We start from the raw sequence: 72,089 nt of genomic DNA on the forward strand, positions 1-72,089 counted from the left end.
CATGCAACATGTCTAAGACTTTTGCACAGCAGTGTGTGTGTATGTGTGTATATATACAGTATATAATGAATGCATTGTATTGCTTTATTATTTCTACAAGTCTGGTGTGAAAGATTAAGTCATTTTAGAAGCACAATCCTATATTTGTATGTGAAAACATGAGAATAGAATTATTGAAGCAATTGTGAAGCCTTTGAGCCATTGAATATTACTTTCTATGTAATTTGCATATACACTGGTCTCGGTCTTGGTCTCAACATGTCCAATCTCGAGCTGATTCAATGAACTCAACCAAAATTACACATTTCTCAAATTATAAATTTATTTCCAAAAAAAATGAAGTGTCACAATTATTGGCACCCCTGTTTTCAGTACTTTGTGCACCCTCTCCTTGCAAGGATAACGGCACCGAGTCTTTTTCTATAATGGTGTGCGTGGCCAAAGAGCTCTATTTTCGTCTCATCTGACCATAGCACCTGGTTCCAATCGAAGTGCCAATGCCGTTTAGCAAACTCCAGGCGCTTACGTTTGTTGGTTGCTCTCAATAAAGGCTTTTTTTCTGGCAACCCTTCCAAATAGCCGATTGGCATGGAGGTGGTGTCTAATTGTAGATTTGGAGACTTGGTGACCCCAAGATGCAATCAAGTTCTGTAATTCTCCAGCTGTGGCCCTTGGATTTCCCTTTGCCTCCTGAACCATCTGCCTCACTGTGCATGGGGTCAAGATACACTTGCGTCCTCTACCACGCAAGTTTACCACTGTTCCAGTGGTTTTGAACTTCTTAATTATTGTCCTAATAGTGGTAAGTGGTATATTTAGTTTTTTAGCTATTGTTTTGTACCCATTGCCTGATTTATGAAGGTCAACAACCATTTGTCTCTTTTCATTTGTGAGTTCTTTGCCTTTCCCCATGGTGATGGATGACAAATGGATTTCATATGCGTGTTACCTCATTTTTATACCCCAGTGAAACAGGAAGCCATGGAAGGCCACAATACAGTTCCTTAAGACTGAGATGAACTTAAAGAAGTAGAATGTTAATGCAGATTTAATTTTGTTTGATTTTATTTATAAGAATCTTTAGGGGTGCCAATAATTCTGACACCCATCTTTTTGTGAAAATTTTTTATTACTTTTAAACTTTTTTCTCTGAGCAATTGTATTAGAATAAAAGAATATGGTTTTCCCATATATTTGAGCATAAAATATAGCTCATTACCTGTGTTGTTTATTTTATACAGCTTTTTTTGCTCATCTTTATAAAGGGTGCCAATAATTTTGGAGGTGACTGTGTATATATAGAGAGAGAGAGAGGTTTTTTTTTTTTTTAAAACCTTCATATTTCTGTGCAAGCGTTTTGACTTTCTCAATGTCTTTATTTCTAGTTAAAACTTGTATTAGTTTTACGACACATTATAAATTTGTGGTCCCGGTCAAGTAGGTTCAAGGAGTACAGGTAGGAGCACAGGTAACATCACAGTCCTGGACTGGAAAAACATGCTATTACCTCATTTTAAACCGCCCACAGTAAGTACGCAGCATTTCCTGTAATTCTGGTTGGTCCCAAACCTTCGCTAGTGCTTGGCCCCCTTTAGCAAGAGCATACACTTTAAAACCAGCATGCAATCCTGTGTCAGGGAAACCTGCATCTCTAACACACAGTGCTTTTGTAAAACATTCTCGCTTATGAGAATTTTCCTCACCCAATGTAAAACAAAACAATTGGCTGCTTTTGTATCTGTGCACCCTGCTTACCGTCTGCTCTACGTCTATTGAGAGAAGAGGAGGGAGAAAAAAATATATAATCCTTGCTAGATTTTGGCAAAGTCTCAAACTAAGCAACACAGTTTGCAAAGACAACCATGTAGTAGAAAAAACAAACACAGCGCCAAAAACTGAACAACAAACAAAGACATCAGCAGGAGTTCTAGCTGTTACCCAGTCATGACAGCCTAACCTTTCACCTTCTCGCGCATTTTAGGAGCACGATCCAGTTAAGGGCACCTGGTTTGGGGCAATTTAAAAATAGTCAAGACTACACAGCAGACATTGAATGACTTTTTTTTTTTTAAACACTTGAATGGATTCCAAATCCCTGTAGGGCATCTATCATGGGACATGTTTTTTCAAAGGGACCTTTATTGTTTGTTCATTTATGAAGCTTGTTTTAGTTCTCTTTTTGGAGTTTTACCCTTTAAGGCAAAATCCAAGCCCTGAGTTTCGCAGATTTGTTTTCTTCTTCCCACTTTCCATGGATTGTCCAGTGCCAACGAAAATGCCAGAGTCCTGCCTTTGCAATGCTCAAAATCACAACATGGGGGATATGGCAGGACTCAATGCAAGGGCTCTTGAGTTTGCATGTTGCCACCTTGTATCACAATACAAACAATACATACGGCAATGTGACATATCATTTAAAGAATGCACAGGGTATACATGATGAATTGTTACACGCCTAGTTGAAATATTCTGTCCAGGATATAATAGTTCCACAGCAAAATGATTGTTGTATCAACACTTCTTTTGTATTTTAATGCTTACATTTACCAGATTAGTGGCTAAAGTTAACTCTGTTTTGTCACCACTTTTTGCAGTCCCTGCCTAACGTCTATGTGCACAATACACAAATAAGTAAACTGGGTTTTATTTTCTATTGTAAAAATGAACAGATAAAAACACAGGTTGAAAAGGAAATGCATTATTCAGACTTGCTCAAGAAGCCCAACAACAATTAACCTGAACTACTCCAATTCTCATCAGAAGTGGAGTATGTAATGAATCTAGTCTTTCTTTTTTTATTTTAAGTAATTTAAAAGAGGGAAACATGCTGTTTGTGCTGAATAAACTGTCTTTATAGAAGCATGCTGAGCTCCAAGCCAGACCCCTCACCTTGAGGTAAAGAACTATATGTTGTTCTTTTCATAGAGACAGGGATATATACAGCATACAGTACGTGGATACCAAGATACTGTACTTATTTTTCTTCTTCATTTTAACAAGCGGTAAATACATCTGATAAGAACATCAATATAGATGGATTGGGTCCTTTCTAGTATAATAAAAATACAGTGTTTAATTTGGCCCTGTACAGTTTCATTCAGCTTAACTTGGTACAAAGTAAAAACAATAAGAAATTAAGTCAAGTAGACACTGAAGAAGGTACTAGGTGAAACACTCGACTCCTTGTGACTTACTTTATTATAGTTTTTCCATTCTGATTGAGTGTTTTGAAGTTAAGGATCTTTAAACTTAATACAAAACTATTCTTGTACCAACTGGGAATCTCCTTTGTATTATTTATTGTAATTTAAATCTAGGCAAGCATATACAAATTATCTAAACACCATATTTTCATCATTTTCAAGATTGTCCAGGTGTTCATGTTTTAGCAAGTTTAAAACGTAATTATAAATTGAGAGGAATGGTAGTTATCAGCGAAGCACAAGACCTGCCAGACTCCCTATACAGCAGGATAGTTTACGTGCTTTTTTAGAGAATTGGCACAGCAAAATTAAATCAGCCAAAAGCACCATTTCACTTTTAATTTGTAGTTCCCAACACTCTTAGATGAAATGTAAAAACTGCCGCTAAGCCGGTCAGAACGGGCCTCTGTACTACGCTCAGTTATCCTATACACTGGGGTGGCCAGAGTTCCCCGTACAGCTAAACACGTCCCCTCGGGTATGTAATTATTTCTTCTATTTTTCTTTCAATTATTTTAAGGCAGGCTGTCTCACCCAGCCGGGCTTGCCTATGTCCTTGTTTTACACTGACATCTTCTGTCAGCGTCACTGTATATTCCTCAAACATGGCCACCCGAATGCACAACCAAGCGCAGTTCTTAAAAAAAAAAAAAAAAAAAACTTTTTTGAAAACCCCAGGGAGTTTTATCCATGCATATGTATATTACAGGACATCCGAATTTTAATGACAATTAACTTGTTTTGTCAACATGGAAAAATACTAGGGAACGCACTTATTGTGATGTTTATACCATTTATATGAGATGATTTATTTCTGTTTTAAAATTGGAACATTTGCCTGCAAAAAATATCTTATATAAATATAAAAAAAGGTCTGGCATGCGTGGGATTTTAAACTATAACCTTCAGTTTGCAAGCGTGTTGTGTTACTGTCAGTGTAACTCTCGTTGTGGTCCCTATAGGCGGAAGAAAGTACAGTTCCTATCGATACTGGTTGATGACAGTAACGCTATTTGTGGTCCCCACTGGACAAAAAGAAACGTATATTTTTCTGAGAATTAGCTATGGTGAAGGATAGCCTATATATTTGGTAAAAGTAAAACATTAATAAATATTGAAATAAATAAATACATAAATCAATACATAGACATTTATTTATTTCTTTTTCACTATCATATAAACACTGACATTTAATACTGTATGAAACGAAAATAAATATTCAACAGTTCTTGTTCAATTGTATATTAGTGAAGATTTTTGTACACAAGGGTCATCATGCTTTCATATATTTTTACTTTCAAATTAAAAAATATATTGTAACGACCCGGACAATTGTTTGTATCGTCTGTCTTTTATATGTTACATGTATTGTAAGGGGAACGGGTCACACCATTACTTAGCATGGGAAGGGGGAGTGAGTGAATGAGTGGGGAGAATGTGTGTTGTTGTTTTCGGGGGTTGCAGAGCATGGATGTGACTGGTTGATGAGCCAGACAGCGGCGGAAAATGACAGGAGGTAATTTGTGTATTTCTACTTTATTATTTAATGATGTATTTATTTATTATGTATTTTTCTGCAACAGTATGTTTTCATCCTTAAATATTATATTTTTAGACAATACAGCAATGGCACACACTTTCCAGCCCCTTGCATTTAGTATAATCTTGGATATCTTCCTATTCCAAAATCAAGAAAAAACACAAAAAAAAAAAAAAACATGCATCCCAGATATGCAAAATAAAAAAAATACAAATGGTTTAATTCAAATTCAATATGTTTTTTCTAGTTTTGAGAAAGTTAAAACCTTGCATATTAGTATGTCAGGACCCACATGTATGTTAGGACGTATTGCAAGGATTGCTACAAACATGTATAACCCGTACCACGTCCTACAGCTATAAACCAAGTTCAGTTGTTGAGTAGTGATAGTTTATAATCTTACTCATTTTGCACTTCCATTAGCTACATAGATCTGATATGTGCAGTTTTTAAAGAAACATGTATTTTCATTTAAATAACAGACAAACTGCTGACACTGCTTTTGCAAACAGATTTTTTGACATAGTGTTGTACCAGATATCATGTTTTGAAATGAAAATACATTGTGTTTCTTTCAAAACTGCACATGTAATGAAAGGGCATGGCAGAGGAAATTCATAGGCCTACTGTATTTTGTTTGCTACAATTACTTTACATGAGAATTCATACAATTATTTTACATGAGGCATAGCCGGTGCATTGCAGGTCAGAGGGCAGCAAAGGTTTGGTTTGGTGCCAGGTCCCTGTGCTTCTCCGGAACTCCCGCACATAATGACAGCTGGTACCTTCAAGCATCAATAAAGACAAACAGTTTACAGAATGTAAAGGTGAGCTGAGTTTCAGGCATTCTAAATACACCTGCAAATACTCAATTAAAAGGAAAATCTTTCACCAAAACACAAGCTGATATTGGACTAAGAATGTAACTCCCAAATGTTTGTCAACCTTCAGTGTCAGTTAGCAATAGTAATCAAGTCAGTTCAATTTAAACCTACTTTTCTTTACAGTCATTCCTGTGCTTTAAGTTTATATATTTATATATTTTTTTTTTTTTTTTTTTTTTTTTACATTTAATCTTTTTACCTCTGTGGTCACTTGCCAACATTTTGATACACCCCTTGTATTTTTTAAATAGCCTTTTACAGCAGTAGGGGATTGTGGCGGAGTGTCCCGCCCCTATATGTATTTGTATTATTATTTTTTATATTTTAAAAACCTTGTGAGGATGTGTGGCTGATCAGCTACTGATTATTTAACTAGCTGACAGTCACGCATCCTTACTAAACTCGTGCAGACTGTGGCCGAGGGGTAATAAGATAATTAACAGCTAGTTAACCCCTCGGCCAGAGTATAAGAACCTGCAGCTGTCCATGCTCGGAGGAGAGTGTCAGAGGCGAGACAGGTTTTGAGCGAGCAAACAGCAAACAGCAAACAACACTGCTAAGTATCGTGCTGTGGTAAAACCAGCACGCTTATTTGTTTATTTATATTGGTTTGGTCAACGTGCCTGTGATGGGGTGCAGCCTATTTTGTGGTGGTTCTGTGTTTTTTGTATTGTTTAGAGTGGATGTGAGTGAGTTTGGGGTGTGGTTCAGTGAATTTATGTGTGAGGAATGTGTGGAATGTGCCTGGGCTAATGAGGTGCGAATTGCCCAATTACCCCAGGCACCTGTATAAAAGGGAGAGTGTTTGTTAGGAGGAGAGTGTTTGTTAGGAGGTGAGTGTTTGGAACAGTGAAAAGACGTGTGTGAGAGAGTGAGTGATTCTTTCTGTATAGTTTATGTTTAAAGCCTGTTTTTGTGTTCGTCTTTTTGGTTGGCCACCGTGCCTTTTTATTTGTGTTTTGTTAATTAAAATATTTTGGTTTCACTGCACTTTCTGTCTCTGAGTCTTCCCTCTGCTGCTATCCTGCCACAGTGCCCTTTTGTTTTGTTGTGTGTTTAAATCTTTTGTTTTTGTTTTATTATTTAATAGAAGCAGTGAACGCCGTAGCATTTCAGCTCTCACCTGTACTTCCATTGTTTCTGGTACTTCCTGGTCCATGACGTCACCACAGACGCCACTCAACAACAGCACTCAGTCACAGGGATCAAGCCAGATGCTGGTACTGTAAAATGTTATAAAAACATCCAGCTGTGACATCCAGCATTCTGGCTGGGCAAGGCAGACCAAATCTACCCCTAGGACACTGTTAGGCCCAGTGTGGGTATGCATGCTTTCCCAGTCAATCCTGTCCTATGCATTAATCAAGTAGGGGCTGGTTCTGTGATGTGGGTTTGTTGACCACTTTACTTCCAAACTCACTATACTTAAGTCAGATCTCTAGAGCTGATAGTCAACAGCTAGAATGTTATAATTTATTTTTTTGCTATTGAGTTCCCATATTCTTAACAGTGTCTAGATCACCCACTACATAGATACTGGCCCTGATTGGTACAGCTCCATATACGAAAGGGGAGCTGGTAGGAATGCAAAGGCTCTGGTCATCCATCTGGAAAAGTCACATTCATGTTATTGTAGGTTTGCACCACACTGAAGTGAATATATAGCAATACTATGTTGAAATGTACTTCCTGAAAAAAAAAGGAATTGTTCACGCATTCACAACATCAAAATATCTTATTCATGCAGTGGAATTTTAAGCAATGTATGTAAATAATAATAATAATAATAATAATAATAATAATAATAGCTGCAAGCAGCAATGACCGGGGGCCAAGAGCCAGACCATGTGACCTATGACCGTATTTCCCCTGTGGCACAGCACCCCATTGGCCTCTACTAGTCTCTGAACTTTGAAGACTGTACTATATTCTACCATAGATTAATAACACAATATATGCTGAAATTTGATTTGTTCGTGGCCTCCATGTTTTCTGACGCAGCAACTTTACTTTTAACAAACTTTATAGGTCAAAGGTCAAAGTTACAGCAATTTTTGGATAGAGCCCATATGGTTTCCTATATGTGTTTCATAGTCACCATGGCCCTATCTGTACTTTCTAAGCAGTTATAAGCCAGTTTTGCATTTGAATTTAAAGAGGAGCCCAAAGTCACGGTCAAGGACCTTTTTGGATAAATGTATGGGTTACTATCTGTGTTCCATTGTAAACATGGCTGCCGAACCATGTGACCAATCGACTTCTCATGAACAAAATCTCAATCTAGGGAATAAGGGTAGTCTGTGCCGTATAGCGGTTTCAGAGAAGATGTTTGTAAATTATCCAAAATCTGTCGTAAAATCCAATATGGCTGTGTCACAAAGACGGCCGGAGTGGGTGGTGTCAGACCAGAGCCAGGAAGTAACACACAGAGACTTGTAGTTTTGGTTAAGCTGAGCGCGTGATCGCACTCAGCATTTAATAAATAAACAGACAGAACAGAAAATAAAAGGTTTGAACACAAAAACACGGGACACGGCACTATACGCCAAAATAAAGAGACAAACAAAACAGACTAAACAGTGAACAGACAAACGGCAGCAGTGTGGAGTAGTGGTTAGGGCTCTGGACTCTTGACCGGAGGGTTGTGGGTTCAATCCCCAGTGGGGGAAACTGCTGTTGTACCCTTGAGCAAAGTACTTTACCTAGATTGCTCCAGTAAAAACCCAACTGTGTAAATTGGTAATTGTATGTAAAATAATGTGATATCTGTATAATGTGAAATAATGTATAATGTGATATCTTGTAACAATTGTAAGTCGCCCTGGATAAGGGTGTCTGCTAAGAAATAAATAATAATAATAATAATAACAAACGGACAAACACTGTGAGTGAAAACACTAATTACTTTACTTTACTTTGCTTTCTTTTCTCCTCTCTCTCCCGTTCTCCACTCACCGAACACCAACCCCCAGTGAGTGAAAACATGCAGCTTTTATGCAGTTGTACCAAGACTCGATTGCTAGTCAATCATTCAATTTGAATCTCGGTACAACTGCACGTGAATTAATTAAAGTGCAATTCTCCGTACTCACATATTATTACTTTTTACTTGCACGTGATGTGATGTGCCATCCCCGTGCCTAAATACAAATACACAATTCACACACACGTGAAACACAGACCCGCTTATATCCCGCGTATCAATGCTTATACACCAACATTTACACACAACACGTAACATATAACATACACAGGGGGGCACTTTGCCACAGGCTGCCAAAACTATGTGACCATGTTCATTCAGCTGTGGATATTAGTTCCCATTGGTGTCTACAACTGAAATTTCAGGAGTTTTTGTGCAATGGTTTTCATTTTACGCAACTTTTAAGGTTTTGTTGGCAGAAAGAAAAATAATAATAATAACAACAATAATAATAATAATAATAATAATAATAATAATCTTAACAACAACAAACAACAATAGTGTTCCCAGTCATGTTGGAAGCCTAACTAGAAGTTACAAGCAACTTTACGGCTTTCAAGTAATTATTGTGAAATTTAAGGATTTTGATTGGTTACCATTCAGTCCGTTGTAGATATCACTTTTCATAGGCTTTGACATTAATAGTAACCCCATATTTAAGAAGAACATAAGCACATAAGAAAGTTTACAAACGAGAGGAGGCCATTCAGCCCATCTTGCTCGTTTGGTTGTTAGTAGCTTATTGATCCCAGAATCTCATCAAGCAGCTTCTTGAAGGATCCCAGGGTGTCAGCTTCAACAACATTACTGGGGAGTTGGTTCCAGACCCTCACAATTCTCTGTGTAAAAAAGTGCCTCCTATTTTCTGTTCTGAATGCCCCTTTATCTAATCTCCATTTATGACCCCTGGTCCTTTTTTCTTTTTTCAAGTCAAAGAAGTCCCCCGGGTTGACATTGTCTATACCTTTTAGGATTTTGAATGTTTGAATCAGATCGCCGCGTAGTCTTCTTTGTTCAAGACTGAATAGATTCAATTCTTTTAGCCTGTCTGCATACGACATGCCTTTTAAACCCGGGATAATTCTGGTTGCTCTTCTTTGCACTCTTTCTAGAGCAGCAATATCCTTTTTGTAACAAGGTTTTGACCTTAAGGAGAGATCAAAGATCACGAGCAAGGTCATTTTTGAATAGCGCCCATACGGGTTCCTATCTGTGTTCCATACTAACCATAACCATATCTACATTCTGTAATGAGTTATAAGCTAGTTTTACATTTGACCTTAAGGAGAGGTAAAAGGTCAAGGTAAATATCAAGGTATTTTTTAATAGAGCATACATCAATTACAATAGGCCTCCACTACTCTGTGAAGTTTCAAGAGTTTTTGTTCAACGGTGTTCATTTTATGCACAACATATGCAACTAGAGCACTGCTGAAATTTGATTATCCCACAGAAGCCATTTTTTTTACTGCAGCAACTTCATTAGGGCAAACTTTAAAGAAAACCATACTTGGATCATGTGTGCCAAGTTTTGCTTCGATCAGATTAGCAGTTTTGGAGGTGAAGACATTTGTGTGTTAATTAGGTTATCCAACATGGCCGCCATACCACTGAACCAATCGGCTTCATTTCGAGCACCGTGCATCTTGGACAATCCCTAAGCATGTATAACAAGTTTCAGGACCCTGCGATAAGTGGTTTCCGACAAGAAGATGTTTGTAAAATGTTCCAAAATTTGACGTAAAATCCAATATGGCTGCCAAACCATGTGACTAGATGTGACTGGGTGCCCACCCCTTGTGCATATTTTATTTATGTACGATTATTATTATTATTATTATTATTATTATTATTATTATTATTATTATTATTATTACATTTGTGTATGGGCGGATGATTATTATTATGTGGCTGGCGAAAAGCTGGCATTATTGTTAATTGGAAAGGATGGGGTTACTTGTGGCTGGCGCCTTAATAAGGTAAATGTTTGATCAATGGGTTGTTAAGGCTCCAGTCACAGGATATAAAAGAGACCCATTCCGGGCTCATTTGGAGAGTGAAGTAGAGAATGAGCCCGGAGTGGATAAAAGTGGATAAATGTAATCCAGCGTGACATTTTCTTAAAAAACAGATGAAAATGATCCAGATAAAAGTAATCTCAATCACAAAATATAGGATTACAAAATCTGGATCGCTTTGATCCAGTTTTGAAAAACCAGCCCCTGGTGTTGCATCGGCTTTACATTATTATTATTATTTTTTTTTTTACAAATGTGTTCCCATAAATGCAACAAAGTACAAAGATTAGCAGGAAATGGTGCTGGAAGGTCATACCAATGTCTGCAAAAGTGGTGACCAGAATGTTCAATTGACGTCACTAAAGGAAATAAGAATTCAAACCAACAAAAAAAAAGGTGGGGAGAACAGAACTCCTTCCCATTTCTTACTTTTGCAACAGTGTTCAGTTGCATGTTTCTATTCTTTCACCCGTTGTATTATTTTTAAAATCTTACCCTGGGGATGAGATCCATTCCAGGGGAGAAATAAAAATATTATTAAAACCCAAACCTTCCCACTGTGAGGGAAGAGCAAGCAGAGATTCAACAGCCCTTTAAACAGCATTCACTTCTGAATTGGAGCACAGTCATGCTGATCATAAGGTTTGCATTAGTACAATTGAAAGCAGATGCAGGGATCATATTACACTTCTGTATGCCCAGTGGTTTTATAACCATGCCAATGCAATCATAAAAAAAGTATAATGGGAATATTTTAAAATAGCAGACCTGTAATTAATAGGGAAGCAGTTCCAAAAACATTTTGGGGTAGATGTATTAAGATGGGCCAGTCGCAGCGCAAACATACCATAATTTGCATTTTCGTTGCGACAATTCGCAAAGTATACTTTTTTTTTTTTTTAATTTAGTAGTGTCCAATTAGTTTTGTTTAGCTGAGCTCACCGCTACCACCCCGCGGTGACTCGGGAGTGGCGAAGACGAGCACACGCTGTCCTCTGAAGTGTGTGCAGTCAGCCGTCTGCTTTTTTTCACACTGCGGACTCACCATGCAGCCACCCAGAGCTACAGCGTCGGAGGACAACGCAGCTCTGGGCAGCCTACAGGTGCCCAGCCAGACTACAGGGGTCGCTGGTGTGCACTGCGCCAAGAACACCCTGGCTGACATAACCATCAAAGTATACATTTTGTCATATGTACTAAGAGAACATATGTTAATGAAAAGAGCCGCAATATACTTATTTAAATATTTGTTGCGTCTTCTTAGCGAGATCTCTAGCATACATTGCGAGAGTTGTGCGACATAAACAGTGGGAGCTGAGTTGTGGTTTGCTGCAGCAGAAGGTGCCCGAAGGATAACATCTATACATGCAAGGGTGCAAGAATCAAAATAACATTGTTTTTGTTAAATGTAAATGTCATCTGTACAATGCATTCTGTTACGTCTTCATTTTACCTATTTTAATACTGTTATATATATGAAAAATGAAAGGCAGCTTAATCCCATCAGATTCTAGAGTGGGGCCCCAACCTTCATCCCCAAAAACCTTTTCAAAAATCAAACAGTAGCCCATCGATAAACTGGACATGCTTGTTTGATCCGACATAAGGAGGTGTCAGGTTTAGAAGCAATACAATAAAATCGCACACACATACATTTACAGTTTAAATCATTGCAGTGAAATAATACAAATGTGTTTTGTGTAGGCTAAACATTACATTATGTAAAAATATAAATCTGCACAGTAGGCCTATACAGTAATCAATCAAATTAATACCTAGCACACTTTTTTTTTTCTCTTCAGCCTACTGGTAACACAACTAAATCATGCTGTTGCATTGTACACATTGGTGTACAATGCGAATAAAAGATTATTTTAAATTGAAACTAAATTAATTAAGGGTTCGTTTTATTTTAATTATTATTATGTTTAACTTGGCCTACTTAGTAGCCTAGACAATTAACACACAATAGATCATGGTCCTATACAGATGCTCACAATGAGCTGGAGGGGTTAGTGGCACATGTGTGCAGTTTATTGCTCCCAACACGCTGGGAAAACCAGAAATGTCATAGAAATTTATTTTCAAGTCTTCTAAGTACACCCTGACTAGTGAAAATTAGGTACTTAGGTGTTCGCCTCAAAAATGCATTGAGCACAACTGGCAACGGACGAGAAAAAATGGACTGGGAAATGCCAACAACAATTGCGACTGTTTAATGTTCTTAAAAAATTGATGCAATTGTAAGTGTCGCAATTGTCAGCAGCTTTTGTACATCTCACTATAATATTTGTGAACCCTCATTTGCACTATCTCTGACCCCTTTTTGCGAATTTATGCAGGAACCCCACAATTACAGTCATCTAAGATTGAACCACAAAGAAAAACTTCTGCCGCAAATACACACACACAGAAACACAGTCACACTGACACACAGTTAAAAATGAGAAAAACCACAAAGAGTGATTTCTATCATTTCTAATTGTTCTATTGAAAGATATAAATTAAAGATTCAGAATTATTTATTTATAATAAAACAACAAATGACTACATAACATGCATAAAATGAAAACTAATATGCAAAAAATAATTTCATACTTTGACAAAAGTATTTGGGCACCCTTACATTAGTATTTTGTGTGCCCACCCTTTCCTTCCTTTACAGCTTGCAGTCTTTCATTGTATTTTGAAACCAGTTCTTGGTATCTTTCCCGAGATATTTTTGTCCATTCTTCAACACATACAGCTTTGTGTTCGGCACTGACTTTTTTCCTTTCTGCAACAGCAGCCTTTAAGTCAATATCACAATACCGATGGGATTCGTCTGGGGCCTGAGATGGTCAATCCATAACTGCAATCTTCCTTTTTTTCAGAAATTACTTTGTAGACTTTGCAGAATGCTTAGGGTCATTATCCTGCTGGAATACTTCGGTCCAATAAGCCTTTATGAACAGGATGCCTTCAGTGATGACGTCAGACCAGAAACACAGATTCAGGAAGTACGGGTGAGAGATGAAACGCTACGGCGTTCAGCTTCTTTTATTAAATAATAAATCAAAAACAAAAGATTTAAACAGACACCAAAACTGTACAAAACAAAAAGGCGCGTTGGCCAAACAAATAAGCAAATAAACAAATAAGGTTTAGCAGTTGTTTGGTTTTGTTTTCTCTCTCCTCGCTATCTCCGCTCTCACTCCTAATACACTCTCCATTGAGGGTAGAGAGCTGCAGGTTTATATACAGTGACCATCTCCCGATTAGCAACAATTAATCAATGAATTAACTCGGGAGATGGTCACCGTCTGCACGAGTTTAATAAGGATGCGTGACTGTCAGCTAGCTAAATAAACCACTAGCTGATCAGTCATGCATCCTCACGGGGTTTTTAAAAATACAAAAACAATAACAAATATGCAGGGCTTTTATCCGCGCCACAAACAATAATACAAAAAACAGTGCACCAATATACACATGCCCCTCCTTGTGTGCAGCACACATGGCCTTTTTGGCCACCTCCCCCCTTAGTCCCCAAAGTCCCGTTTCAGTCCCAGCCCAGGAACAGGGGCAGCAACGGTGGCGGCCACAGCGGGATGTCCTCCTCCCACCCAAACAGCTGTAGCATCCCGGTGGACCGCGCACAGGCCGGTTCCTCTGGCCAAGGAAATTTTGGGGGTGGTCTCCAGACCTCCTCCCCCTTCTTCATGGCTGGCAGCTCCCCTCCGTGGGGCTACAGCCACCCGTTCTCCTGCAGCGAAACTGCTGCGGGGGGAGCTGGTCTCCAGACCCCCCCCCCCCCCCCCCCCCTTCTTCATGGCTGACAGCTCCCCTCCTTGGGGCTCCGACCACAATTTCTCCTGCCGCGAAAGTGTGGCTGGGGAGCTGGTCTCCTGACCTCCCCCATCCTTGTTCGTGGCCGGCAGCTCCCCTTCATGGGGCACCAGCCACAGTATTTCCTGCCGCATGGCAGGACTGGTAGCGACCTCAGGCAAAGCAGGACCCTTGGGAGGCGACGGCAGCAGCAGCTGACCCTCGGGAGGCGACGGCAGCAGCAGCGGACACTCGGGAGGCGACGGCAGCGGACCCTCGGGAGGCGACGGCAGCAGCAGCGGACCCTCGGGAGGTGACGGCAGCAGCAGCGGACCCTCGGGAGGCGACGGCAGCAGCAGCAGCGGACCCTCGGGAGGCGACGGCAGCAGCAGCAGCGGACCCTCGGAAAGCGACGGCAGCAGCAGCAGCAGCAGCGGACCCTCGGGAGGCGACGGCAGCAGCAGCAGCGGACCCTCGGAAAGCGACGGCAGCAGCAGCGGACCCTCGGGAGGCGACGGCAGCAGCAGCGGACCCTCAGGAGGCAACGGCAGCAGCAGCGGACCCTCCGGAGGCGAACTCGGGAGGGGAGCTCCTGGCCATGGAGGCGGCAGCGGGAGCTCCACTTCTCCCTCGTACCCTGTAACTGGTGGCTCCACAGGCGATGTGGAGCAACAGGCAGCCCCCTGGTGATGCGGAGCAACAGGCAGCCCCAGGCGATGCGGAGCAACAGACAGCCCCAGGCGATGCATGGCAGGCACCCTTGGGCGGTGCGAGGCAGTCACCCTTGGACGGTGCGAGGCAGTCACCCTTGGGCGGTGCGAGGCAGGCATCCTTGGGCGGTGCGAGGCAGGCATCCTTGGGCGGTGCGAGGCAGGCATCTTTTCTCAATTCTTGAGTCAAATCTTTTGCAGTAATCCGAGGATTTTGCTGGGCTGCTCGAACGATTCTTCCAGATTTTGCAGAAATCTTGGTCTTCACACCTGGAGCTAGTTGCAGTAGTTTCTGTTCTCCTGTGTTTGTCAGTAACAGTCCACACAGTGCTTTTCGGTAAACCGAGTCTTTCTGCTATTTTTCTGGTAGTTTCTCCTTTTTCAGTTAGGTGTATCACTGCCATTTTGAGATTGTTGCTGTACTCTTTAATTAACCATTTTTGTTGCTTTTTTTAAATAACAAATTTCTAATTTATTTTTCAGCACTTTATTATTATTATTATTATTATTATTATTATTATTATTATTATTATTATTTATTTCTTAGCAGACGCCCTTATCCAGGGCGACTTACAGTCGTAAACAAAAATACATCAAGATTATGTATTTATTTATTCTATAAAATTACACTATGTAACACAATTTTTGTTCCTGGGTAGTAAGTGTTATTTCCTAATTGCTTATGCCTCAAAAGTATAGAAAATGGCTATTATTCCCCACAAACTTTGCTTTTGTGACCAGGACAGTGATATTTTGAAATTTACCTATTTCCAATGAGAAAATGGGCGAATTTGTGTCTTTTCGTTCACATAAAGTCAGAAAAAAACAACATATGAATCCAAATGAACATGTATTTATACTAAAGTAATACAAAAATGACTATAAAAGATTTAGAAGTGAGTAGTTTTTCGAGATTTACGATTATACTGTAAATCACTTTCACGAATCAGCCCCCAAATGTAGTCTCCCATCATGTTCTCGTTATACTGTCCTTGGTAGCGGCGTTCAAAGTCCAGTATATCCTGGTGGAAGCGCTCGCCTTGCTCCTCTGAGTACGCTCCCATGTTCTCCTTGAATTTATCAAGATAAGCATCAAGGATATGGACTTTGAGGGACATCCTACAGCATTGGCGACTCATGGCTTGAAAAACTGGTGGGGCACAGCCCCCCCCCCCCCCCAAAAAAAAAAAAAAAAAACGTGCTCAAACCCGATGCCCGATTTTAACCATTTTTATGTAAACATTAAGCTAGCTTTCTAACATTACCAGATATTTCATCACAAACAGTTCTACGCCAGATTGTCACAATCAAGAGAGCTGCAAACAACACTACAGGCAAGAGTCTCTTATCGACAGACAGCTACACCTGCACTAACCTGAGCGTTTGAAATGGAAGTATCGTCACACTCTTGTGCTGTTCATAACATTCTGAACTACAGAAGAGTCAGGTTCGGTTTCTGTTGATGTCTCTGGCGTTGGAGGTTTAGCTTTTTTGTTGTAGAAAAACTCCAAACGTAGCTGTCTTTTTGCCATTTTAACAGGGCTCAAATTCACTCCGTTTAGCACATATTTTCGCTGACTGAAAAAGTGAAAGTCTCACACGAGAACAAATATAACGGTGAAGGGTTTTAGACACTCTTTGTTATGTTATTATGTTTTGAAAGTTTGAAATAAACTGCGCATTTTTAAATAATAAACCCTGGCAACAGTGGCGTAGCCAGGATTTTTTTTCGGGAGAGGGTGGCAATGGTAACTTTTTTAAGGTGAATAGTCACAGTGGTGAAATTGGCAACCTGATTTCTTATTAGTGCATTGACGTTTTATTTTCGAAAAATAAAGAACTTTTTTTTTTTAACAGAAGATCCAATAACCAAATACACTGTTGTGCAAAATAGTTAAAAAGAGAGATTCAGTTCAGAAAACAAAAAAGGAAATACGAAGCAAAGGACTTGAACTTTTAACATGCGCATCAGATTTCAATTTCACATTATGATAATAAATAACTATATATAATTTCATTCGTACTTATGGTTGTTCATTTCACATTTGGTGTTCAAAGCAAAGCAAACCATTTTATTTAATTTCACAAATCCTGACTAATGTAATTACTCTTTGACTGACGCAGGACTGCCGATGGTACCTAATCTTCTGGAGGTTCGGGGGAGGAGGGACTTGTGCACACAGTTGCATTAACTACATTGTATAACTACAGCGCCTTTAAAAACAAAAAAAATGTACAAACAGCTGATCCAACAAAAAACTTGGGTTGATTGACAGCAAATCCAACCACTCATTTTTTTTGGTATCACACTGCACTGACATTCGCTAGTTGAGCTGACGGACACGCTGTAGCCTAAACAAATAATCAGAATGAAAACAAGTAGGCAACCGAACTCAGGAATTGAAACAGTTTTGCCGGTTTTCTCTCAGCAGCGTCTAGAACTGTTTTCATTCTGATTTATTTATTTAGTTATTCAATTAATAACAGGTTGTACATTTACCACTCCATCTCCAAGACCTGGATGGACTTGGTTACCGTCCCTTGATGAAGCTGGCTGCACAATCCGTGAAAAATGATAATCTTATTAGTAGGCTGGCTGCTGGAGAGGTCAGCTGGCAATAAGATATGTCATGAGGCGAGTGCATTCTATGTAAATACATAGGCTACTCATTACATAGTAGATGTCCTCTACCACATCTATGTGTGTAGTAGCTAGGCTATATAGCATATACAGTAATCATAGCCTATATGTTTCATGCATCTGTGTTTGGGGTTGAGCAAGTACAGCTTGCTTATGTATTCTCATTGGTTGATAGCAACGCGGTAAATAAAAAGTTCTTTCCGTGAGCGAAAAGAAAAATCAGCGCCGCCCATGCCACGTCCGCCCCGCTATAATGGTAAGCGAAAAATATAACAATATTGCAATTTCTTACACATGTTTCAGTGTGAACGATCCTAACACAGTGGCTAAGCCACTGCCTGGCAGAAATCTGGGGGGGCACGTGACCAGGCGTGCCCCCCCTATGCGTCGCCACTGTCCTACAGCCCATTGTGCCGTAGTTCTTCACCAGAGTCTCAACCAGCTCCACATAGTTTTCTGCCTTGTGATTGCCCAGGAAGCCCCGAACCACTGCGACAAAGCTGTTCCAAGCCGCTTTCTCCTTACTAGTGAGCTTCTTGGGGAATTCATTGCACCCCAGGATCTTCTTTATCTGTGGTCCGACAAAGACACCGGCTTTGACCTTTGCCTCAGACAGCTTAGGGAAGAAGTCTTGAAGGTACTTACTTGAAGGCTGCTGACTCCTTATCTAGAGCTCTGACAAATTGTTTCATAAGGCCCAATTTGATGTGCAGTGGTGGCATCAGCACCTTCCGGGGGTCCACCAGTGGCTCCCACTTGACGTTGTTCCTCCCCACAGAGAACTCGGTCCGCTGTGGCCAGTCCCGCCTGTGGTAGTGCGCCTTGGTGTCCCTGCTGTCCCAAAGGCAAAGATAGCAGGGAAACTTGGTAAAACCGCCTTGGGGACCCATCAGGAATGCCACCATTTTGAAGTCTCCTATGACCTTGATGCCATCTCAGAAAAATGCAGATATGTATCCACTTAGGCAGCTGGAACTAAACTGAACTGGTGGGCTTAAGGCCCCTGTATTTATACTACTATTTATATTACTGGAAAGTTCTAGAAAGTTCTAGAAGTTACTCCAAGTTTACTCAGCACTGAATCTATCTGGAATGTTCTGGAAAATCGGTAAATTTCAAAATATCACTGTCTTGGTCACAAAAGCAAAGTATGTGGGGAATAATAGCCATTTTCTATACTTTTGAGGCATAAGCAATTAGGAAATAACACTTACTACCCAGGAACAAAAAAAAAAAAAAATTGTTACACGGTGTTATCAGGTGTTGGTTTTCAATCATGATAATTCGTTTTTGCATATTATTTTTAATTTTATGTATGTTTAATTGTATGTTATGTAATAATTTGTTGTTTTATTAGAAAGCTGAATCTCTGCTTTAAGTTATATCTTTCAATCAAACAATTGGAAAGAATAGAAATCACTTACGTTGTGGATTTAATTATTATTATTTATTTATTTTTTTAATTACCCAAATACTTTTGGTCGGCGACTGTATATACAAAGAAGAATGACTTATACAGGTATAAATAGTGGATCGTTTTCTGCAACCACTAGGTTAAATTAGGACAGTGGTCCTCAATCCTGGTCCTCAGGGACCACTGTGTCTACTGGTTTTCATTCCAAACTAGCAAGTAGGAATGAAAACCAGAAGACACTAACAAGTAGCTTAATTAGGCCTTTTTAATTGTTCTCAGCGTCAAAAAATTTGCAGATTTCAAGTTACTTATAACATTTTACAGTTAAGCTGAAATATGTTTAAGAGCAAAAAAACAATTTAAAAAAGGCCCATGTAAGCTAATTATTAGTTCAATTAAGGGGTTAGTTAAGTAATTGAGAGCTCAGTTAGTTTTCTTTTTTTCTCACACTCGTAATAAACTCGGTTTATATAATGATACACTTTTTATCACGAATTATGCCTGCATGGCAATCATGATATAAAGCGGGTTCATCTGTATAAAGACTGATGGAGTAAAAACAAACAAACAAAAAAAACAAACAAACAAAAAAAACAATCAACAGGAGAATGTGTAGCAGTGGAACGTTCTGTTGCTGGAAAGGGTACGTCTAAATCCACTGTTTGGAAAAATTACAACATTGTTGTATTCAGCAATAATAAAAGTCCATGTGGCTTTGTACATGCAAAATATTACTGAAATATGACAGCCAAAAGACAGGAAATTCATCTCTGCAGCGGCACACTGAAAGGGGATGTATTCGTCCTGTAGCTGTTTTAAAAGCCATAGCTGTGGTGTAATATTTGTTGTTGAATGTTAATTTAGCGGTTTAATATGATATAGGTTTGTCCAAAATGAGTATGTGAATTTGTAAGAGTATCTTCTGTGTGGCTATTTATGGTAACAAAGTTTTGAAGAAGCCTGTTGTTGTCTTCTTTCAAATCATGCAGTGTTGGATTATTAGGAAAGTAAATGAGAAATGATTAATTGAGAGTGATTTTTTCTTTATTTATTTATGTTTTAACTGGCAACCAGGAATACGCTACACTGAAGGTACTTGGTTGCAATAGCGTATGTTAGGGATATATTTGTGCAGATGGTCGGGTCGGGTCTGGTATGCGAATATTCAAAGGTCTCGGGCTCGGGTCGGGCTCGGATCAGGTTTTAAATTTAGGTCCAAGCAGACCTCTGTACCACAGTATTTTTGCATGCTAATTTTGCAGTTTTCCTGTGATTATGCTATGCATTTACCATAGTTTACCCTGGTTTGCCATGTTTTGAATATGTTTTACCATACTTGTCCATGCTTTACAATGCTTTCACTGTGATTTATTACACCTTGCTATGCTTTTATAAGGGTACTTTTATAAGGGTACTATAAAAGTCCAGAGGATTTGGATCGTTTAATTATTTAGCTTGTTAACCATGTTTCTTCATATTTGATTTATTTTAGTGTTTGCAGGCAAACTTATGATTTACTGTTTAATTTATAACAAGTTTAGTTTTATTTTATTTTTCATCAGATGAATTACATCAAGTTTTACCCATGCTTTTAGACATTTTTTTTTTAACAATTGGTAATTTACTGCAAGTTAGTATTATTAGAGAGGTCATTCAACAAATACACTTGCACATAGTGGTCTTAATAGTGACTAGCAGCCAGGGATGGAAATAAGACCCTGTGACAGGGTGGCTGTGCAGTGACGTCAGGCCAGAGTCAGGAAGCAAAAACACAAAGGCAGTACTGCAGTGAAAAAGACAGGCTGCGCGCCGTTTATTCAAATACAAAAATAAATAAAAGGTTTTTAAAAAAAGACTTGCTCACAGAGCGAAAATAAAAGTTTAAACAAAAACACAAAAATATCACAAACACAAAAATAAATGATCCAGGTCAGGCTGGGCAGTAGCCTTCACTGATCCTGTATTTACTTTTCAGTTTCGTTTCTCTCTCACTCTCTCCGCTCTCGCTCCTAACACCCACACCGAGGGTAGAGAGCTGCAGGTTTATATACAGGTGACCATCTCCCGATTATCAACAAATTAATCACTTAATTAATTTGGGAGATAGCCACCTTCTGCACAAGGTTTTTAAATTGCTGTGGATGGGGCTACCCATCCAAGCTACTATACAATAACAAAAATCTGTGGCGTTTCGCCGTCATATATACATACATTTTTAAATAAATACAAATAAACAAAAACACGGCTTTCATCGTCATATAAATACAATAATAAATCATAACAATAATCATAATAATAATAATAAACCATAAATACAAAATGATAAACTGCACAAGGGCGGAGGGGGAGACCCCGTTCTAAAATTAAATAAACAATAACTGTACAGGGCTCCTCGCCCTGTTACAGACCCCTATTACATAACCCATTCCAGGTTTTAATACATGTTTGATTAGCCACAGTGTGCAAGTAACAAGTTCAGCAGACACTTATTAAACTCATATGTAAAACCAGAAATGGTTCAAAGTGCTATAAAATGTGAGCCTTATTTCCATCCCTGTTGGCATATAGTGGCCTTAAAGTGTACATCAGCACTACATGAAAAATAAAACATAAACTATCCCACCTTGCTGTTCCAAATGTATGTGGTCACTGCATAATAATCTGTATGCGCCCAAACATCTGCATAATGTCACACAGCTAATGTCCAAAATCTCTGTTCTCGAGTATCTCTTCAGAGCCAAAAAACATTGTACCCTCACATGTACTCTGAAAAGTACCGACGCATGCCCAATGAAGCATTGTATAAGCTATATTACCTCCATGTGGAAACACACTAGTCTATGTGACAAACATGGTCTGTCTAATTTTCCATAAGGAAGGAACTTGTACCTGCTTTCGTTTTGTGTAGTTGACATCTTTCACACTGTACATGTTTCCTTTGCATGTTGTATTTTGATGTATTATTATGATTAATGTTGCATTCAATAAAAAAAAAAAAAAACCTGTCTATACTGTAAGCGTTTAATCACGGAGAAGGACACCAGTTGCAACACAGTAAGTTAACTTCTTTTTATTTAACTCCCCCACATAGCCTTAAGCCCACCTCTAATAACTCCTGCCCCGGACACCTCCTCTTTTTAGTAAGGAAACCCAGAACATTAACTTCTTAGAATATTTGCTGTTTTCTGCATAGCGTCCACTTATTTTAAGAACTGAAATAAACTTCCCTAAACCTTACCACCCTCCCTGATCACTATTTGACCGAACAGCCCATTATAGGTCTAATTTCTCTGGGGGTTTAGAGCCCCTACCAGACCTGGTAAAGCAGACTCTGCCTTGGTCCTCATGGGAGGGATTCTCCTGTTGCACTGGAGATGCAGTATCACTGACCGGTTGATCTGTTGGACGAAGATGTATTCTGTTTCATCTGAACAGTCCCTTTTCAGACTCAACCAGATAGGATATGGGAGTTCCAGCATGATCAACTACTGATCCAGAAACTTGCTCCGTGGTTATCCAGACCTTCTGTCCTGGTGTCAGTGGAGGTAACGGGTGCACATCCATTCTTCTGAACTTTTTTAGGTTAAGCCACCGAGGATTCAGTGATGTGGATGTCTGTGGGACTGTAGTGTGGAATTGCCTTCCCATCAACAGTTGTGCAGGGGAGAACCCATGCTCTAGTGGTGTAGCGTGGTATGCCATCAGTGCTTTATAGGGATCAGAACCTCTTTTCCACAGGTTCTTAATGGTGGCAACAGCTCTTTCTGCTTCACCATTTGCTTGAGGGTATCTCAGACTGCTGGTTATGTGAGTAAACTCAAAGGCTTTTTCAAACTCTTTAAACACTTTGGACACAAACTGCGGACCATTGTCAGAAATGACAATTTCTGGTACTCCATGTCTTACAAAGACTTGCTTGAGGGCTTTGATAACAACTTCAGATGTTGTAATAGAAAGCTGTGCAACCTAAATGTATCTGGAAAAGTAATCCACAAGTAGCAGGTAAGTATTCTTTTCCCATAGGAACAGATCCACGCCAACTTTTTGCCATGGACGTGCAGGTAAAGGAGTTGACATCAGCGGTTCTCGATGTGGTGTTCTGTGTTTTTGACAGAATCCACAGTTATCAACGGTCTGTCGAATCTGGACTGATAGCCCAGGCCACCACACACTCTGCTGAGCACGAGTCCTGCATTTAGCAATGCCTTGATGTCTCTCATGGATTTTTACCAGGATTTCTGGCCTTTTAGTCGCTGGCCTTTTAGCAGGAGATCATCCGCCAAGTGGAGATATTCTTTTTCTTGACAGAAGAGAGACACATCTTGTGATAGAACACGTTTTTATCTCCATCCCTGCTGACAGTATTGAATCACACGCTGGCATGTCAGATCTGAGCATTTGATATCTGTTGCATTCAAGCTTCAGATGCTGGTATTGCAGCCCTAACAGCATCAATAAATACCTGGACCTCTTTTTCCAACTGTACATCTTCTGCTGTTGGTGTATCTTGGAGAGGTGCTTGAGATAGAGTGTCAGCTGTGATCAAAGACTTCCCAGGGATGTGCTGGATTTCATAAGAATATCTGAGAAGCCGCAGACGAAATCCCAGGAATTTTGGAGGAAGCTCATCCAGACCCCTGGATCCTAAAAGTGTAGCAGTGGTTTGTGGTCTGTTTTAGTATAAACTTTAAACCAATGACGTAGGAGGAGAGTTGTTCGCATGCCCAAGTGACTGCTAATGCCTCCTTCTCTATCTGGGCATATCGTTTTTCAGCATCTGTTAAGTCTCTTGAGCTGTAGATGATGGGTTTCCACGTTCCATCATACTGTTTCTTTGTCAGCACCGCACCGTACGATGATGTGTCTGCTGCAACTCTAGTTTCGACCTTTGGTGAATAATGTGCAAGCACTTTGTAAGAGCTCTGCTTTGAGCTGCCTCAGCCCAACACCACTCATTCTTCTCAGACATTAGTTCCTTCAGTGGCGTTGTAAAGGAAGCTAGTTGTGGTAGAAATTTTCCAAGGTAATTAGCCATACCCATTACCCTTCTTACGTCTGCAACACAAGCTGGTTTGGGCATTTGCTTTATTGCTTTTATTTTGTTAGGATCTGGTTCTATTCCTTTTGCTGTGATCCTGTGCCCTACAAAAAGCATGTCATCCTTGCCAAACTCACACTTTTCGTTGAGTGTTAGTCCTACATTCTGAAACTTCTGTAGGACCTGATGCAGTCTGCTGTCATGTTCCTGTCTGTCACATCCGAACACTAGTACATCGACTGCATGGCAAAGAACTCCCTCGAAGCCTTCCAGCATTTGTGACATCCTGCGTTGAAAGTGTTCTGGTGCACAGGAAATGCTGAATGGTAACCTGTTAAAACAGTACCAGCCAAATGGCGTAATAAAGGTGAGTAGAGAAGATTCACTGGCAAGGGGTATCTGCCAGAAACCCAAACGTGCATCAAGTTTTGTAAACAGCTTTGCTTCTGATAGCATTGCAAGCGTCTGGTCTACTGATGGCAGGATAAGACGTTCTCATCTCACCCACTTGTTCAGTCGAGTAAGATCGACACAGATCCTGACTTTTCCATTAACCTTGGGCACCACCACCATCCCAGCACACCATTCTGTGGGCTGTGTCACTTTTGAAATGACCCCCATGCTTTCCATTCGGACAAGTTCGTCTCTGATTTTGCTACTTAGTGGAATTGGGACACGGCGAGGTATTGACAGAGCATTTGGTATTGCGTCTTGCTCAAGCTCAATTTTGTAGTGCTCATCAAGTTTCTCCAGTCCACTGAATAGAGATGGATAGCTGGCAATGAAATTCTCCTTCACTTCATGAATCCTGTGTATGAGGTGTAGTGCTTCTATTGCAGGCAACCCAAGCAGTGCTTTTGATAATCTGGAAACCACGTAGACCTCTTGGACTGTTGTTCCCTTTTACAGCTAATTTGCTGTTAAAACACCCTTGTACATTTTGATAGAGAGAGAAAGGGTCGATGCTGTAAATCTCCCTCCCAACTAGAAAGGGTGCTGTGTAAGGGGGAAGGTATGCTGCCTCCTAGATCTGCCACCTCGGTGGTAGGTGGAAACCGGAAGGTAACCATATTAGGAGGGGCGCATAGCTGCAAATACTCAGGACAATTCCATTGCAGTCAGCTGCGGGGCAGCCCTCTATTGGAGAAACCATGGCGACGTGTTGACTGCAGGGAGGTGTTTTCTGGGTACAAAGGGGAAGCAGCTACGTCAGTACCTCCCCTTGCGCTGAGAAATTGAAAGACGACCGGCCAGAGCTGGTGTTTTGTTTTCTATTTTGTATTACGTGTTTGTTTGTGTTTTCTCGTAGAGGAGCAGGAGGACGGGAGGCTGTAGCCGCGGAGCCAGCACGTACCGCAGAGCACGCCCTCACAACAGAGCTGAAGACGTTCTGAGAGTTTTCTATCCTGTATGCCCACAACTATCCTGTCCCGAATCAGCTCCTCTCGGAGTGCATCAAAGTTGCAGTGCTCCGCCAAAGTGTGTACAGCAGTAATAAATGCTTCTACACTTTCACTTGGTTCCTGTCTTCTCATGTTAAACTTTGCTCTCTCATAGATAACATTATGCTTCCCTAGACAATGTTTTTCAAAGGCTTGTTTGACTAGCTCATACTTCTTCTTGTCATCACTCAGAGGTAAGACACACAAAATATCATCAGCTTCATCCCCCATAGTATACAGTAAAGAGTTTACCTGGTACTCTTCAGACTTTGCATTGAGGCCTGATGCAATACGAAAACGTTCAAATCTTCTAATCCACTTCGGCCAATCACCAGTAGTGGAGAAGTCAAACTTTTCTGGAGGTGAAATCTGAACTGCTGTAGTTGCCATTATAGCCTACTTTAATTTGTTAGTTTTTTTTCTCTGAAGCTTTGCAGTCAGACAACTCTGAGGAGATTACTTAGCAACGCCGGTGCCGGCCATCTTTTTTAATAATAGAGCAATGCGGTAACGATATAAGCGATATAAAGGACTTGCACGCGTTCGATATTCTTTTTTAATCAAAAATGCGTTTTTTCTCTCTCTGTGGGACTCACCGAACACCTCATCCGAGGGCGGAGTTTGCCGTTTTCGAAGGGTTTTTTTTTTTTTACTTCTGTCACCATGTACTGTAAGCATTTAATAACGGACCATATTGAGTTCACTCCGGGAAGGGAAAGCTTGGTTACTGGTGCCTTCTTCCTCAGTAGTTTTTTAGATGTCCACTAGGGACATGGAGCTTGAACTCCAGAGTTTACGTGAACAGTTGCAGTCATTGCGAGTAGAGAATGATCGATTGGTTATTGAGCGTAGGGCTACCGCAGCCCCTGAAAGCAGCATACCACCCCCTAGCACTATAGCAGAGCATATAGTGTATGCTCCTACAGAGAAAGTGCCAGCTACAACAATCATTGTCTTTTGTCATAATTCTTTTGAATATCTTTGTTAATAAAATCAATTTTTGTACTTTAATACCTGCCTCCTTAGTGTTCATTTAATTGAAGGGATTTGAGTGGGGAACCTAACCTTAATCTTTTGGGAGTTAATTTTTGCTATTAAAAGTGATTGGTTTAGTTAGTATTTTGATATTGGTACATCGGGGCTCCTCTTGCTCCTGGTCAATTTAAGAGGTAGCGTAGTCAAACCTTATTGTTGCAATAGTAACTAAGTTGCCCCTGTGCCACAGATAGTTAACAATGAAAGCACACATGATGCATAATTTACTATACGGTGTAAGGTTCCATTATAATAACGTTCGTGGTTCCAATTCAGCCTGTTAATCCCTGCAATTTGTGGGAGTGGAACGGTATGTTTTTTTTTTCCAGTTGTAGATTTTTGCTTGCCATTGTAACTGTGTTTGTTTGGGTGTTTCTGTTATTTCTGTACACCCCAAGGTGTCTCTTAACAGTTTAAATTCAAATTTTCCTCCACAACACAGTATGACTGTACACAGGGAACGTCCGAAATATTAATAACTTCGTTTTGATGACTTACAGGGCCATCGCAGTTTGCAGTACAGGTTTGAAACACATATCAATGGATAGGGGAGGGACTCTGAAGTTTTCTGAAGTAATAATGTTCCCCATAGTGTTCTGAGAAAGAGAACACCATTTCCAAGATGCTACTGTAAAAAATAGATTTTTAGTGAATTTTTATAGCAAGCGAGTCAACTACAGCCAAAAAACGCCTGGTCCTGGGGGAGCATCCCACTGAAAAATACTTGGTCCTGAAAGGGTTAAAATATCAGCTTTTCAAAGGAAGTGTATGCTTTTTACCCTCAATGTTTACCCTGTTTTGAACCATGCTGTGTGCTCACTGCACCTACCCTGAGAATGCTCTACTACACATTCTTCACACTGTGACATGAATTAACCTGCTACAGAGGGAGTGGAGGGCAATTATTAGAACAGCACAGTGCTTGAGAGTGGCAATCAGAACAGGGTTCATGACAGCGGAAACCCAGCTGAACACCACACACTTCAGCACTTAAGGGTTCTTCTAAAGTCTCCCCTACAAGTACTGACAAACACAACCCTGCTAAGTACATTTTAAAAAATACCACAATGGGGACGTTTCAGTAATAAAAAATCACGTTAAGTGTTGAGATATATTTTTACTGCATTTTCTCTCTATACTTACATTTTCTCTATACTTACCTTTTGTATTCCTCATGGTAGAACTCAGATTTGCAGGTCAACATCTCAGTAGTTTGGGGGTGGTCTGGCTCCCGGCTGTGTACCCCACCAAACACAAAGCTCCTGTCCCATGCACAGGCTACAGCTCCAAACCTGATGGGGGATGGGGGACGGGACGCATACCAACACACCCGTCATTAACTCCATCAAAGCAGCTAAAATCCTTTACACATGTCCTGTGAAAAAAACAGGTTTATTAAAAGGGCAACTTGTCCATGAGAAACTTGTTATACAAGACAATTTTGGCTCATTCCACGTTACACGTGTTACAGACAATGCCCATTTCCCTATGACATATGATACAATGCTTAGCCATCCCTCTATATGATTATTTTTTTTAAATGCAGCCTCAGAATCCAGAATATGTAATATGCAGTACATTATGTGTTGCCAGATGGGAATCTAGTTACATTAATAAAGCAGGTTTTCTCATTTCAAAAAATGTTTGGGCATTACAGGGTTAAGGATTCAGGAAATCACTCCTTATGAGTTTTTATAATTTGAATCAAGAAAGTTCCTTTAGGATGCTTTTGGCTGTAGACTTCAAAAATATGTGTTACACCAAATTTTCAGCCTACATGACAAAATGGAAAATTACCTATATGGGAGAGAGTCAGCATGGCTTTTGGAAAGGGAGATCGTATCTAACTAACCTGCTTGATTTTTTTGAAGATGCAACATCAGCAATGGATAATTGCAAAGCATACGACATGGTTTATTTAAATTTCCAAAAAGCTTTTGACAAAGTCCTGCATAAAAGATTAATTCTCAAACTGAACGCAGTAGGGATTCAAGGAAATGCATGTACATGGATTAGGGAGTGGTTAACATGTAGAAAACAGAAAGTACTGATTAGAGAGAAACCTCAAAATGGAGCGAGGTAACCAGTGGTGTACCACAGGGATCAATGTTAGGTCCTTTGCTATTCCTAATCTACATTAATGATTTAGATTCTGGTATAGTAAGCAAACTTATTAAATTTGCAGACGACACAAAAATAGGAGGAGTAGCAAACACTGTTGCAGCAGCAAAGGTCATTCAAAATGATCTAGACAGAATTCAGAACTGGGCAGACACATGGCAAATGACATTTAATAGAGAAAAGTGTAAGGTACTGCACGCAGGAAATAAAAATGTGCATTACAAATATCATATGGGAGACACTGAAATTGAAGAAGGAATCTATGAAAAAGACCTAGGAGTTTATGTTGACTCAGAAATGTCTTCATCTAGACAATGTGGGGAAGCTATAAAAAAAGGCCAACAAGATGCTCGGAAATATTGTGAAAAGTGCTGAATTTAAATCAAGGGAAGTAATGTTAAAACTTTACAATGCATTAGTAAGATCTCACCTAGAATATTGTGTTCAGTTCTGGTCACCTCGTTACAAAAAGGATATTGCTGCTCTAGAAAGAGTGCAAAGAAGAGCGACCAGAATTATCCTGGGTTTAAAAAGCATGTCGTATGCAGACAGGCTAAAACAATTGAATCTATTCAGTCTTGAACAAAGAAGACTACGTGGTGATCTGATTCAAGCATTCAAAATTCTAAACGGTATTGACAATGTCGACACAGGGGACTTTTTTTGCCCTGAAAAAAGAAACAAGGATCAGGGGTCACAAATGGAGATTAGATAAAGGGGTATTCAGAACAGAAAATAGGAGGCACTTTTTTACACAGAGAATTGTGAGGGTCTGGAACCAACTCCCCAGTAATGTTGTTGAAGCTGACACCCTGGGATCCTTCAAGAAGCTGCTTGATGAGATTCTGGGATCAATAAGCTACTAACAACCAAACAAGCAAGATGGGCCGAATGACCTCCTCTCGTTTGTAAACCAACCCTTAACAAGGATTAAACATTCGTGAAATTGGCCTAATCCAAAAGAGGTGGATTTAGTTTATTAACAAAATAAAATAATGCAATCTCATTACTACATTATTCCAGAGTTCAACATTGCGTGCAACCTGAGGATTATTTTTAATGCTTTACCTACTTTCCTTCAGAGGGCAGATAGCTGTCCACTGCTGCGTCTTTGGGTCGTAGCACTCCACCCATTGCATAGATCTTCTTATTCATGGTTGCATAGCATACAATCTGCAAAAAGAGCGTTGTCATATTATATTCCCTTGCCAACACAGGCAAACCTGGTCTGCCATTCTCCAGCTTGTAGTGACACAGCTGCTAGGGTTCTTCATTTTAAGTGCGTACTTTTAAGAAGCGCACAAAATACTGTAACACAGCACTAGCTGGAATTGGTTTATCGAAACATCAGTAAAACCTGTTAATTGTGCAAGAAGTATTGGTGCAGGTCTTGCTGCTTCCTGCATTCATATTCGATTTATTTGTTGTTTCTGACCACCTGAAAAACAAAGCCTGGCCTGTCTAACACACGCTATGTAAATCAAAAAGACACGTATTGTATTAAAAGCAGTGACAGTATTTGTAACACACTTAAATATTGAACTTAACTTTTTTAGATTCTATATGAAAACATAAACATATACAAATATAAAATAATATTAAAATAATATGCAAAGGGTTTAATTTGAAAGCCGATAGATATGTTTTCCATCCAATTCATTCCCTTTCTATTGTTTATCCGATACATCTGTCTGTTGTCGCAAAATCTGACAATTAGCAGGCTGGTGATGTTTCAATGACGATCCCAAGCTTAAAATAAATGCTTTACTTCAAAAGATTATTATTATTATTATTATTATTATTATTATTAATTTCTTAGCAGACGCCCTTATCCAGGGCGACTTACAGTCGTAAACAAATACATTTCAAGAATCACAGTACAAGTAATAATACAATTAAGTGCAAGATAAATACAATGACTTTGGTTCTAGCAAGTACAAGTATGACAAAATACGATTCAATAATGGAGCAGATAACAGTGTCAGTGATAGTTGCATCAGGATATAATTAAATACAAAATACTACAGATTAAATAACACTTGACAGATTACAGTAATCTAAAGTACAGGATTAAATGCAGTAAAATAGGGGGCAGATAAGAGCAAGTAAAGCGCATTTAAGGAAGAGTGATAAGTGTCCAGGGGAAAAACAGAGGAGTTCTACAGTTGCTGTCTGAAGAGGTGAGTCTTGAGGAGGCGCCGGAAGGTGGTCAGGGACTGGGCAGTCCTGACATCTGTAGGAAGGTCATTCCACCACTGCGGGGCGAGGGTGGAGAAGGAGCGGGCTCTGGAGGCAGGGGAGCGTAAAGGAGGTAGAGCCAGTCTTCTAGTGCAGGAGGAGCAGAGAGGTCGAGTGGGGGTGTAGGGAGAGATGAGGGTCTGGAGGTAGCTGGGTGCAGTTTGGTCAAGGCATCTGTAGGATAGTACAAGAGTCTTGAACTGGATGCGAGCGGTGATCGGGAGCCAGTGGAGTGAGCGGAGCAGTGGAGTTGTGTGGGAGAAGCGAGGCAGAGAGAACACCAGGCGAGCAGCGGAGTTCTGGATGAGCTGGAGCGGACGGGTGGCGGTTGCAGGGAGGCCAGCCAGGAGGGAGTTGCAGTAGTCTAGACAGGAGAGTACCAGGGCCTGGACCAGGAGCTGGGTGGCGTAGTTGGTGAGGGTCGGATTTTTCAGATGTTGCTTAGGAAGAATCAGGAAGTGCGTGCCAGAGTGGAGATGTGCTGGGAATAAGAGAGGCAGGGGTCCAGGGTGAATCCGAGGTTCTTAGCTGAGGAGGAGGGAGAGAGTGTGGTAGATTCCGGAGGAACAGAGATAGAGAGATCAGAGGAGGAGGGAAAGAAAAGGAGGTCAGATTTAGAGAGGTTGAGTTTGAGGTGATGCGAGTGCATCCAGGAGGAGATAGCAGGCAGACAGGTAGAGATACGAGAGGGGATGGTGGAGTCAGAGGTGGGGAAGGAGAGGAAACTCTGAGCATCATCAGCATAGAAATGGTATGAGAAACCATAGGATGCAATGAGAGGGCCCAGGGAGCGGGTGTAGAGAGGGAACAGGAGAGGACCCAAGACTGACCCTTGGGGGACTCCTGTTGAGAGAGGGCGACATTTGGAGGTTGTGGAGGTTGAACGAATTATTACAGCATTGTGTGCTCCTCACAGATAATGAAGAAGCCTTCTTATATCTAAACTATATTTCTACTACGCAGACCCAACTGTAGAAAATATTACCAGTAAATACCAGCATTGGTGTAACATGTTACACACCTTTCGAACCATGGTCATGTCGGACTGTGTCTTCCAGATGCTGGTGTGGATGTCGTACACCTCTATTGAGACCATCGCTTTCTCTCCATCCTCCCCTCCCAGGACATAAATCAATCTGCACTAACCCAAAGTTAACCCTAGCCTAAAATCAATAAATAAAAAGTAGCACATGAATCTGCGTACGTAGAAACTAATCACAAGACTAGTTCAGGCAGACCCTGAAAATACCAATTCCTTTCACCTCTGTGTCTAGCTATCCAAATTAGTCCATACTAGCATATATTAGCACACTAATATTTTTTTAAATTTTTGAATCAGCTACCATATAACAAAAAAAAATAAAAAAATACACACAAAAATAAAAAAAAACTCTTGGGAGTACAATAAACCCATTACCTCAGAAAAATGAAGAACACTGTACAGTGCAGTAGAATGTGTGTGTGATTTATTTCAGATGTCACCTTTTTGAAACAGCCATTTACGTCATTTATAAATTGTGTTGCATGAATGAAGATGAACAGTCATTTTCACGTAGTGGTTGTTTGAATATTCGACTATTTGTCCCTGTACTAATCCAAACAGTTCCTAGAATGTTATAAACATTTCTAAACAGGTGTCTGATTCCAAGCAAAAAATAGCCCAACATTCTATAAGAACTATTCACATTTTGACAAGATGCCAAGAGTGTCACTGATAATGGAATACTCTGTGAGCTTGCGGCCCCTTTGACACAGTATAGAACAGTGTTTCCCAAACTTTTTGATTGGCGACCCAAAAAAACACAGGAATAATGAACCCACGACCCAAAATTATTCACTATTTGGTATTTTAACTGAAATACTTCTTAACCAATCAAAAAGTGACGTTTAATTTATTTGAAACTATACTACACTATATAGCATTCAGGCTGATAGTTTTACAGCTTGGTAAAATGTTTGCTTTTATCAAATTACTTATTATATAAAAAAAAATAAAAATAAAAAAGGTATTAAACTAACATATTGTAATGACGAGGCAGACGAACCTGGGGTAGGGGGTGGGGGAGGGTGCCACTTCTAGAAACATTCTCTCACACGACAGCCAGCTCAGGATTTGGAGTTAAGGGTCCCCTTCGCGTGGACAACGGAACAGCAGCCGATCGCAAACATGAATTTGCAGAAGAGCCCCCATGGGGATTAATGGATTATGTGGATGCATTGAGATAATAGGGTGGTGGGACGGGAATGCGTGCCTGTGATTGTGGGAGTGCGCACGACGGAGCGAAATGGAAGAGGGAGGGGCTGGGTGAAGTGTGAGTTTTGGGGCTGTGGGAGAAAAACTGCTGTTTTTTTTTTGTTTTTTTTTAATAACCGAGTTAGACACGCAGAGATGGTTAGCTTTGTGTGTGTTACGTGACACACACAAACCTTTTATTTATCCTGTGTGTTCGTTATTGTTTATTGCATTAATCAGTGGCGGCTCGTGACTTTGGTGACAGGTGGGACACAAATCACAAAATAGTTATTGCCACCACCACTCAATGAATAACGTAAAAGCACATTTACTTTGTTCAGCAGATTGCAAATATGCCTCCGCTGAGAGCATTTTAATGCTTCAAATAATAGACTGCAGTCGCTGTGTAAAATATACTCCTTTCAATTAAAAACATTAGCACTGTAAACAACACACAATTTACAGAATTGCGGATACCATTTTTTTTTATAATCAACTGGCAAATCACAGAACCTTAAAACCACGTAGTAGTACAAGTCATTGTATGACACCAGCGCGGAACATTCGCTATAAAGACACAAATACAATATCACAAAATCATTCATTCAAAACGAACAAGGCAGCTTGTCGTGTCATGGCATGAAATTGACAGTTTCACTCCAGTAAAAGAGATGTAACCTTGACTTATTGAGTTGAAAGAAGGAAACATGGCCAACAATAGTTTGTTCACAGCGCTGCCTTCCATTTTATGGCCTCCTTGCCGTGATCGTTTACCGTCTTTCTTCATAATCTCCAGTGCTAGTGTTATTCTGCCGTCCTTAACAATTGAACGTCTCCCTCCTTGGGATCTTACTGTAAAACCTATTTTCCTCAGGTCTCATATAATATCAGATTCAACTAAAGCCATTATTGAACACACTAAAATCGCACAAATTCGAACTGCTCCAAATCAGGTAGGTGCCTCATCAAGCGTAATGTGGTTACCATAGCAACGCCTTCAGTGACTCCCCAGCAGTGTTGAGTTGCCATGGTGACAAGCAGCTTCGTGAGGCACTCAATGTTTTTGACTACATTGTTCCAGCTTTCTGTGTTGCAGTTTCGGTACTGGAGAAAGCGAGTTGAGACTTTTAAATAATGTCACTAGCGCTTCTATGGACTTAAATGTATTTAATATCCTTAAATATGTTTATATTTCTCAATTAAATAATACGAATATGCAAAATGTTTTTTTAGCCTTTGGGAATTATTGGTGCGGCCATGCCCCACTGGCCTCGACTGACCAGCCGCCACTGTTGCATTTATTTTATTGCTCATTCTTGTAAAATAAACCGTGCATTTGAGACCAGAATACTTGCCTGGATTGCTTCCTTTACCTCCACGTTACAATATCAATTTAAAATTGTGTTGCCTACATACTGAATACCAGTTTTAATTTTCAATTCAACATCAAGCATTGCAAACATACCGACAACAGTTTTTCAATCAGTTGTGCAGTTTTTTTTATTATTATTATTTTTTGCAATATGCATTGTAACCAGGTAGGATACATTTATCTCCTTCTCTGAGACAGTGACTGATTTTTTTTTAAAGAACGTCTTGCTGTTTAGCTAATTGATCAGCTTTCTTCTGGAAAAACTAGTTTCCCAACGCAATCAGAATGCCGTGTTTCAAGATGCCAAAGGCTTAAGGCTTTCGTGAGCCAGTACTTCACAACAAATGGCACATGAGGATGCAGATAATCCTCATCAACAATGTAAGAAAAACTGAAGTTGATATAAGATGGTAATTGCGAGTTTTTTTTTTGAGCTACAAGTAGGATATACATTTTTTCGTTTTGCATCCATTTTAACAACTGTTTTCAAAATCCCAAGTAAATGCACAGAAAATGTCACCGTATACTTATTTTTTTGGTTCATATTTAAAGTAGAAAACTGGTGATAAAACAATACACTGTTTACATAATTACTGCTAATGATTTGTATGCAAATTGTATTTATTTTGAATATAAGCATAAGAAGTTGTATAGTGAAAATAAATCTTAACAGTGTGCACTGAACGTCATATTTTTTTGATTGTTTGGCGACCAGTCAGAAACCTTGCCGGGACCCATATTTGGGTCACGACCCCCACTTTGGGAAACGTTGGTATAGAACATGATACTGCTTATATCAACAACAAATAGCTAATGTGGATTAGCACATTGAACAATACATGTTGAAATCTGTTGTGGCTAGTCTGCTTTATTAGCCTCAGAAGTGCCTGAGCAAACAGAACTGGTAGCTGTCGAATAGCTTTACAGAGCCCACGGTTTCCCTTTGTTGCAGTGAAGGCCTTCACTGACCTCAAGCATAGGTGAAATGATACTCCAGGTGTTGGTATCGGGGCCATACTTTTCCCCAGAGTTGAGAGAAGTTTTATTTTCATCCAATCCTCCAACCAGAAACAGTACGCCCTCTATGAAAGCGAACGCAAAGATTACTGGTTTTACTCCGTGAAATCTACTAAGCCCTTAGCTTAATACAAGATGCATGAACAAAAGGAATGAAGGAAACTGGTCATAAACGTGCAGCTGAAATTACAAAAATGTGTTTGTCACTGTGGAATGTCATGATTGCTCTCCTAACTTGCTCCTGACAGTTTGTTCTTACAATTAAGTTTCCCAAAAGGCCAGCAAGATATGGTTGCACTGCCACCTTCTGGTAGAACAGAGAACAACACTGAGCATTGGCCATTCTGATCTCGTCATGTTGAATTTGTAGACACCAACAGGGAAACAGGAGTAAAATTGTTAAATCACCAGTGACCTCATAAGAGTAACAATATTGATAACTATTAATAACACATTCCAGACTTTATACAAAATCGTTTATTTGCCTTGTTTTTTTTTTTGCCACTTAGTTCTAACCAAAATTGAGGGTGCAATGCTATTGACGAAACACTATGTTTAGTTTAAAGGAGAGCCACACATTCACAAACATACCTTAATGAACGCTTTTGCTCTCTACTTTAACACAATGCCTGCTGTGTAGTACTTTTCAAGTGATTTAGTAATTACTTTAAGTGGTAAATGTTGCTTTGTAACATTCTAGAATTGTTATGGTTGTGTCGCAGTTGTACTTAGTACTCAGTGGGTAAAAACAGGAAGTTATGTAAACGTTAGGTTACCTACCGTAAACCTGGTTCCCTGAAAGAGAACCACCAATGGCATTACGTATGGGATATGACTGACCATTGGGTAGGTATCGCTGAGCTCTCTATACCAGAGCTGCCGATAGGCCATTTCCTGGAATGATGCACTCAGTCCCGCCCACGGGGGAATAAAACTGTCATCCCGAGGAAGCCATTTCTCTTTTTCCATCAAACGTCTCGTCTTCTCTTTCAGGGAACCAGGGTTATGGTAGGTAACCTAACGTTCCCTTTCAATTCGAAGACGACCACCAATGACATTACGTATGGGATAATGTATACTAGAGCCGTCGCGAGGGAGAAGGAATGGCAGCAATGAGGGATGCACTAGCACTGTCTAACCCAGGGGTTAGCGGTGTAAACTTACACCCTCAAGGACCCTAGTGCCTAATGAAGGCAGGGCAGGGTCTACCACATTAAGGCGGTAGAAACTGGAGAAAGTATGCGGCGTAGCAGGGTTGGTGCGCAGAGACACCCTGCTGCCATCCTCCCAAATATGCATGCAGGAGCTGTGCACAGACAGTGCCTGCAGCTCACTGACCCGCTTATCAGAGGTGATAGCCACGAGGCAGGCTGTCTTTATAGACAGGGATTTCAACTCTATGGAGTGTATAGGCTCAAACGGGGCCTTCGTGAGAGCCTCCAGTACAATATTAAGGCTCCCTTCAGGGAGAACAGCCTTCCTGAGCGCCTTTAAGAAATTGGGTAGCCAAAAAATGCAAACACCGAATCTACGGGGGCATGGCAAGGAGAGATAGCCACTAAATACACCTTCAAAGTGGAAGGTGACCTACCAGCATCAAGCAGGTCTTGCAGAAACTGTAAGATGACTGCCATCAGGCAAGATATGGGGTCATGGCTTCTAGCCAGACACCAAGTTTGGAAATATCTCCACTTATAGGTATACAAGGACCTAGTGGAGTCTGCCTTAGCGCTCTGCAACGTACCCACAACCGCATCTGATAGCCCTAGCCTGACCCATAGCCGGAACCGGCCTGGTTCCGGGTGCCAAAGAGAGCCTTTTGCCTGACTGAGGAGATCCATGTGCAGTGGGATCTCCCAGGACTGGACATGTAACAGCTGGCACAGGGTCGAAAACCAGATTCTCCTGGGCCACTAGGAGAACTGACGCTTCCTCTAACCTTACCTTTTTGAGAAAGGCTGGGAGCAGCAGTATAGGCGGGAAATCGTAGGCTAGGGCGTCTACGCTGAGTGGACCGCCTAAGCGGAGCAGGGAGTACAACAGAGGGCAATGCGTTGTCTCTGCCGAGGCAAAGAGATAGACCTGTGCCTTCTCGAACCATTCCCAAATGCGCTCCACTATCTGAGGGTGGAGTCGCCACTCTGATGGATGCGGACCCTTTCTGGAGAGGAGGTCCGCTGCAAGTTCCTCTGATCCCATGTCAATAGCCTGAAGGCCATGCGATGCAACCCCGGGGACCGTAGGCCACCCTGGTGGTTGACATACGCCATCACTGTCATGTTGTCCGTCTGGATCAACACATGTATACCGCTCAGCACTGGGAGGAAGTGGTGGAGAGTAAGGGAGACCGCTTGCAACTGCAGCATGTTTATGTATAGGAATGTCCAGCGGTCTGGCCAGAATCTGCGTACTCCTCTGCCTTCCCAGACCGCCCCCAACTGTCGCAAGTGACGCTGAATCAGCTAGGCTGGTCAGTAAAACATTGACACCTTTTGCATGGAGGATCTCAGTAGCTAAGGCTCATGGTTCATCAATTGTTTCAGATTCAGTTGTATTGTGTTTACCAACTGATGATGTGAGGCAGAACAGTAATTGGATACCAGAAAATATGAATAACAGTGAGTTTTGGCCTCCTTCAGTGTTCTGGATGGAAGGGGTACCTCGCAAAGTGACTCTGTGCAAACAGAAGGGAATGTATAGTAACAATGTGTACAGATCCAGAACTATTGTACATGGTGCAGAATTAACCCTGACACACAAATTGAAACATAATCCTCTTGTTATGTGTGCATGTAATATGTGCCAAAGCAAGACATCAGTGACTGGGCCCAAACTTTGTCCAGCCTGTAGTCATTTAGCTAAACACTAAAATCTTGTTTGAATGTAATGATTCTGAAGGAATTTCTTTCTCTCATCTAAATGTAGATCCAAAGGATATTAAGAGGATTGAATGCATAAATTGTGAAGGAGGTCATTTAGTGAAATGGGCTCATCTAGGTAAATTGGAATGTGTAGAAGGTGTCCCAGCTAAACGTGTCCAAGTATCTTGTAGGTACGAAGTGAGGAAGATGGCGTCTCACACCTGTGATGCTAAACTTTGGATAAAGGGGCCTGTTGTCGTTTTCGCGGAACCAACCAGAGCTGAACCCGGCACAGAAGTTGAATCCTGCTGGGAACGCTGGGATATGCAGGACATGGACTAGGCAATTTCAAATATGGAATGTATTATAAAATGAAGTGTCAAAGATATTAGGAAGGATAAAGAAAGAGTATCCTTGTAGCACTAGTAGGTGGCTCTCTTGCTCCATGAAATAGGTCAGTCTACATATGGTTCTAATTGAACATTTAGTAATCTGAGAATTTTTAAATATATATATATATATATATATATATATATATACAGTGCCTTGCGAAAGTATTCGGCCCCCTTGAACTTTGCGACCTTTTGCCACATTTCAGGCTTCAAACATAAAGATATGAAACTGTAATTTTTTGTGAAGAATCAACAACAAGTGGGACACAATCATGAAGTGGAACGAAATTTATTGGATATTTCAAACTTTTTTAACAAATAAAAAACTGAAAAATTGGGCGTGCAAAATTATTCAGCCCCTTTACTTTCAGTGCAGCAAACTCTCTCCAGAAGTTCAGTGAGGATCTCTGAATGATCCAATGTTGACCTAAATGACTAATGATGATAAATAGAATCCACCTGTGTGTAATCAAGTCTCCGTATAAATGCACCTGCACTGTGATAGTCTCAAAGGTCCGTTTAAAGCGCAGAGAGCATCATGAAGAACAAGGAACACACCAGGCAGGTCCGAGATACTGTTGTGGAGAAGTTTAAAGCCGGATTTGGATACAAAAAGATTTCCCAAGCTTTAAACATCCCAAGGAGCACTGTGCAAGCGATAATATTGAAATGGAAGGAGTATCAGACCACTGCAAATCTACCAAGACCTGGCCGTCCCTCTAAACTTTCAGCTCATACAAGGAGAAGACTGATCAGAGATGCAGCCAAGAGGCCCATGATCACTCTGGATGAACTGCAGAGATCTACAGCTGAGGTGGGAGACTCTGTCCATAGGACAACAATCAGTCGTATACTGCACAAATCTGGCCTTTATGGAAGAGTGGCAAGAAGAAAGCCATTTCTTAAAGATATCCATAAAAAGTGTCGTTTACAGTTTGCCACAAGCCACCTGGGAGACACACCAAACATGTGGAAGAAGGTGCTCTGGTCAGATGAAACCAAAATCGAACTTTTTGGCAACAATGCAAAACGTTATGTTTGGCGTAAAAGCAACACAGCTCATCACCCTGAACACACCATCCCCACTGTCAAACATGGTGGTGGCAGCATCATGGTTTGGGCCTGCTTTTCTTCAGCAGGGACAGGGAAGATGGTTAAAATTGATGGGAAGATGGATGGAGCCAAATACAGGACCATTCTGGAAGAAAACCTGATGGAGTCTGCAAAAGACATGAGACTGGGACGGAGATTTGTCTTCCAACAAGACAATGATCCAAAACATAAAGCAAAATCTACAATGGAATGGTTCACAAATAAACATATCCAGGTGTTAGAATGGCCAAGTCAAAGTCCAGACCTGAATCCAATCGAGAATCTGTGGAAAGAACTTAAAACTGCTGTTCACAAATGCTCTCCATCCAACCTCACTGAGCTCGAGCTGTTTTGCAAGGAGGAATGGGCAAAAATTTCAGTCTCTCGATGTGCAAAACTGATAGAGACATACCCCAAGCGACTTACAGCTGTAATCGCAGCAAAAGGTGGCGCTACAAAGTATTAATTTAAGGGGGCTGAATAATTTTGCACGCCCAATTTTTCAGTTTTTTATTTGTTAAAAAAGTTTGAAATATCCAATAAATTTCGTTCCACTTCATGACTGTGTCCCACTTGTTGTTGATTCTTCACAAAAAATTACAGTTTCATATCTTTATGTTTGAAGCCTGAAATGTGGCAAAAGGTCGCAAAGTTCAAGGGGGCCGAATACTTTCGCAAGGCACTGTATATATATATATATATATATATAATGAACGATTTACCACTAGTATATCTTATCTTCAGAAAGCATGACGCTTGATAAAAAGCACCATTCCGGCTAAAAGTGAACGTTAATCTACAAATTTATGTCCTAAAAACACAAGATAAGAAGAGACTCTTTATGACCAAAAGATTAACTAACAAGCCAGAGGTCTTGAGAAAAAAATTCTGTCTCGGCTGGATTTTGTATGAACAAAGGGTCAAGCCTAGTTGAATGCAGTTATACTGGCCTATATTTGGATTTAAATCCTAAAAGGGATTCACCAAAATAATATTATAGCAATTGATAAACAGAGGTAAATTAATTGAAAGATTATCTTATAATGAAACAGGTTCAGTGCTAATTGAAACTGTTTATAGTTCATAACACTTATTTCATAAGATTAATAATATGTTTTAAGTATTTGCTATAATGAGAAAACATATTATTTAAAACTGACAAGTATTATTGCTTGTTCACGACTTTGCTGTAGTGATAAGAAGATTAAAACCTGGAGCAGTATTCGATTTACTTAATTGGGAAAATGGTACAAGTTTATTCTTCTTTCTATTGAACAATAAGACTTCTAGACATTATGATACCCATTGAAGTATAGAAGTTAAACGGTGTTGTGTTATGTTTTTGTGTTAAGTTTGTAATAATATACTATAATGTACCTTGTTATTAATCCACTATACTATTGTCTAATGATGGTAGATGGATTCCTTATAATGTGGTGATTTGAAACTGCTGCAGTGAAACCAGGGCCTCTCTTCTTATCTAGAAAGAAGGAATGTCCTTGGGTTCCACTTCAGCAGAGCTGCAAGCCTCATAGACATGGAGTGGTAAGGTTTATGGAATTAGTGGTTTAGCACAGATAAGAATATATCTTGAAATAATATGCAAAAATTATGGCTTAACAGACCTTTATAGGTCATAAATCTAAAAAGTGTTTGCACAGACTCTGACCTTGGAAAAAAACAAGAGACTGTGGAAACTGCTAGCAGTAACATATTCCCAGAGAGGTACAGGTCAGAGCCTGGTCAGTGCATCTCTTAATGGATAAATAATTGTAATGAAAACTATTACCACTTAAATTTAGTGAAACTAAATGACTTGAATATTGTATGAGGCAAACTTTTGTCAAATACTCTGTTAGACAATGGTATATGGAATCAAAACTGACTCATTAACAAAATGATGAAACAATATGAAGATAAAAGAAACACATACCTTTAATTTAGCATAATATAATCACTTAGAAGATGATGTCACATATTAAGAACATCTCTCATATATAACACATATAAAATTAGTGTTTTGCATGCAGTAGTGTTTTTATATTATATTATAAACCAAGATCCTGGGAACCTTGGTTCACTTAACTTTTCAGATAAAGGAGGGGCTCGGAGGAAAGCAAAGAAATGAGATCATAAGAGTTGAAACAAATGTGAAGTTTTGAATTTATTGAAGTCCATGACACCTATTAATTCTGAAAAGTTAGTCCGGATCTTTTGAAAACTATTATTTGTAAAAGGGATAAAGAGCTGTCTCACCTGATTAATGATTGGATTTAATTGAGGCGTCCCATGTATTCCAATGAGACGAAAAACCTATTTAACTCCAGAGTAATTTCAATGGAGTACCACACTCATCCCAGACAGGGCAAGGTGGTCCATCTTCTGCAAACCAAAAACACAATTGAACTGATTTAACTCAGTTTAATTTGCCTGGTGAAGACAGTCATATCCTTTTACGATCTATATTAAAGGGTAAGCATTAATCAATTATTTTATCTCACATGTATTGCATGTATTGCTATAAGGGACTCACGCTATGTTTAGAAGATAGGAGAACATTTGTTGAATGTGCTGAAAAGAGGCTACTGGGTATATTTAGTGTCGTGGTCGTAGCCAGGCCTGCCGGCTGCACGAATACATAAAGATGTATTAAAGTGTTAACGTTAATATCTGTTAAGACACTGGACTGCCCAGAACGTCTGTCAGCTGGGGATATGAAGTAGCCTGTAGCTACTCAATCCAATATTTAACTGTTAATAAACCGAAGGAGTACTGATCATACTCTGATTCGTAAAAACACTTTAGATACAGGAGTCTGTCAATTTCTTGGGTACTATATTGGTCATCCGAATATACTGCGGGTCCAGAGCACGAACTATATCCCACTAGGAGTAATAACATCTCTGTCCTCCTAACGTCTCCCCTAAGATAAGAGTGTATGCTGAGCAAATACAAAGAGTACGTAAAGAAATCTGAACACGCAGATTTCGTGACACAACCCAAGTTGGAGGCATCTGTTGTCACCACTTGGCGGTTTAACACTACTCCCATTCGCACACCTTCACGCAGATGAGAGGTCATCCTCCACCAACGTAGGGCTGCTGAGAATGCGTGAGACACAGTCAGCCGACGGTGTCTGTCACGTTTAGTGTTGAGGTGGAACGCATTGAGCCACGCTTGCAGCGGGCGCATGCAAAGCAGACCCAGCTGAATGGCTGATATGGCTGCAGCGATAGACCCAATAGTTTCTGGCACAATAAGAGGGTGACCTGTGATCCCTGTTGAAACAGGGAGAGGCAACCTTGGATAGCTGCAACTCTCTTCGTCTGACATGTATGCACGCATCGTACTGGAGTCCAGCCAGAGCCCCAAGTACGTTGTGCACTGCAACGGTGCAAGCCAACTCTGCATCGTTGATGGTGAGGCCCAGCCTCGCCAGATGCTCTGTCACGACCGCCGTGTGGGCCACCGCTCCCTCTCGCAACTGGGAACAGATCAACCAGTCATTGAGATAGTTTATTACTCTGATCCTCTGCAGCCGCAAGGGGGCCAGGATAGCATCCACGCACATTGAAAACATACAAGGAGCTAGGGAGAGACCAAAAGGCAGCACAGCAAACTCGTAAACGCTTCCTTGAAAAGAGAAGCGGAAATACTTCCTGTGCTCTGGACGAATGGGAACGTGAAAGTCCCGTAAGTCAACAGTGGTGAACCAGTCTGTTAGGATGTGCCAAGTGGCCAAAGATGGCATTGCAGGGAAGCGCACGGACAACAGAAGATTCGTTGCAAACTTTCTTTTTTCCTTTTTTATTTTTTAAATGATCCAAGAACTGAACTGAACAAAAGCATATCAAAAAACTTTTTACAAAATAAAAATAAAAAAAAAAAACTCCTAAATGCAGGATGATGAAACTGTTTTTAGCAGTAAACAGTAAAGAGATATATGGCTCAAAATAGCCAGGACACTCATACAGCACCCATCTAAAGCCTTCTCTCATTACTCTAGCACAGCCTCCCTTTTATACTCAGGCTGAAATCACTCCTCCTCTTAGAAGAAACCAAAAATCTAACTTTATTAACTTATTAACCCATTTACACATAATTAACTACTATTATATAACTATATCACCAAGTTATATAAAATCACTAGGTTTTATATTAATTCTACCTAGAATTATTTTAATATAAATGTATCATTTTATTTTTGTATAAATCACACCTCACTTTAATCCTGGCATGGTCTGCCCTTCAGTTACACACCGGTACCATTTAATTTGGCTTGCGTGTTGCAAGCAGGCTTTACGGTGGAAACGAAGTATCATCTACCCCTCACAGACATGGCGCATCATTGTACTGCTCGACTCACACAAACATGGCGCCGCCCATGCACCACACTGATGCTAACAAACACCATTTACAAACAAACAAACTAGTAAGTATTTGCTTTTAATCTCCAATTTAAAATGTAGTTTTACTTGTTTAGACAATTTAGGTCACTGAATAACAAACTACGCACTTCCCAGCGAATGTGCACCTTCACAGGGAAACACGAACTGAGCATTCAGCACTGCTTTAACATAACTTTATTTCTGTTTGTCTTTCTTTTTTTTCCTATCCTGGAATTCACCTGCGGCCACCTACAACCCCACAGATAAGTCAGTACTTTATGTATATACGTTATGCAATTGCATAATGTAAAACAATTCATATGCATTTAAATAAAACACAGTATACAGTATTGTTTTCGTCGCATTCTTAAGAAACAGTCCCGCTTTACTCCATGATTCCTTTAAAACACGTTCACTTGTTAAGAGTTTTATTTTTATAAGGGATGGGACGTGAACCATCACACAGTCGCCCGGTCGGACGGACTGGAGAATGTGACGGCGTGTCAGCATCTGGAACCTCCTTTCTTTTAAGAAGCCGTTGAGGAGCCTCAGGTCTAGGATGGGGTGAAAGATGCCATCTTTTTTGGGTACCAGAAAATACCTTGAGTAGTAACCCTCTCCATGGGAGGTGGGGTCTACGAGGCGAATGGCTCACTTGCACAGCAAGGCGGACACATCCTTCTGAAGTACTGAGGCCTGGAGAAAGTATTCGTGATACCTCGAAAGGGAGGAGGTCCCAACTGGAACTGAAGTGTGTAACCGTTTTGCACAGTGGTGAGCACCCAGGAGTCTGAGGTGCAAGCGTGCCAGTACTGCAGCTGTTGTGCCAAAAAGGGGGTCTGAGGCCGCTAGCCTTTAGGGGCCCTGCTCGGGATGCCGAGGCTGAGGCGGGGCAGTTTGGGATGCTGGTGTGTGCCTGTGATGCTGGTGTGTGGTCTGGCCACGTCCTGCGTTCCCTCTGCCTGCAGGGTGGGCCCAGTTGTTTGCTGCTGGTGTGCCCTGTAGGCGATGCCTTAGGTCACCCAGCGGAGCCGTGGGGACTGTTCTGTTCTGGTGACAGTCCACGTCTGAGGAGCTCGCCAGCAGTTTGACCTGCCCCATGCAGAAGCGCGGGGATGGAGCAACGCGGCCACCTGCCGGGACTCCTCGCATTCCCGGTGGGATCTCTGGAAGATCTCCTCCACGGCTGGCCCAAAGGTATGTCCTGGGGATATAGGCGCGTCTAGCAGCGTGGCCTTATCCGCATCAGGAACTCTGGCTTGTGACAGCCACAGCTGGCTACGAGCCACAATCAAGCTAGCCAGGCTCCGGCCAAGAGTTTGCCCTTGGAGACCGAAGATCTACAGCAGTGTGCTGGACAGGAGACATAGCTCTGTGGCCACCAGCTCAGGGAGTGGGGCCTCGCGCAGTACACAGTCCAAATAAGCCATGAACACACTCGGCGTGTTTGACAGGCCAGTTGCCTGCGCTTCTGCTGCATATGCCCACTTGAGATGCATTACCGTTACCCTGCATTGAGGGTTCAGGCACACCAGGTCTCTAGCCAACCCACCCACCCACTGGCAGGGCCTTAACCAGTGCCGCGATGGTGGAGTCTACCAGGGGGAAACCCCACGAAGCCAAGCTTTTCTGTGCCTTCTAGAGAGGCAAGTGGTGTGGCCTGCTTCAGCACGCTAGGACCTGAGGCCTGACAATCCCAGGAGGAGCGTACCTCCTTGTGCCGGCTACGAAGAAGGGAGGAGGTCAGGAGACCAACCCTCAAGCAGCCTTTTCTCTGCCAGGACTACCCTGGCTGAAGGAGTCAGCCTGGGAGCTGTCAGCAGTTATGCTGACAGCATTATTATTATTATTTATTTCGTAGCAGACGCCCTTATCCAGGGCGACTTGCAATCGTAAGCAAATACATTTCAAGCGTTACAATACAAGTAATACAATAAGAGCAAGAAATACAATAACTTTTGTTCAAGCAAAGTACAAGTGTGACATACCACAATTCAATAATACAGCAGGTAATAGTGATAGTTACATCAGGATATGATTAAATAGTGATAGTTACATCAGGATGTGATTAAATACAAAGTACTACAGGTTAAAAACTTGGCAGATTACAGTATTCTGAAGTACAGGATTAAATGCAGTAAAATAGGGGGCAGATAAGAGCAAAATAAAGCACATTTAAATGAAGGGTGATAGTGTCCCAGGATACAAACAGAGGAGTTCTACAGGTGCTGTTTGAAAAGGTGAGTGTTAAGGAGGCGCCGGAAGATGGTCAGGGACTGGGCAGTCCTGACATCTGTAGGAAGGTCATTCCACCACTGCGGAGCAAGGGTGGAGAAGGAGCGGGCTCTGGAGGCAGGGGAGCGTAGCGGAGGTAGAGCCAGTCTTCTAGTGCAGGCGGAGCGGAGAGGTCGAGTGGGGGTGTAGGGAGAGATGAGGGTCTGGAGGTAGCTGGGTGCAGTCTGGTCAAGGCATCTATAGGCTAGTACAAGAGTCTTGAACTGGATGCGAGCGGTGATTGGGAGCCAGTGGAGCGAGCGGAGTAGTGGAGTAGCGTGGGAGAAACGAGGCAGAGAGAACACCAGGCGGGCAGCAGAGTTCTGGATGAGCTGGAGCGGACGGGTGGCGGACGCAGGGAGGCCAGCCAGGAGGGAGTTGCAGTAGTCTAGGCGGGAGAGTACCAGGGCCTGGACCAGGAGCTGGGTAGCATAGTTGGTGAGGAAGGGTCGGATTCTTCGGATGTTGCTCAGGAAGAATCGCAAGTGCGTGCCAGAGTGGAGATGTGCTGGGAATAAGAGAGGCAGGGGTCCAGGGTGACTCCAAGGTTCTTAGCGGAGGAAGAGGGAGAGAGTGTGGTAGATTCCAGAGGAACAGAGATAGAGAGATCAGAGGAGGGGGAGGAGGAGGGAAAGAAAAGGAGGTCAGATTTAGAGAGGTTGAGTTTGAGGTGATGCGAGTGCATCCAGGAGGAAGTAGCAGACAGACAGGTAGAGATACGGGAGGAGATGGTGGAGTCAGAGGTGGGGAAGGAGAGGAAAATCTGAGCATCATCAGCATAGAAATGGTTTGAGAAACCATAGGATGTGATGAAGGGGCCCAGGGAGCGGGTGTAGAGAGAGAACAGGAGAGGACCCAAGACTGACCCTTGGGGGACTCCAGTTAAGAGAGGGTGAGGTGTGGAGGTTGCTCCACGCCAGGTTACCTGGTAAGTGCGGTTGGAGAAGTAGGAGGAGAACCAGGCCAGAGCCGTGCCAGAGATCCCCAGGTCAGCAAGAGATGATAGTAGAATAGAGTGATCAACAGTGTCAAAGGCAGCAGAGAGGTCGAGGAGAATTAGGAAAGAGGAGAGAGAGGCAGCTCGGGCACATTTAAGTGAGTTGGTGACAGACAGGAGGGCGGTTTCAGTGGAGTGAGCAGAGCGGAAGCCAGATTGGAGAGGGTCAAGCAGAGAGTGGTTGGACAGGAAAGCAGAGAGCTGGCGGTGTACAGTCCGCTCGAGGGTTTTGGAGAGGAAGGGTAGGAGGGAGACAGGATGGTAGCTCTGGAGGGAGGTGGGGTCAAGGGTAGGTTTTTTGAGGATTGCCAGTAGCAACCTGGCTACTGGCAACATTGCTGCCCGTGAACCCCTTGACGTCCCTATTCTTGGCCCAGGACTTTGAGCGAGACTTTTGGGATTTTAAGGGGGGGAAGAGGCCATTGAGGCCATGTGTGCTGCACACAAGGTGGGGGTATATGTGGCAATGTGCCCCACCCCTGTGTGTATTTGTGTGTTATTTGTTTCATGTAGTGTGTTAATGTTGGTGTATAGATGTTGCTGCACAAGATATAAATGGGTGTGTGTAGCACAAGTTATTTAAAATGTATAACTGCATTTAGGCATGGGGATTGCATTTCACTTCACGTGCATTCAAAGTACTTAATAGTATGTGAGCACGGGGTTGCACAGAATTGGTTCACGTGCTAGGATTCAAGTGAATAATTAATTAGTAATTGACTCACCGTGTTTGTTTGTCTGTTCGTCCACTGTTTGTTTAGTGTTAATCCGTTTTGTTTGTCTATTTATTTTGGCCTCAAGTGTCGTTTTCTTTTTAAACCTTTTATTTTTCAATAAACCTACTGAGCACAGCATTGCGTTTCAGTTTCAACTACAGTACTTTCTGTCTGTGTGTTTCTTTCTGGCCTGACGTCAACCCTACAGCTAGCCTGTCACACTGCTCCATGAAATCTGGGAAGGCCGGGAACTTTTGAGGGCGAGGAGCCATCGCCTGTGTCCAAAAAACGGACCGGCTTAGTTCTGCAGCTGGCATCCAGGGGACCTGCAGGAAGGCTGCAGCGCGTCCCATAAGTGCCGAAACCGAGCTAGACAATGGGGGAGCACTGGCTTCCGAGGCTACCTCCCCAGAGGCCGCTATAGAAAGCGTGTCCTCTTGCGCCAGTTAGGACGCCTCTTCTCATCCACCCTGAACTCCACCTAGGAGTGGCGGTACGGCAATTGGGGCTGCAACGGAGCCTGGACTGCAGCCGGGGCCGCAGGTGCCTGTTTGGCCAAGAGCTCCAGGACCTAGGCCATCTGGGCTTTGATGTCCATAATGTCGCTCGCCTGCCTGGAACGCTTCACCCTTCTCACCTGCGGAGATGGGGAGCGACTACAGGAGGATTGCGCATCGGGGATGTCCAGCAGGGGATCTAGGACAAGTCATGGAGGAGGGGCTCTGGGGCTCCAAGAGCTGCCGATGGTCCGGCCATAGAGGACACGGAGCTCGCCTTCGTGGCCCTCTCCAACCTAGCTTCCTTCACCCAGGGCTGAAAAGCCTCACAGATGCTGCAGGCCATGTCCCTCTCGAGGGCCAAGGTGTTGGATGCCCAAGCACTGCGCACAGAGGGTATGTTTATCCTCCTGCGGGATATCTGCATTGCAGGCCGTGCAGGGGTGGAACCCCGACTTGCCTGACATGGGCCTGGTGTTCTGCATGGGCTGTGCACAGAACACAGCTTGCACTGCGCTCAAACACTGATTAAAAGTGCGAAGCCGTACTCTCACCACTAGCACTGTAGCAGAGGGTACCGTGCACCTTGTGCACCGTGCGCACCGAGTACCGTGGGCACATCGTGCACCACGTACCGTGCAGCACCGTATGCCTGTGCACTAGTGTAGCAGTGGCACCAAGCACCGTGCGTACTGAGCTCTGTGCGCATCGAGTACAGTGGCACTACGTGCACTGAGTACCATGCAGCACCGTGTGCTCTTGCACTAGTTCTGCGGTAGTGGCCAAGCACCGTGTGCACCGCGTCCACCATGCATACCGAGCACTGCAGTGTTTGCGCCAATGGCCTCCTGAAATAAAAAATGTCCCACTGAATTTCTCTTAATGCGTCCGTGTGTCCCCCTCCTCAGACGCAATACCAATAATCAGTATTATAAATCACACACTTAAGGATTAGACACACAAATATCTTTACCGTGAAAATAACTTTTATTTTCATTAAATATAACATTCACAACCCCACGATACCCCCCCCCCCCCCCCCCCCCCCCCACCCCGTCTAAAAATGGTTTGGTCCAGGATCGTCTGTAACTGACCATAACGTGACAAAACTATTTATTAAAAACAAATGTACATCCTGTAAAGCTTGCACCACTAGCATTTAAGTGTCCTGAAGCGTCGTTAGTAACTGAAACAGTTGCTCCGATTTGGTGTAGGAAAGGTACTACTAGCATCGCTGTCACAGCAGGGGGGACTCGTTCCTGAAGACTTGCGTGAAGAAATGTATTTATTTCCCTTTTTTGCATTGCATCCGTTGTGCCTGCCTTCAACTCCAGCATCACTTTACATGGAATTTGAAAAACCCTTGGCAGTTCTGGGTGAAGTTTGGAAACGTACAGCTTAAAGCTTTTTATAGGACAATTTTCGAAATCTGGCTGTGAGTACATTTGTATATCAGGTATTGGGATTGTCTTAAGACCACCTCAGTGATTTTTAGTCTGTAATGCTGATGTTTGAGTGACATATTCACAGCCAGTGCCATCGGCAAGTACAACAAAGATTAGCAGTGTTTTCGTTTCCTCGTCTACAAAAGAAAAACTGTACTCGAACCATACTTTAAGAGCAAGTTAGTAGATGTTTTTTCACTCAGTTCTAGACGTAGAGTTTCTTCAGATCTGTTCTTGAAATCAGCTTTTTATGATTGATATAATTTAAGCCACAACAAGCTGCATGTTTAGCTTGTAGATTTAGGTGTTTGTTTGCCTGACAGAATTCAGAATCTCTTTAGCGATATCAGTATTTTTATTCCAGGGGTGTTGCTGAAGGTAACGGTTAATCCAGTGAGCCCCCCCCCCCCCCAAAAAAGTGCCGGTGTAGCATGAGAAACTGCACCCCATGAGATAGTGTAGGCCTTCAGTGCCGTTGACTTTACCACGCATGCGCACGTTATGTGATGTACAGGGGATTCACTTTTGCTATACCTATGAGAAACTGCATCCCGTGCAATTGTGCACCCCTACTTTATTATATTAATATTCACACTTAGCTGTTTATGTTTATTAAAATATGTTGTTTTATTAATAAATAGGTTGTTCTGCTTCCTGCTTTTTCAGTGTTAGTAATGCAAACAATTCAAGTGATTTCCACGGCACGCCACTAAAGTTTTTATTTGAATGTATATTTGTACGTTTTTCTTGTTTTGTGGGGTGGGGGGGTGTTGTTGTTGTTATTTTTAAAGATGCTATTTAACGGTTCAGTAATCATTCTCTGTGTTTGATTACTTTTTTACAACTGACCTTGTAACGCAAACTGCATGTTTGACAAAACAAATTCAAACTTTAAAAAAAAGAAGACAGTTCTAAAAGCAAACTATATACGTAAAATAGTAATACTAAAGCATCAGGTTGACTAGTGTTGCCAGTGATTACATTTAAAAAAGAAAATAAAAAAAGCATCTTTGCCTCTATTTCCTGTATTTTTACTCCACAGAGAGACACAGAGAATGGAGACAGGAGAGACGATGAAAAAAACCTTGGGTTAATTGCAGCGTGGCAGATTTTTGTCCACTTGATAGGTGAATTGCAACGTTCTATTTAAACCGGTTTAATTGAGTTTTAAATCTGGAAATGAGTCTTCAAAAAGACTGGACAAAAAGGGTTTTTCAATTTAAACGTGCCAGCAGTGGTTTAATTTAACTCACGTTGCAGTCTATTGTAGTCCATCCAGCAGTCGGTTTAACTGCATTTTTTCCAACCTTGGAGTAACACTAGATGAATATATTGCAATGTCAGAATGGAGCAATCTAGGTAAAGTACCTTGCTCAAGGGTAAGCAGCAGTGTCCCTATCACAAAGACGGCCGGAGTGAGTGGCATCAGACCAGAGCCAGGAAATAAACAACAGAGACTTGGGGTTTTGGTGAAGCTGAGCGCGTGATCGCGATCAGCATTTAATAATTAACAGACAGAACAGAAAATAAAAGGTTTGAACACAAAACAGGACACAGCACTTACGCCAAAATAAACAGATAAACAAAACGAACAGACACTGACACACAGGGACGAACACTAAACAAACACGTACCACGTAGCAATTCGCTTACTTTTTACTTTAATTATCTCCTCACTCTCTCCCGTTCCTTCGCCCTGAACACACAACCCCGAGTGAAAGAAATGTGCATCTATATATACTGTTGTGCTGGGATTCAATTACTAATTAATTATTCACTTGAATCCCAGCACGTGAATTAATTCTGTGCAACCCCGTGCTCACGTACTATACTTTAAACGCACGTGCAGTGATGTGCAATCCCGTGCCTAAATACAAATATACAATTTAAATCACACGTGAAACACAGACCCGTTTATATCCCGTGTACCAATCTCTATACACCAACATTAACACACGCAACATACACCATATAACACACACATGCACACAGGGGCGGGGCACATTGCCACAGTCATCCCATCAGGGATTGAACCCACACCCTCCGGTCAAGACTCCAGAGCCCTAAGCACTACTCCGCAGATTTTTAATTTTGTGAATACGGTTATATCTATTTTTATATCTATATCTATTTTCTGTTGAATTTGATATTTTAATATTTGTTTGCTGGAACGTGTGTCAATTGTTCATTTATTTACAGCATTTTTCAGTCAAATAAAATGTGTTTTAATAGCTATGAGATACTGCACCCCCTCAGAAAAGGTGCTTTAATAGCTATGAGATACTGCACCCCCTCAGAAAAGGTGTTTTCATAGCTATGAAATACTGCACCCCCTCAGAAAAGGTGCTTCAATAGCTATGAGATACTGCACCTTTTCTGAGGGGGTGCAGTATCTCATAGCTATTAAAGTACCTTTTCTGAGGGGGTGCAGTAATAGCTATGAAATACTTCACCCCCTCAGAAAAGGTGTTTTAATAGCTATGAGATACTGCACCTCCTTAGAAAGGGTGTTTTAAGCTCAATTTATTGCTGAATGTGATTTTACAATTAATATTAGACACAACGCTATGTATGCAAGCACTCTTGCCTTCTCAGTATTTGGATAATGACATCACTGTTAAAATTCAATTTTAATAGATTAGGACTTAAAACTAAGCATAGTGTCTCTATTCTGGCATTGTTGCATTTCATATTTTGTTTTATATTGAATTTGAATGTTGCAAAGAAAAAGCTGCTTGTTTGCTCTGTACAAAACCACACAGGTCCTGCAAATATAGAACCTCAGGTACTCAATTATACAGTAGTATCTTATTCATAAAACCTGCATCATAACAGCAGACAATGCAAATGTGTAACCATAACGGTAAACAAAACACTGCACTACATTAGACTGCTAATGATGATTGAAAAATGCATGTTTCCCCTTGTTCTACATTTATCACAAAACAAGTTTGAGTGTAGTTTGCTTCATTGTTTGTATTTATTTCATATTTGTTATCATGACTATTAAAACACCTTTTCTGAGGGGGTGCAGTATCTCATAGCTGTTAAAACACCTTTTCTGAGGGGGTGCAGTATCTCATGCCTCGGGTGCCATAGCTGGCTATGGCCTTGAACACTCACTTTAAATATTACATTGACTCACAATGTGCTTGTCCCTAAAATTGAACTCGACTACACCTTATGAAGTATATTAAGTACTACATGTACAAATAAGATTCACATTTTTATTTGTTATGCATGCTGAAATAATTGATCAGTTTCACACAAATATAACCGTTAAACATCAACAGCGGAAAGGTGTGTCCTCGCCGTACTCATGTGCCATATTCTGTTTTCCTTTTGTTATGTCAGATCGGGACACGCATAGCATCAAAACAAAGGGGATGATTTACTATTTAATAAGTTAATAGTACATAACACGTTATTGTGATATTTTGATTGTAAACACGTGAAGTTTCATTTCCACCTTTCCGTTGATAAAGGAAGGGGAAGCACTATATCATGTATATCATACTCTGTTGTTCAATGACACATTTGGTCACGTGACTATACAGGCCCGCACTATCTCATGGGGTGCAGTTTCTCGTGCTACACCGGAACACACTATCATTTCAACAACAGTTAAAAATTAATGTATTAATGAGCATTCAGATGTTTACAAAAACGGCAATAGACGTATATATATTGCACTGTAAAGGTTTATTTAAAAATGAGTTTTTTTCTGATAGCCCCAAACCTGTTTATAACTGGAAAGCACATCTGACAGTGGTACTGGTGTTATATACAAGTACATTAAATGTAAAACTGATTTAAGGAAGGAAAAACTATAAACTGAATAAAGTACTGAAAACAAGAGTCAACACTATTCTCAAAACAGCAGGCTGTATTCCATAGTGCTGTTGGTCCTACAGTTTTACACTTAAATTTGTGTGGCTGTTTCCCCCAAAACAAAGAAACACAGTTCTTTTTTTAAATTAAATCAGCGATAATACAGTATCACATCTTTCTTAACAGCTTGTCTGTAGAAGTTTAAATTCCAAATTAAATTATTTAGGGTTCCACCTGTAATTTGTAACTTACGTTTCATATGAATAAATTCACATTCACTGTTTAACCCTCTATTGCATATTGTAACATAAAGGTAACAAACCACTCTTTGCTGCTTAATACACATAAAAATGCTTCAGTTCTGTAGTTGCATGCTGTTTCTTTTAGGTAATAGTCTAAATAAACCAATGGTAGCTTTCCATTTGGTCATATGACTTTGTTATTTCTTATTTTACTTCCACAATGTGGTATTACGAGGAAGGTTGAAGGTCATCTTTTTGAGTGTTGTATTTGGTGCTACTACATTGTTTTTTCTGCTTTTTTCATCAAAAGAAAAATTGGATTCATAATTATTGGTAAGTAAAGGATTACTGTTATACCTAGAACCTATTATATTAGTTTTACTATGAGAAATTTATGAAAATTGGTATGTATCCAGAAAGTAACATTGTGCAATCTTGATATGGGGAGATACTAGATTTACTGTTGACATATGGGAATATTTTGTATTGTTCTGGTTTATAACAAATTCATGGGTGGGGTGCACCTTCTGGATTCTCTCATTTCATTGTACAGGACGAAGATTAGATCCAGGAAATTGTATCATCAGGTAATCTTCCATATGCTAGACCTGACTGTTGTAGAGGCATGGCTCCTGAGACAGTCAGGACTCCCCAAGAAGGAGCAGATTAGTCTTCTTCAGTTCAAATGTGAAGTTGCAGCTTGTCTTTGTGCAGAGAAGAAGATCCAGGAGCGCAAGGGAAGGCCAAGCTCAGATGTTGAGGAGAAGCATGCTGAAAACAAGCGAAGAGGGCCTGCAGCCCCATTGCCCTGTACATCAGTTCGACAGGTCAACACTAGACACTGGCCTGTTTTTACTGAAGCAAGAAGCAGATGCAAAAATCCAGGCTGCAAAGGGCTTATAAAGGTACAGTGTCAAAAGTGCAGTGCAAATGGCGCAAAAGTGTACCTTTGTTTCTCTGCAGAAAAGAACTGTTTTATGGATTTTCACATGCAGTAGTTCTGTAGCAAACGTGTCCAGAATAATTGTTAATTGTTCACCATTCATTCTGCTAATACTGTTCATTTTGTTAACAGAAAAATGTTATTTTGTTAGATAACATGCAATAAAAAAATGTTTTCAATGAATTTAATTATTTTTGTTGGTTCTTCAATTCAACAATGTTACTTCAAGGTAACGTTGCAATAGAGGGTTTTAACTGTCTTTTCTCTTCACACAATAAAAAACTGATATTGTTAAAAATTGAAGATTACATAACATGGCTAGGCAAACATCTGAATGCAGCGACCAACAATTACTAGGCACGAAACCCCAGAACCACAAGCAGATAAGAACTTGAACTTGAAGCATATGTGGAAGCAAAGTCACATTCAGCACATACTAGGATATAAACAAAAATGATATCCCTCTTCCCACAGTATATGAGTAGAAGTTAAATACATTAATATCCTTTTTTTTAAACATTTGCTTTTGTAATTTCTATGTATTGTATATATAAATCAGTGGTCACAAAACCAAAATAATGTTACTTTAATAGTGTTTCAAACATATATTAACTAAATAAAAGGTCTTCGTTAATTTATATAACAAAATACACATACCGTACAGTGCTAAAGTGTACATCCTGTAACAGTTACATCCCTTCTGTTTTTATGTATGTATTGTTAATAAATACAGTATTGTAGTACACTTGTGGAAATTTAACTTACCTGTCAAAGTTGTTTTTAGGCTTCTTGCTAATGACAGAAAAGTAGGACAGTACCTTAGTGGTAAATAAAAGTTTGGAGTTGAACAGATAGATTGAACAAATAAACATGAACAGATTGACTGTTATTTTCTTTTCCAATGAGCACGCAGAGAGGCTGACATATTGACCCCCTCACTGAAGAAAATGTCCCACTAAACTTTTGGGAGGGGGCCACATTGACCCTCAATCTATAAGTCTTGAAGCAAACTGGCACTGTGTGCACCGCGTACCGTGCAGCACCGTTCATTCGTGCACTAGTGCTGTAGCAGTGGGTACCAAGCACCGTTTGCACCGTGCGTACCGAGCACCGCGTGCACCAAGTACCAAGAGCACTATGTGCACCGTGTACTGTGCAGAGCTGTGACTGTGCACTGACGCTGGGCACCGTGTGTTGTATGCACGGAGAACTTGTGCACCGAGATCACTAAGAACCAAGGGCTATGAGTGTGCCGCGGTACCGAAGCACCGTGGGGGCTGCTACGCAATTGTGCCTCCAGTAACCGCGTGGTCACACACACCTGGTCAGTGTGTAGCGTGCACCAGGGGGACACAAGGGCCGAAGCCGCGGTGGACGAGTTGAAGCTGACAGCAAAACCACGGTAGTAAGATAGTATAGGGGAGAGCACACTTTATTTACGAGGTCCGACTCACCGAGGTGGGCGGGCTTAAGCTGCCAGCAAGGTCTACTCGACAGTGCGGATGTGGCAAGGCCTAGCCCCATGAAGGAGAGCACGGCTGGAAGAGTCACTCAACAGCGGGGATACGGCAAGGTCTAGCCCCGTGGAGGAACTGTGTACTCTCAGAAAGAAATAGACAACCACTCGCGGGTGAATGAACAGGCAGCCGCACAAACACGACTGACAGATAACAGATACCATGCAAGCGAGGAGGCTGCTGAAAGACAGAAAGGCAAAAGGCTCTGTCTTTTCAAAGTTGTTGATTCCGGGAAAGCGGCGAGCCAGCTTTCAGCACGAATGTAAGGGAAATACAATCGACTCTATTCGACTCGAGGAGCTCTTTCCTATAAATACGCTCAGCTCAACACAGAGGTCTTACCGTACCGTCTTGAAAAGGAAAAAGAGAAATGGCTTCCTCAGGGTGACAGTTTTATTCCCTCGGTGGGTGTGACAGAGTGCATCATCCCAGGAAGGGGCCTATCGGCAGCTCAACGATACCTACGCAATGGGCAGGCATATCCCATACGTAACGTCATTGGTGGTCGTCTTCTAATTGAAAGGGAACTGCATTCCTGACCAATGTCACAATATTTTTATACCACCATCCTCTTTGTGCCCTCCCAATTCCAGAATAGCCCCGTTCCCAATGCAAAACATACTACATTTTGCTTACGATTGTAAGTCGCCCTGGATAAGGGCGTCTGCTAAGAAATAAATAATAATAATAATAATTAAAATACAGGTGCAGTCCACTTATAACGGACTCCAAGGGGCAATAGAAATCAGTACTTTACAAAGTACATTGTAAACACAATCCAAATGCTGTATGTAGCTGCGAACATAAGTACCTTAAATATTTACTCCAAACAAATCATTTGCAGTTTGTCAGAAATCATCAAGCTTTAATTAATGGCATCTGTAGCAATATCTGATCTGGGACACCCAAAAAACTCCCAGGGATGTGAGGAAGGCTCACCTGCAACCAATACTCCGTGGCTGAACCTCGCAACGCTCATGGGCATCAGCTCAATCCAGAGCTGTCTGTTTGGATCATACAGCGGGCACATGCAGCGCATGACTTTAGATGGCTTGTGAGTGCTGGAATGAAAGAGGGAGATTTTACTATTCCAACTACCCCCTTCCTCCCCAGTTCACAGCTAGCCAAGAATAGGAAGTACATCTCCTATGGCTTCTCGTATCATCTCTATGCTGATGATTCCCAGATCTTCCTCTCCTTTTCCCCCTCTGACCCCGACATTTACTCCTGTATCTCGACCTGCCTCTCGACCATCTCCACCTATGTGCACTTGCATCATCTCAAACTCAACCTCTCCAAATCAGACCTCCTTTTCTCCCCCCCTCTTCCTCCCCACCGCTGATCTCTCTATCTCTATTCCTCTTGAATCCACAACCCTCTCTCCCTCCTCATCCATCAAGAACCTCAGTATTACCCTCGACCCCTCCCTCTCTTACACTCAGCACATCTCTACTCTGGCACGCTTCTTCCTCAGCAACATATGCAGAATTCGGCCCTTCCTCACCGACTACACATAGCTCCTAGTTCAGGCCCTGGCACTCCTACCAACTCCCTCCTGGCAGGCTTCCCTGCTTCTGCCATCCGTCCGCTCCAGCTTATCTAAAACTCTGCTGCTCGCCTTGTCTTTTCCCTTCCTCGTTTCTCCTATGCTACATCGCTGCTCTGCTCTCTGCACTGGCTCCCTATTGCTGCTTGCATCCAATTCAAAACTCTTGTACTTACCAATCGCTGTCTTGACATTTCTGTTCCCTCCTATCTCCAGACTATCATTTCTCCCTACACCCCCTCTGCTCCTCTGAAATGTGATACTTTACAATGTGATATTTTGTAATGTCATACTTTGTACTGTGATATTTTGTAACAATTGTAAGTCACCCAGGATAAGGGTGTCTGCTAATAAATTAATACTAATAATAATAATAATAATAATAATAATAATAATAATAATAATAATAATAATAATTTGCAGTTGCTGGAGAAGTCAGCTAAGTTTGACACTCTGACACCAACCTGTGGCCTTTTACTTATACTACACCTCTGTTTTCAAATAGATTGTAGCCAGGGACAAAGGTATTCAATCTACCCTTTATTGTGGGAGAGAACAGTGTTTTAAATTAAGGCAATCAAGCCAAAAAGCAGGTAAAAGCAGAAAAAAATGTATGTGTGAAAAAGGAAGAACTACAAACTACGGAGAAAGTCACAACTAATGGAAGTTAAAACATGATTTAAGATAATCTTGATTATTGTTATTGTGGCAGGGCAAAAGCCCAAAATGTAAATAGTGTACATACTGTATATACAGTGCCAATAGAAAGTCTACACCCCCTTTCAAAATGTTCACCTTTTGTTGCCTTATAGCCTGGAATTAAAATGCATTAAAATTGTTTTTTTTTTCATTTATCTACACATCCTACCTCACAACTTCCAAGTGAAAAAAAATATTCTAGAAACTTGTAGAAAATTAATTAAAAATAAAAACTGAAATAGCTTGGTTGGATAAGTGTCCACCCCCCTTGAAATAACAATCCTAAATTAGCTCAGGAGTAACCTATCGCCTTCAAAATCACACACCAAGTTAAGTGGTCTCCACCTGTGTTAAATTGTAGTGATTCACGTGATTTCAGGATGAATTCAGCAGCTCCTGTAGGTTCCCTCTGCTGGGTAGTGCATTTCAAAGCAAAGACTTAACCATGAGCACCAAGGCGCTTTCAAAAGAACTCCGGGACAAAGTTGTTGAAAAGCACAGATCAGGGGATGGGTATAAAAAAATATCAAAGGCCTTGAATATCCCTTGGAGCACGGTCAAGACTGGATGACCGAGCACGAAGGAGACTGATCAGAGAGGCTGCAAAGAGGCCAATGGCAACTTTGCAAGAGCTACAGGCTTTTATGGCCAAGACTGGTCAAAGTGTGCATGCGACAACAATATCCCAAGCACTCCACAAATCTGGCCTGTATGGTAGGGTGGCAAGAAGGAAGCCATTACTCAAGAAAGCCCACCTTGAATCCTGTTTGAAGTATGCAAAAAACTCTCAGGAGATTCTGTAGCCATGTGGCAAAAAGTTTTGTGGTCTGACGAAACTAAAAATGGAACTTTTTGGCCTAAATGCAAAGTGTTATGTTTGGCGCAAACTCAACACAGTGCATCACCCAAAGAACACCATCCCTACTGTGAAGCATGGTGGTGGCAGCATCACGTTAAGAGGATGTTTCTCATCGGCAGGGACTGGGGCACTTGTCAAGATAGACGGGAAAAAGAATGGAATAAAGTACAGAGAAGTCCTTGAGGAAAAGCTGCTGCCCTCTGCAAGAAAGCTGAAACTGGGACAGAAGTTCACCTTTCAGCATGACAACGACCCAAAGCATGCAGCCAAAGCTACACTGGAGTGGCTAAGGAACAAAAAGGTAAATGTCCTTGAGTGGCCCAGTCAGAGCCCCAACCTAAATCCAATCGAAAATTTGTGGCATGACTTGAAGATTGCTGTTAATCAACGCTCCCCAAGGAACTTGACAGAGCTTGAACAGTTTTGTAAAGAAGAATGGTCAAATATTGCCAAATCTAGATGTGCAAAGTTGGTAGAGACCTATCCCAACAGACTCACAGCTGTAATTGCTGCCAAAGGTGCTTCCACCTAGTATTAACTCAGGGGGTGGAGACTTATCCAATTATGATCTTTCAGTTGTGTAGTTTTAATATATATATTTTTTTCTCAATAAAAACTTTTTTCCCCTTAACAGTGCGGTGTATGGTGTGTAGATAAGTGGAAAAAAAATCCTCATTTAAATGCATGAAACTCTGAGGCACTGACACAACAAAATGCGAAAAAATTTCAAGGGGGTGTAGACTTTCTATAGGCACTGTATATACTATATATATATATATATATATATATATATATATTGTGACAAAGCACAACTCACTCGGGTTCGTGCCCCTTAAAAAATACGACCCAGAACAATGAAATGGAGTTTTAAGCGCTGGTGCGCTATTTTTAATAAACACAAAAATCAAACAAAATACACAAAATAAACACCTAACTCCTCTTGGAGCACTAACTCAACTCTCAGGAACACCCTGACTAACGCGGGACAGCTACGCTGTTTTCCCGTCCTTCCCAAAACCACAAACTTCAACACACAGGTTTGACACCGCACTTACTTTTTTTCTCGCTGGCTACTCGGAGACAGAGCACCTCTTCTGCCTCCTTCTACTCAGCAGCCTCGAGCAGACTGCCTGCTCGCTTTTTAAACCCCGCACCTGGACCTAATTTTTAATAACGTCCAGGTGCGGATGATAATTAACAATAAAACAATTAAACTAAACAATAAGCAAATTAAATGAAACAATAAAGCAATCCATCAAAACAATTAACAAAAAGGTGCATTTCTCTCGCAGGGCGGTTTTAACCCCCTACCTGCTGTCTCTCACAACCCGCTATCTTACAATATATATATATATATATATATATATATATATATATATATATATATATATATATATATATATATATATATATATATTATATGGTTGGCTGGGAGGTGATTACAATCCTCCCTGCCAGAATACATGTGGGAATGTGGCTGGGGCCTTAATTGAATAATTGATGATTCAGTAGGCTCCTGCCACATGGGATATAAGGGGAGAAAAATTTTGTTTAGGGGAGTTTGGAAAGGAGTTAGGGGAGTCTAGCTGTGTATTTTGGTTTTGGTCTGTGAAGGGGAATACCCAGCCAGACAGAAGCATTGTTTTGTTGTGTGAACCTTTTATTTTGGCCCTTGTGCCAGCTGCTTTGTTCCTGTGTTTGTTTTGTTTGTTTTGTTTATGTGTGACAGCGCTTTAACTACAGTTTCATGGGTGAAAGTGGCCAATGATCATTCTGACTGAAACTCCTGGGAAAAAACAAATAAATATTTTGCCCGGGGGTCTGGGGGCCCCCAAGGCCCCCCGAAGCTCTGGGGTTATGCTCTCAGATGCATTCTAAGCCATTCGGAAGCAAATCTGAACTTGACTTTCTAGAAAAAGAAATCCTGAAATTACTTCATTTACAACTTGTTATTTTACCAGATGGATCAACCTGATAAATCACACATGAGGCTAGTTAACAAACATAATTTTTGAAATGTTATTCAAACCTTTTACTAGGGCTGGGACGATAGTGTTTTTTTTTTACTATCGATGCATCGTTTTCATAAAGACCCGATGCATCGTTTTTTCATAACGCAAAAGAAACATGTAAATAATAAATACATATATTTTAATCAAATCTAATCACAAAAAGTAAATGTTTCTCCAGTTGAACTTAAAACTACACATTTATAATTATTTATGTCTGGTCACACTGTCGGCGAGGTTCCCCACAAAAAGTTAATAAAACCTAAAAAATATTACCGTCTTACCTTAAGATGTCTTGACAGCAACCGGATTAGAGGAAAAAAAAAATCCAATGGGGCACACAAAAATAACTATTTACAAGTCCAACAGAACAAAGTCTGTGCTCTCTCCCGAGCTTATTTTCTGTTTTTATTCAGAAATATTATGGCATCCACATTCTCCGATTTCAAAAAACGGAGTTTGTTCACAAGCATCCCTGCTTTGCTGAACACACACTCGCTCAGGACCGATGTTGCAGGGATACTTAACATGCGCTTTGCCAAGGCTGCTAGGTTGGGAAAGCGTGTCTGGTTATTTTTCCACCAAATCAGGGGGATCTTCGCTGATGTTTAATGGAGTTTCAGAATAAATCGTAGTGAAAAAATCGTCCGCATAAATCGTCATCTCCTGTTGGCAGAGTTGGTGGTAACACGTTAGTAACCTAACGCGCTACTGTAATAATATTACATTTCTTAATAAAGAGTTAATAATTTGTGTAATAATATTACAGTTACTTTCCGTAAAAAATAAACAAGTGTTTTCTCGCTACATTATATGTTCTACATCTAAATGAGCAGCAGTCAATTCAACAAGACTTATTTACATAAGTGCGCCATATCAAAATCACTATACAAGAACACACAGCATGTAATGTCTATTCAGCGGCACCACTTGGACTGTTTGGTAATTAAAAGAATATAGCCAACCAGTATTGAGAAAATAACCCCATGCCTTGTAGTATACTGCAATTGTGTGCACGCGTGCGTGTGTACGTGCTACTGCCGTCAGACGCAGAGCTTAACTGTAATGTAGAGATGTAAAAAAAAAAAAAGTCTGCTCAACTATCGCGGCCTACCTTCTGTGGATGGAGGTATTCCCACTATAGGACGATGGCAAAAATATCAAAGTTCACTCTGCCCAGGGAAGAAAATCCTGTCTTCCACAAGGAACACAACAAAAAGCAACTAGAGACTGTTCATAAAAGTACAAATATCGTTGCCAAGGAAGTGCCTACAGCCACAACTTTGATAAAACGAAAGACCAGTGAGGGTTATGAAGACGACAAGGAAGGGCCTTCTGCCAAGCAACAAAAGATTTGTTTAACCCTCGCTCAGCCAATGCCACAGTAACACCTCAGAAGTTAAAAAAACTAATTGCTTTGTATGTAATCGAAGATATGCTGCCTCTCTCAACTGTGGATTCTGCAGTTTTTCAAAAGCTAATAAGTGACATTTCATACGCTACAGGCCTTGACAGGAAAACATTTACTCAGTATTTGGATAAGGCCTACGACGTCATGGAGGGGGAACTGAAAAAAATCATTTGAAAATGTGGCTCATGTTTCCACCACTGCGGATATATGGACTGCTAACAACAAAAGTTTTCTGGGAATGACTGCGCATTGGTTTGATCCTGCAACATTACAGCGCAAACGAGCGGCCTTAACGTGTTCATGGTTTAAAGGACGCCACACATTCGATGCTGTTGCAGCTGAAATTGAGCAATGCCATGCTGCTTATGCCCTAAATGCAAAAGTGACCGCAACTGTGACAGACAATGGTTCTAATTTTGTAAAAGCGTTTAATTTTTATAAACGGTGTGTCTGATCTTGATGTTACGTTTACTGATATACAAAAGGTGCTTTCTCCGGAAGAACGCGGTGACCAGGAGTATGTTCTCCCGCCACATCGAAGATGTGCAGCACACACTCTCAGTCTCATTTCCAGCAGGGATATTGACAAATGTCTGTCTTCTGATGCCGATTCCAGCGCTGTTTACAGGAGTGCCTTTGCAAAGTGTACAGCCTTGTGGAATAAAGCCAGTAGGTCATCAATTGCTGCTGAGTGTGTGGAAGCAGTTACAAAAAATAAACTTCTAGTGCCAACAGACACCCAATGGAACTCATTTTATGATGCTGTGTCCTTTCTTAAAGGAGTACTGTGCTGTTCTAAAGCCTCTAACTACTGCGCTAGATGTGTTGCAAGGAGCGGAAAACTGCTTCTACGGAGTACTCTTGCCCAGTCGAAGTGCTTATGGCCAAAACCAGTTATATGAAGGGCAGCTTATCCCAAATGACTGCAGGGATAACAGATGTGATTGTAGAGGCAATCAAAACTCGCTTTGCAGCCGTTTTGGATTCCAAGGATGCTCTTCTTGCTGCTGTGACACTACCAAAATTTAAACTACGCGGGGTCAGTACACAAGAGAAGAACGATCGCATTAAACAAATGTTACTAGAGGAGTGCCGCTTATACCAGTCCACGTCAGCCAATGCCTAAAGTCCACAAACATAGCCCCAAAAGGAACAAGATTTCTTTGACTTCAAGGAGGCCGACGACTGAGATACAAACTCCATTGAAACTGAGGTCATTGACTATTTAAAGTGTGAGAAGTATGGAATGTCTACATAAATTCCATATGATAAAGAAAATTGCCATGCGCTATAACACAACTCCTCCATCAAGTGCCCCAGTGGAAAGACTCTTCAGCCTTGGGAGCCTGGTTCTCACCCCTAAAAGAAACCGTCTCTCCGACAGCCGATTTCAAAAACTCCTCTTGATGCGATACAACAAAGATTACTTGGATTTTTAAACTAAACGTTGAACCTATGATTTGAAGAACTCAAATTGCAAATGAGGACGGATTCAAAAACTTTTTTTTGTTCAAAGTTTATGTAGTTTAATACAGACAACAGTGACCATAAGCCTTTGCCAAGATTTTTTTTTTTTTTTTTTCTTTTTTTGTTTCCTGATACGGGTAAGTTAGAGTTAAGTGTCACTATTTTAATGTCTGCGTTCATATTGAAAGGCTAGCTCAGTTTTGTGAACTGTTAAAATGAAGCTAGCAAATTGCAATATTTAGTTTGATTTTACAGTGTTCATTTGTTTTGTACCTGTGGCAAAATGGTAAAGACGTACAGGGCAGTGCAGAGTAATCACACAGACAACGTTGGCACAGGTGCAAGGGTGTTTATTTAATTCAATAAATGTCCAGAGCCTTAAGGCAACAACCTGTAAATAATAATACTGTTGGAAGTGGTACAGCGGCGTGTATCACTCCGTTTATAGATCCTACGGGTTTGACCCGCAACCAAAAAGTCCCGTTTTTCCTCACCCACACAAAACACAAACACAGACACAGTTTCTACAGTGCGTGAATTAGGTGCTTGTGGTGAAAAGACAGTCCTGAAGTGAAAGAAGTGAGTGCTGAAGTCCGGGTTAATGCTGGCCGACGGCTACAGCTCCGGATTGTGCTAGTACTCTTAAACGACAAACAACACAAAACAGACAGTGTTACAAGACAGACGAATACAGCGAACACTCACGTTTCTTACTTTCAAGTTCACAGGCTCCTTCTAGGTTTATTTGCTTAACCATCTACAAAGGAACCGATCACTCAAGCCATGCCCCCTATTTATACCCTCGCCCATGACCCCGAGGTTAACGAGCGCATCCTCTCCTCCAGTCCTCAGATGCCACGCCGCTTACCGTCCGGGTCACTGAGCTCGGGTGCCGTGGCTCCGCCCCCTTCCGAAATGACCGACTTCCATCTACCCTACGGAATAAATTGTCGTGCCATTTTATTAAGGGTACTCTGTTCCTCGTGCACTGTGCCCTCACAGGTCGAGAGGGAGCTCTAACACCAAGACTCATTCGATCTCTGTCACAGTAGCTTAATAGCTTCCGTAGCTAATGAAAATGCTGTGAGGAGTGTGAATTTGTGCAGGAGATGTTGTGGAGTGCGCAACGATCCATACTGTGCTTCCATTTTATTTACTGTTTGAATTGTAACACAGTTTAGAACATACTACTGGCAGATTACTTTGTTTTCTATTATTGCTGAGCCTTTGTAATGAAGTCGCCGATTAATAAAACTTGAGTGGAAGCAAGATAATATCGCCCAGCCTGATTCATTTGCAGTTTTGTCTACGCTACTGACCCGAGAACTAAGTTAACCCACGGCCTTACAGTTTATTTGTTTGGCATACATTTAAAAAACGCATTACCAGACTATGGAGATTAGTCACAATTGTTTCACAGGTCAAAAGGAAGGAATGTAGTGGGTAATATAATGAGTAATATAGCACGCTATTTTTTAAATTAAATTTAAATGTAATACTAATATTATTACTTTTTTCTCAAGAAACGAATAACGACTAATACATTACTTTTTATCAGTAACGACCCCAACACTACCTGTTGGATTACGGTTTCCTTGGAAGTAGTGTGAGTTTGTTGCCGCCCACGAAGTAACAATTCCATTGCTTGTTCGGTCTTCGTTTTCTTTTTAACAGGGAAGTCCTCTGTACTGCACTCACTTGTACAGGCACGATTTCCGTCATTTTAGAGGTTGTCCTCCACCAGCTTCACTAGTTTGGAAGACAGTGCTTCAGACATGCGGGCTTTGACCTGTTCGGATAGGAAATCCAGATTGCAAAATCGTGGGGTCAAGAAATGACACAAAAAGCAGCGGCATAACCTCATTACGTGGGTCATGCAGCTGATGTAAACAAAATCGCTGAGACAAATTACACACTAGCTTATCTCTCAAACTCTGTTTAGCTGGAATTACCAAATCAGTTGATTAAAGAAGACGGTGTCTCCTCTTCATCAGGAACTTCAGTCAGTCTGTGTTTTATCCCTGTTGCAACTGGGTACAAAGAACTAGCCGTAATATTTTTCTCTGCACTCAAAAGTACTGTAGCCAGTTCGAATGGCTGTAGTAATATCTCAGCTGTTAGCTTCATGAGATCTAAAGTAGCTGGGGCTTCCCATCCACGTTACTAAATAATAACAAATGGCTACGCCGTCAAAATACAAAACAATACCAAAACATACGGCGCTCGCCGTCATACATTTAAATACAATAAAAATAAATAAACAATACAAAACAATCTGCACAGGGGCGGAAGGGGAGACCCCGATCTAAAAATAAATAAACAATATACAGGGCTGCTCGCCCTGTTACACCGCCAAATTCAGGCACAGAGCAAAATAATCTGTTATACAATGGCATTAGAAATGCGTGCAGCAAAGGAGAAGCCATATTAATGGGGGATTTCAACTTCCCCCATATAAAATGGGATACCCGGTGGGAAGCACGACAGACAAAATTGAAATGGTAGAAATGACAAATGCCTGCTTCCTAACACAATTTGTCAAGGCACCAACTAGAGGGGAGGCATGCCTTGATTTAGTCTTTTCAAATAACAAAGACAGAATAACTAAAACAGAGGTCAGAGAACCATTGGCAAACTCAGATCACAACATGGTCTCATTTGAAGTGATTCTTAAAACCCTAAAAGTAATGACTAATGCTAAGGTTTACAATTTTAAAAGGCAAACTATGAAGGAATGAAACAGAGACTAATAGAAGTAGATTGGAGTACAATAGAGAAAACATCCACAGAAAAAGGATGGCTGTTTTTTTCAAAAATGTAGTACTAAAGGTGCAAAACAATTACAACCCAAAAGTAGACAAATCTAAATCTAAAACAAAATGGCCAGAATTGTTTAATAGATCATGAGCATTACTAAGGGGCTAAAACCAATTCCAAAAAGTTTTTCCAATATTATAACAGCAAAAGAACATTCAAGGAGGAGTGTGACGGATGGCTTGCAGTGGTGAGGTGTGGTGACGTCACAGACCAGAAACACAGACTCAGGAAGTAGCAGGTGAGATCTGAAACGCTACGGCGTTCAGCTCCTTTTATTAAATAATAAATCAAAAACAAAAGATTTAAACAAACACAAAACAGAAACAAAAGGGCACATTGGCCAAACAAATAAACAAACAAATAAGCGTGCTGGTTTTACAACCAGCACGATACTTAGCAGTTGTTTTTAAATTTAGTTTTCTCTATCCTTGCTCTCTCCGCTCTCACTCCTAATACACCCTCCCCAGCACGGACAGCTGCAGGTTCTTATACTCTGGTCGAGGGGTTAACTAGCTGTTAATTATCTTATTACCCCTCCACAGTCTGCACGAGTTTAGTAAGGATGCGTGACTGTCAGCTAGTTAAATAATCAGTAGCATATCAGCCACGCATCCTCACGAGCTTTTTAAAATAAGAAAACAATAACAAATACGCTGCACTCTTATCCGCGCCGCAAACAATAATACAAATAATAAAACGGAGCACAAATATATATAGGGGCGGGACACTCCGCCACAAGGAGGTAAGATGTCTAAGAGATACAAATGGCAAAAACATAGATGAAGAGAAACAAATAGCAAATATTAAATGATTACTTTTCAAAAGTTTGTACAAAGGAAGACACAGACAACAAGCCCCACATGTTGACCTGTTCCTATCCAGTTTAAAATAACTTTAACATAACAGAGGCAGAAGTGTTAAAGGGACTAGGAGCTCTTAAAATAAACAATTGCCCTTGGCTAGATGAGATCCTCCCAACAGAGCTCAAAGAAATATTTACAAACCGCTAACCAAGATCATGCAGCTAAAGAAGACTATGCAGCGATCTGATTCAAGCATTCAAAATTCTAAAAGGTACTGACAATGTCGACCCAAGGGACTTTTTATACCTGAAAAAAGAAACAAGGACCAGGATCCACAAATGGAGATAAGATAAAGGGGCATTCAGAACAGAAAACAGGTGGCACTTTTTTTACAAACGACTAGTTCAAGATCTGCAGTTAGTAAAGAAATGGAACTTCAGGTTTGTGACTGCGGCTTGAGCAAGGCGATAACGGTCAGGGGTTTGAAGATTCATCAAGGGAGAATGAAATGCTTGAGGGAGAAGGGACAAGGGCCTCGCATTGATCAATACTTCTTACAAAGTCAGTCAAGTCAATCGAATGAAATCCAGCGACAGGAAGCAAACCACAGTTCGCAGGATATCAGCACCCCTGTCATAGACGTGAGGAAGATTTGCATGGATACAGCTAGTGATGAACCTAATGATCCTTGTGAACCCAGTCAGACAAACCAGCATAAGAGAGAAAAGAACCTCAACGGGCACAAGCCTGGAGTTAAATGGCCAAGAGCTTGTGAGAAAACTGCGTGGGACACAGTAAACACAGATCTCTGCTTTGCGTTGGAAAAGTTAAGAGGAACAGTTGAAAAGAAGCTGGATAAATTTGGGGACATTATCTACGGTTATGGAAGCAAGAGGTTTCGAATTGAAAAAAGGAAGGAAAAAGTACAAACTATTCCTGGAAAGTCTAGACGGCAGAAGGAGTTCTACGAATCCTGTGGAAATTGATGAAAGTGACATGGGAAAAACAAGTTGTACCAAGAGCATGGTGCAGAGCAGGTGGAGTCTTTATACCTAAAGAAAAAGATTCTACAAGCATCAGTCAGTTTTGCCCTATTTCCTTATTAAATGTAGAAGGCAAGATTTTCTTCAGTATTATTGCTCAGAGATTGTCAGTTTATTTATTATTATTATTTGTTTATTTAGCAGACGCCTTTATCCAAGGCATGTGTGAACTATGCAACAGCTGCAGAGTCACTTACAATTATGTCTCACCCGAAAGACAGAGCACAAGGAGGTTAAGTGACTTGCTCAGGGTCACACAATGAGTCAGTGGCTGAGGTGGGATTTGAACTGGGGACTTCCTGGTTACAAGCCCTTTTCTTTAACCACTGGACCACACAGCCTCCTATAACTTACCTGTTAAAGAACTGCTTAATTGACACTTCAGTACAAAAAGCTGGGTACATAAAAGGGGAACCAACCAGAGAGCTAGGGTTGAGCGTGTGGGGACTGAGAGAGACAGCAGCGGCAACAGCAGTGTTTATTTGGATATTCACAGTTTGCTTTTGTTCCAGCAGAGGAACTGCTTTTATATTCATGGACTTTTAACAACACCAAGGACTAAAAGGACTGCCTGGGTAAGACCAACCCGAAGGAGAAGGCTTACAGAGCAGGACATCGGTGTTTGTTGATTTTCTGTTTCTGTATTATTTTTGGTTTTGAACTGTGTACTACTCACTACATGAGGTTACTAACTGCTGCAATAGCGGTCTCTAGTGTCGAGTCTGTAAATAAATAAATCTTTCACATTGTTGGATAAACTGAACTCTTGAGCGGACGCTGTTTTGTTCACCATCCTGTCACACGTGATATCATCGTGGGATTAGACAAACCACTCGGAAAATGGATCCAACCACAATGTGGAAAATGCTTTCAGTTTGGTCTACTGCCGAGGCTGCTGTGGCCACTGACTGTGTACGAGGTTTCTTTGACAACAGTAGAGAAGCTGGAACCTTTAATCAGTTTATACATCAGGAAATGGTTGGGAGTTCCATGCTGCCTCAGCAGAGTGGGACTTTATGGTAAAGGAATACTGCAGCTACCAGTCTCCACTCTAACTGAGGAGTTTAAGTGCGCCAAGGTCCGACTGGAAATTACATTAGTAGAGTCATACGACAAATGCGTAAAGGAGGCAGCACCTGTGTTGAAAACTGGAAGAAAGTGGATGGCAAAGAAAGCCGTGGAAGATGCAAAGGATGCCCTTCGAATCAGTGATATCATGGGGCAAGTTTAGCATGGAAGAGGGGGTCTTGGTCTCAATTCAGCTCCTCCTACATGGCTTAAGGCAGTCAACATGACATAAGGTAGTCAACAAGGTGCAAAAGCAGGAGAGGATGAGGAGTGTAAAGTCAGTTTCCCAGGCCAAGCAGGGAGAATGAATGAGATGGGAGACTGTGGAACAACGCAAGATCAGCTGGCAAGACCTATGGACAATGGAACAGAGCAAGATCAGTTTCCTCATCAGGTCAATATATGATGTTCTCCCATCACCACAGAACCTAAACCTCTGGGTAGGAGAGGATCCTTCATGTCCTTTGTGTTCATCACCTGCAACATTAAAGCACATTTTGACAGGATGTAAGGTGGCTCTTAGCCAAGGACGGTTTACTTGGTGCCATGACCAGTTGCTGAGATGTTTGGCCTTAGCATTGGAAGACAAGCGTAACATGACCAATAAGTTGCCACCAGTTCAATCAAAACATTACAGACAAAAGACAACATTCCTCCGCCCAGGACAGCAACCACCAAGAAAAGGTGTTAAAACCAATCCTCGCCCAGGACAACTGGATGCTGCTAGAGACAGGAAAATGCTGGCAGATGTTGGTCAACGGCTTATTTTTCCACCCGAGATTGCCACCACGAACCTTCAACCAGATATTGTCTTGTGGTCTGGATCAGCACGTCTTGTTCACCTGGTAGAGTTAACAGTGCCATGGGATGATGCTATAGATGAGGCGTATGAGAGGAAGAAACTGCGGTATGCTCAACTAGCCGCTGAAGTTGAACAGCGAGGATGGAGAGTCCGGGTTTACCCAGTGGAGGTGGGTTGTCGAGGATTTGTGGCACACTCTACAACCCGGTTTTTCAGAGACGTCGGATTCAGTGGCCAAGAGTTGCGTCGCACAGTGAAGAACTTATCTGAAGCAGCAGAGAGGAGCAGCAACTGGCTGTGGTTGAGACGGAAGGATTCTGGTTGGGGATCTCAAGCACAATAGAAAGAAAGAAACGCTGATGTACAGGTAAGTATGCTGCGCTGAGTTGAGTGGGGGACGGAGTGGGGTGATGCTGGGACGCCAGAATCACCGTTGAGCCCTCTTGAGACAGGATGTAAGGTGGCTCTTAGCCAAGGACGGTTGGAAGGTGCCCACTTGAAGACCCCAGAGATGTACCCTACTTTGCTCAATCCAGACGGTTGTCATGCTGATGCGCTGGGGAGACCGCATTGTGGTTGATCCCCGGAACCAGCATCGCAGCCATTGTGTGGGCTGATGTGCTAGGGAGGCAAATAAGCTGATCCCTGGAGCCAGCATTACACTTCAGTCATCA

The 72,089-nt window shown here is 41.4% G+C and overlaps 1 pseudogene; it reads right to left on the reverse strand.

Moving 5' to 3' along the window:
• Positions 1-5,282: 5,282 nt before the first annotated feature.
• Positions 5,283-58,112, reverse strand: LOC117424814 (gigaxonin-like; annotated as a pseudogene).
• Positions 58,113-72,089: the final 13,977 nt, after the last annotated feature.

Source organism: Acipenser ruthenus, chromosome 19 (genome assembly GCF_902713425.1).
Source record: "Acipenser ruthenus chromosome 19, fAciRut3.2 maternal haplotype, whole genome shotgun sequence".
Lineage (NCBI taxonomy): Eukaryota > Metazoa > Chordata > Actinopteri > Acipenseriformes > Acipenseridae > Acipenser > Acipenser ruthenus.